At 36.8% G+C, this 72,089-nt stretch overlaps 2 protein-coding genes across 3 annotated transcripts in view; one reads left to right on the top strand and one right to left on the bottom strand.

The window, feature by feature from the left end:
- Window positions 1-8,133, top strand: part of NTS (neurotensin) — a gene marked incomplete at its 5' end in the record, with an annotated part of 12,251 nt that extends 4,118 nt beyond the window's left edge. The window contains 2 exons of the mRNA XM_026864879.1: window positions 2,456-2,680; window positions 5,406-8,133. Of these exons, the coding sequence (XP_026720680.1) occupies window positions 2,456-2,680; window positions 5,406-5,552 (372 nt within the window). The remainder of the gene's footprint in view (window positions 1-2,455; window positions 2,681-5,405) is intronic.
- A 28,781-nt stretch (window positions 8,134-36,914) lies between these two features.
- MGAT4C (MGAT4 family member C) lies at window positions 36,915-69,029 on the bottom strand. 2 transcript variants are annotated; one of them, XM_026867844.1, is made up of 4 exons: window positions 68,938-69,029; window positions 45,894-46,049; window positions 41,220-41,367; window positions 36,915-39,337 (listed from the first exon to the last, which is right to left on the bottom strand). In XM_026867844.1, the coding sequence occupies exons 1-4, from the start codon at window positions 68,974-68,976 to the stop codon at window positions 38,181-38,183; spliced, it is 1,500 nt and encodes a 499-aa protein (XP_026723645.1). In that variant the 5' UTR covers window positions 68,977-69,029; the 3' UTR covers window positions 36,915-38,180. The 2 variants fall into 2 exon arrangements, with proteins under 2 accessions (XP_026723645.1, XP_026723646.1); XM_026867845.1 differs by lacking the exon at window positions 68,938-69,029 and adding an exon at window positions 49,895-49,939.
- Window positions 69,030-72,089: the final 3,060 nt, after the last annotated feature.

Raw genomic sequence — 72,089 nt, 5'->3', positions numbered from 1 at the left:
AAAAATTTATTTCATGTTTGATGGAAGTTCCTAATGCTTTATGACCTTGTTTTGTGAGCTGGCATCAGTGTAAGTCAGAAGCAGATGTATCCAGGTAAAAATACTTTGAGGTGGTAGATGCATGGTATTAATGGGAATTAGACTCCCTTAACAAATGAAGCATGCTTGCAGACAGCACTGTGAAATTTTTTTCCCCTAACCTCCTAAGTAGCAGCTAAGAACAATTTCATCTTTTGAAGTCTGCTATTTAAGTATTTTACTAATATATAGAGGAAAGTTCCTTTAAACATAGTCATGCATCAGGCTAAGATAACGTAGTAACTTTAGATCAGAATGATTATATAAATTATGCAAGTAGGCGTAAAAAATGTCTCTATCCTTTCCTCTTCTGTTCCCATCCACTGTAATATTTTTGGGTTTTTTAAAATCAGAACTGTCACTTGATCATGTAGCATTTTCCCTAGATTTTATTCTTCATTGCAATTTAGCTATTGTCGTGCTAGTTTACATTTCTTTTGTATACCCAGGAGAGAGAATTGCACTGGAAAAGCCTCCTCATTTGCTGTGGAAAGCTCCATACTTTGATATTTCACAAATATTTTAAAACAGACCAAATAAGATTTTGAAATTGCACTTGCTTTTTTTTGCTAGTTTAACTTCTGTTAATTAAATTAGACATCCTGCAAAGAGGTTAATTTTTTGTTTTGAACCTGTCACATCTTTTCAAATAATTCAACAGGCTAATTAAGGCACGTAGATGGGACAACAGATGAGCTCAAAATAAACAATGCAGAACCAATTTCAAGCTTTTGAATAAGATTTGAGATTTGTTTTCTTCTTAGCCCGAAAACAAAATACTTTTATGAGCCTTGTCAGGAGTCTGAGAACATGCAGTGGTTTTATTAAAAGACTAAATTATTCCCATTTTGGAAGGCATTCATATATCAGATGTATATTGGAGTAATGATTATGACCAAAAGTTAATTTTTTGTAACTAATGCTGATAGAGATGCCAGCTTTTCTTGTTTCTTCCTCATTCCTCTTCATTTTCTTTATTTTCCTTCCCAAATATAGTAAAGTGTGGTGAATATGCATAAATCTTGCATATAATGCCCCTTAGTGAGGAAGGTGCTTTAAAGAAACACAGATTATGTTGTTACCTAATGTTCAGCTAAGTAAACACTGCATCCACCCTCTTAATGCTGTCAGTATGTAAAAGGCAATGTCTATGTTAATGTAATACTATATTTAGCTTTGTACATCCACGAAAAGAAGCCACTACATTTCAGTTTATAGGTAAAGTGTAATGCTAATGTGAACAGCAAAAACCCCTTGCCAATAATAAATAGGAATTTGCTATTTTTCTTTTGATTGGAGATTACTATGTCACCAGTTTTAGTTTATGGAAACTAATTTCCATACTCATCACTAAAAGGAATACAATTTGCAAGAAATTGTTTATAGTGGGAGAACAAAGAAAGCAGCAAAGATATGAAAAGCAGTGAATGAGGTGAGAATTAGGGTTTTCACTTTTTTCTATTGATAATCGAAACTGAAGAAGGCTACTGCCACAACTGCTTGGAAAGAACAGTACCAGTAGAAAAGTAAAAATTATATTTTTCAAGATTTTAAAAAGTTGAATAGGTCCTAAATTGTGCAAGATACCGGAGCAAGCAAAATTTGAGACAAACCATGGTGAAATTTCTTTATGCCTGCCTTTCTATAACATCTCTGAACAGCTCCATTATGAACCACCTAAATACAGTTGGTCTGAGTTTTTCAGTCCAGTTACCAAATAAGGAATAAATTTTTTGCACAGCTCTGTTTCATCTTTGTTCTATCTTCATCTAAGCCTGTAGACCTTTGATTCACATCTCTCAGGCTCATGAATCTCCAGCATCCAAAACTTCTGGGGCTTACAGATTCCATAACTTTAGACCCAGCCTCATCAGACAGCTTGCCCTGAAGCAGGGACTCTGTTCCTTTTCTCAGGGAATTTTGAAATGACTGCTATTTGTTCTGAACTGGGGAGGAGCATCTAGTTAACCCCAGGCATCCACCTTGGATTCCAGTACTGGGAATTTATCCAGTGGGTTTGACTCATTGCCCTGATTTACACCTGTGAATTTATATTATATTAATTTCCATCTGTGTTTTTGTTTGCACCTGTGCAGAATGACTATGAAATGCTACCATTCTTGTTTGGTAGCACTTTAGTTTTTCATCTTGTGTATCTACCTGGGGGGTAAGGCTGTGGGCAAACAGACTTAGTGTGTTTAATAAATGAGTTGTCCTAATTTCAGCACTCTCTAATTATTGTCTAAAAGTTGAGCAGATGAAAAGTACTTTGAACACACATAGTTGTTCCTACCAAAATGTCTGAATGTCACACATTATTACTAAAAATCAAAATGAAAATTGCAACATGTTAAAGAGTGGGTATTTGTATTTTCAGATTAATAGAGCAAAACTTCCTTACTGGAAAATGACCCTGCTAAATGTCTGCAATCTTGTCAACAACATAAACAACCAAGTGGAGGAAACAGTAGAGGTAGATGAAGAGGATCTCATTTCAGGAAGACAGTTTCCTGCTGCTCTGGATGGCTTCAGCTTGGAAGCAATGCTGACAGTATATCAACTCCAAAAAGTTTGCCACAGCAGAGCCTTTCAGCATTGGGAGGTAAAACAAACTGTCAGAAATGCATGTTTCAACTGCTGTTAAACTCTCAGGCTCTGTTTGTAGTGATGTTCTAAAATCTGTATCTGTGACCCTTGACATATCATCTGAGCTTTCCTTCTCTAATACCTCTAATATGCCTCTTATTTAAAGAGTTGTGAATTAATGCAGTTTCTGATGAGCTGTCTGTTTTTTATAACAACCCATGGATAAATGAGAACTATTCTTAGCTACATACTTTCTCCACTCTTTGTAGCCATTCCAAGAAACCAAACAAACACATGAAAGTGAGTTCTATGCCAGAACACAAAATTAATATCTGCTTAACAGACATGAAGTTACTTCAAATTTATTGAGGAATAACTAAATATAGGCAGTTTCTGAAAACCCTTTTAAGGCCCTAAGGCAAGCTGCATTCAAAATGCATGGACACATGCCCATGCGTACATGTAATTTTACCAGGTACTCTGGACTTCTTAGCATTGCTAGGAAACTGGTAGCAAGGAAAGTCTTCCTTTTTGCTTCCCCACACCTAAAGAGGGTCCTGGACATTGACACTATGATTGTATGAAGATTGCTGCTCTTAAATATTGCTTGTTTGTAGTCCATTTGTGATATTTATTTTAGCACAATGATCACATAGATGCACACTGGACACAATCCACTTGAATTGTCATATATTACAATAAGAACTGCTTTGCTTAGCAAAACAAATATATTTCAGTGTTACTGTCCACTTTCCAGTAAACCCAGTTTCTTTAGCTGTCACCAGTTGGTGACTGAATCTTAATACTCTTTTGTTTGCTGAATCACAGCTCTGTATTTGCAGGCTTATTCTCAAGCCTTCATATTAGCTGGGATGGTGCATACAAAAGACTGAAACATCTTTGAGAACCAGTTTCCTGAGGACTCTTTTCATCAGTACATTTATTGCTGAAAAGTACTGTCCTGGTTTCAGCTGGGATAGAGTTAATTTTCTTCCTAGTAGCTGGTATAGTGTTGTGGTTTGGATTTAGAATGAGAATAATGTTGATAACAGATGTTTTTAGTTGTTGCTAAGTAGTGTTTATACTAAGTCAAGGATTTTTCAGCTTCTCACGCTCTGCGAGCAAGAAGGCTGGAGGGGCATAAGTTGGGAGGGGACACAGCCAGGACAGCTGACCCAAACTGGCCAGAGGAATATTCCATAGCATATGACATCATGCCCAGTATATAAACTGGGGGAGTTGGCAGGAGGGGTGGATTGCTGCTCAAGCACTGCCTGAGCATTGGTCAGTGGGTGGTGGGCAACTGCATTGTGCATCGCTTGTCTTTCTTGGGTTTTATTTCACTCTCTTTTTGTTATCTTTCTTTTCATCATCATCATCATCATCATCATCATCATCATCATCATCATCGTCGTCGTCGTCGTCGTTGTTGTTGTTATTATTATTATTATTATTATTATTATTATTATTATATTTAAATTCAATTATTAAACTGTTCTTATTTCAGCCCACAAGTTTTACTCTTTTTCCCTTTCTAATTCTCCTCCCTATCCCAGTGGGAGCAGGGAGGAGTGAGTGAGCAGCTGTGTGGTGCATAGTTGCCAGTTGGGGTTAAACCATGACAACGAGATACCACAGAACTGACTATATGCAATAGCCCATATGACTTAATCATGGTTTCTTACTTTACAGTTGCATCACCTCTTGTGGTAGATGGGAATCATCACTCCTAAAAGTACCACATTTGAAACTGAAAAAGAATATTCCTCTCTCAGCTTAGGAACACGCTTATGCAGTGCAGAGGTTTATAAGACAATAAGAGAAGGATAGTGCCAGAGGGAGAAGGGTTGAAGAAGGCTTGAAATAAACAATTTCTATAATGAAGGAAGTTCTTGTGATCTTATTCATCCAGAATTGACTCCAAAGTCTGTTGAAACTATGAGAGTTTTCCCATCTAAATAGAGTTTAGATGAGCACTCATTTATTAAGTAATTAAGTAAGTGTTTGATTGCTTAGGGAAATACTGAGGTGAGTACAAAAATGTTTTCAAGTTTAATACCTTTCAGCCAGACAGTAGGACTGTACTTGACCATGGAAGAACTTGATGTGAGAATGGATGAAATCTTAACAGTTAAAGCAAGAACAAATCTAAGCAGAACACTTTGAAAACTCCAAGTAAAACACAAAACACTGTTATATAAGAAATTTCAATTAACAAAATTTTGGCTTTCTTGTTCTTTATTTAATTTCTTATTTGTTTATTACACATTTTGACTTTTTAGCTGTAGGAAGTTGCAGATAAATAATATTGCTCAAAACCAGCAAGCAGTGGGTGTTTTAGGAGGTGTTTTGCCTAAATGAGTGTTTACAGAATGACAGTCCTTAGGAAGTTTTCAGGCAATTTGAGTTTTAGTCCAAGGAGGACATGCCAGCTTTTCTCTCTAGTCAAAGCCAATGATCTCAGTTGTTTCAGTGGAATTTAAATATCACCTCCATAGGCTTCAGCTCATCTTTAGCCTGATCTTAGTTTTGTGTCTTAAGTTTTGGTCTTTTTTTTTTTTTTTGTCTTTTTTTTTGTGTGTGTGTTTTTGTTTTGGGTTTTTTTTTGTTTAAACCCACAACTACTATGGTAAAGATTTTTCTTGGTGGCAGATGTTTAAGTTTTAGAAAGCTTTCTAAGAATTGATGATTTTCATCACCAAAAAAATCTATAATATTGTGTATCTTCTTGCATCCTACAGTTACTTCAGCAAGATGCTTTTGAGCTAGAGAACTCAAGCCAAGATAAGGAAATAATGAAAAGAAAAAACCCTTATATTCTGAAACGGCAGCTACATGTGAACAAAGCTAGAAGACCATACATACTTAAGAGAAGTTCATATTACTGATGCACCAGAAGAAAACAAATGTATATTTAGTTTGTAGGTAACTGTGCATTATGGTTATCTTACTTAAATCTTAAATCATACTTGTGTGAAAATATACTATGGAAAATCATCAAGATTATGACATAACTGTGTCTTTTTTGCAATTGCTGTTTCTTGATTGTGATTTTTTTCCTACTTGAGATTAATTGGACCAATACATTTGCAAATAAATCTAGTTTCTAAGCATGATGTATTGTACAAAATTGAGATGTCAACATATTTCCAACAATACTGTAGTCTTTTCCTATTTTATAAAGCACACGAACATACACCATGTAAATTGATATTGTCCATAAATCCTACTGAGAATCTTACAATTCCTTAATGCAACACATCAAACATATATATGCTTACAAATTTTTGTATAATACACTAGTCAGAAGTGCCACAATATTTTATGTATTGGCCAGTTTAATTTATTGGGAATTAGGTCTAAGGAAGGAAGAAAATACTATCAGCTACCTATTAAGTAGCAATTTCAAAATTCGTATTTTAAATAACCTGCTTGTAAATGAATTTTGAGTTCTTGACTCCTAACTCGCCACTGAAGAGCCATAGTTTAAGAAAACAATACACAAATGAGACTTTATCAAAGTATGCTAGTGAGAACAAACCCAGGTGTGCTTCAGAGTCCTGTATATCACTGACTAAATGAAGAAAACAATTTATTAAATAAGTAAAAGAATTTATAGTGTCTACCTAATCTATGAATTCTCAGGGAAAAAAAAAAAAATAAAAAAAAAAGTGGATTCATGCTCCTATGCTGTCACTGTTAAAATACTAATCTGGTTATATGAGAAACTTGGGAGAAATATTTGAAAGAGGAATTTAACATCAAGACATCTTAAAAGGCATTTCCTTTCCTTCCCTCTATACATTTGTAATATCAACAGGCAGTTTCAGAGGTTAAAGACAGTCTTGGAAGCTGAAGGAGTGGGAAGCTCCCAGTATGGAAAAATTTGTTTTCAAGCTGTGAGGAATCAAGTGTCACCTGTAACTTCACATTTTCCAGCTCTGTGTCTGTGGTGTGTACATGAGACTGGGGATCTCAGTGATCTTGGGTTCCAGTCTGGAGGAAAACAGTCTGATAAAACTGGGGGTCACAACAACAATCAGAGGGATAGTCGAAGACCAATGAGGCCTGGATGCTCAGACCAGGAGGCAAAAAATGGGGCAGACATTGCTTTTGAAAATCTACCAGTTTTCTGTTTAAGGTATTTCCTCAAAGCAATGCTGTTGCAAGAGATTGTCAGAAAAGAACACTCAGAGAATTTCCAAATCCTCTCAAAGGTCAGATTTTTTGTCATTTCTTGATAAACATATACAGGGATATGCATAGAAAAAACATATCCATACCAATGCTTATACCAACTTTGTTACATGGGAGGGATGGAATTTTTTTTACAGTAAAATGTATTTGCACTATATCAAAGCTAACTAGATTTCTTTTTCTCACTGCAAAAGTTATTAGTAAATTTATTTATTCAATAGCCACTAAATGCATGCACTCACAAGATATAGCTCATACATGAATTACTGTAATAATCATTATGACTTGAATACTCAAATCACTTAAGCACATTTTATCTCAACTTGTTAAATGCTTAATATGTGCTTAAGGCCTTTGCTTAAATAAGATTCTAGTATATTCATACCCTTTATTTTTTTCTTAAACTGTCGTAGGCTTAAACTGAAGACACAGTATGCTCTCAAGGGGCTAAGAATCATCCCTCTTTCCAACAGACCTACAGGCTCCTTAGTCCTATTATGGATAATTTAAATCCCAAATTATCTGTTCGTCTGAAATAACAAAGCAGAACAGAGTTTATTCCAAAATTCACTGCTAGCAGTATATCAGGAACAAAGAAAAGAAACTTCAGATCAGTATTTCATGGGGAACACAGAAGAATAAGATGAAATAGGTTATCACATTTTTTCTCTTGTTCAGTTTAAGAGTATGAGAGTCAAAAAAAAAAAAAAAAAAAAAAAAAAAAAGAGTAGGTTAAGGTAACATGATTGTCCTCTGATAGAGAATGTTAAAATTTTCTAAGACAAAAGCACCCTTCCATGTTTCATTTTTAAGCTGATTTAGATATTCAGGGTGATGACAGAGGACCTCAAATGATGATGATTTACTGTTCCACCCTCATCTAGTGCTCCACACTCAAGTGAGACTTACCCTGTGACTGTGTACTTTTTCCCTGCAGTGCAGAGTTAACAGATTAGCCAGACTGACTGGCTGAAAATGACTTAAAATAACCCATTTCCTTTCATCATGCTGTGAATCCACACACAGTCAGCTACTGTGTCACTGGAGGAGGCAGAGCTTAAAGGATGGCAGGAGGTGGCATGTTCAGTTGTTTCCTAGGGTCTGACGGAGGGGTTCAGGGAACTGTCAGAGGAATGTCATCCAGAGTGAGAGATGGTCCTAACCAGATGAGGAAACAATATCTATAATTGTAACATGGTCAGTAAAGATACAGTGCTGGCATTTTAGCTTATTGGTCATTGGTGAAAAGCAAGCATAGCAGAATAAAAATATTAAAAACCACACTTAAACCATATGATTAAGCCAGATATACAGATCTGTTAAGGGATATTTTGATGTCTGGGGGACCCTTATTTTCTTTCCTCTCTACTAGCTGTTGCTACTTCCTGATGACCTCACTGCTGTGGAATTGCAGCCTGCCTTTAGCCTTCCTTTTTGGATGATGGCAGCAAAAACTGGGCACGTTTATGTATATTTGTTTCACACACTGTTTCAGTGGGATCCTCAGGGAACCCGCCTTGGCCATAGCAGTGGGTGCTGAATGCAGTTCAGGCCAGAGGAGGCCCTCACAATATGTAAAGATTTGTAAATTCAGACAGATGGTGGTTGGTTTTGGTTTGGTGTGGTGTTTTGTAATTGCCTTAAGTTTGAAAGCATTTTTTTGAAGACTATTAATTCAGATTGCTACCTTGGCTTAAAGAATTGCCTCTTGATAGGACAATTTTGTTTTATAAAGGCAATTACTGAGAGATTTGCTCTCTTTGTCTCCGAGCTCATTTTTCCTACATATTCTATTGCTGATGTTTTTCCAAAGTTCATAGATGAATAATTATACCAATTATTCAGAAACTTTTTTTTTCGGTTATTTCTCATACTCCTAAAATATTGAATACTGTCATAAAGAGCAATTGCAGAAACTTCTCAGTTATTTCTAATGTAGAATTAAATGTAACTGAGATTTCATTTGATTTTATATATTTTAATAGCTATCATCCATAATCTTACAAATGCCCTATACAAGAAAAGTAAAAGATAGATAAGATAAAGGAATAATTTTATCATCTCTGAAGCATATATTCATTAGTTTTTCTTTAAAAGAAACATTAAAAAATAATAGTATTCTCAAAGTTAAAAGTGATAAAATAAGTCTTCAGCTTTCTCAAGTCTTGCTTGTGGTATATTATAAAATTTCCACTTTTCAGTCTTTCTGTTATAAGTCTAAGCTTTGTTCAAGTAAGAGGTTAATGGTTTATGTGTGAACAGAGTGGATGAAATGTGGAGTTTGCAGATTAAAAGAGATTTAATTTTGCGATGTATGATTGTGGCTATGCCTCATACCCTATTCTTAACAAACAATGGAGACATGATAATTTGGTCTTGATCTTTATTCTTTTTCCCCAAGATTAGTTATCAGTTCGCACTATGTGGTATCAAACTGAAGATGAAAGCCACCACTATAATACTTGAGTGTAGGAGGGCAGAAAGAGAAGCAGGTTCTTCTGAAATTCCCCAAGGTTCCAGACAGTTCATTGATGTTCTCCATATCCAAAATATTGGACCGACTGAAGACAGTCATAAAACAGAGTTGCAGTGAGCCATATAAAGTTGCAGTGAGCAAAATAAAGTATACTGGCTTCTAAGACATAACAATGAAGTCAGCACTTGTACCTTTGTGACCAGGAAGCAAAATGTGGACAGAGGGGTTGATCTGCACAAGGAACCTGGGGAATGAGATACTTCCTGCTGCCAAATTCAAGCATTCAAAAGTCGTGAGTGAGGCTGCAAAAACCTGCAGAGAAATAAATATCTAGATAGACAAACAAACGAATAAATACATACCCCTGACATCTAAATAGATTGATAAATAGATGTCAAATGTTTTTTATTTCCCTCCATTTACTGGACTGTCAAGGAGCATCTGAATCACATTTTTAAGCTTTGTCAACAAGAGGAGCTAAACCATATTGGTTTGGTTTTATTCATTGCTACTTAAAATTGACATTCTCATCCAATCTCTTGAATCTAACAGGAGTCACATTAAGACACACACAAAATCACAATGTTGATCAGATTTCAAAACCTGTCAGATCCAGGATACTGACAGACACAATAATCAGACAGTGAACTAGAAAGAGCTTTGTGGTACCTCATTAGCAGGCAATCTTTGGCTGTCTGAATGACTCCTCTGAGATGGCAATAGGGGGAAGGGGCATGGGAGATACCCAGGAACTTTTGGAGGGGTGCCAGCTACTGAGAAACATAAAGCCTTTAGGAGCTGTTTGTTGCCTAAGACTTGCTTTTTCCAAGTAGAATGCGTACAGCTGTTGTCTCAAGACACTCATCACATCCCTTCATACAGAAGAAAAAGATGGGACTATACATAACTAGACTTGAATTACCAAGGAATAGCATTTGTCTGCTTGAGCTCACAGACTGTCAAGTACCAGTCTGTTTTGTCTCAGTAATTACAGTGCATTATTAGTCTGGAACCATTTTCTATTTCACTCCTGAAGCCCAGTTGTAGGAACCTTTTTCTGGATGTGTGTCCCTTATGTGTACATAAGGGGCTTCTCAGATAGTCTACACATTGCTTTCATAAATGACTGACAGTAGCCTGAAGACCTCTGTCCACATGTAGTGTCTAAGCTGCCTAATGAAGTGTTAACAGTGTGTGAATGAAAAACTTCTGGATTTGTACATCAGTGAATCTGATCTTGAGGATAGAATGGGAACATCCTAAAAGACAATCTTGATAGCATTATTGCAACTTTTTCTGATTCATTATTTAAAAATCCAAGCTGTATAACATACTTTTGTAATCCAGTATTTTAGAATTTAAGATTTACTTCCCCCTCTAAATATTTAACTCAAAGTCTAAAATAAATTTGTACAGGAAAAAAAAAAGTAAAAAAACCCACCTAGTATGTTCTATATTGTGTATTATTTTCTTAAAGTTGTCACAGAGCAATATGACTTTGGAATCACTTTGTCTGGAATGATTGGTGTGGTTCCTCCAAAATTTTTTTCAAAACAATATTGTTTTCATGTATTTAAAGACAACTGTTCCTAGAATCTGACATTGTAAAACCTTTTATTAGGATGGTGAAAACAACTTAGTTGATTCAATGAATAATCGCTATAGTTAAAACCAGTCATTCTCCTCAAAAAAAAATTAAAAAAAATCTTATTTTATAGTAAGTATAAGGAAGGTCTTAGAAATAATTTGCTTAGTAGGTCTTGCATGAATGAAATCTTATTTTTGTGCACTACCAGATCCTTAGGGTAGTTGTATAACCCATATACCGCAGTTGTTGTGTTTTGGTATCTTATTTAACGATCTTTTAAATAAAGAGCTGTTTGGAACAGACAACATGCCTTTTGTTCTGTTAAGAAAGAAGGAATCAAAAAAATAACATCACATGGAGCAAAGATATATGTGTATGTACCTGCAAATGAAGAGTTTATTCAAATTTTTCTGAATTTTACATTGAATAAAGTATAACTTATGGGGATATGTAACTGCAGAATACTATGGTACTGTTACCATTTGCTGCAGAAATAGACAATAATGACACAATATTGTCTTTAATATGCAGAAGGCAGCAAAATACAAACATTGCAGCGGCTTTTGAAGCTGAAATCCTTGGTGAATACTTAACTTCTATTCTCCTCAAAAGTTTGTAATTACTGAAGGCATTTTTTTCACCATAGTGGAGTTAAGAGGTACTGTTCCAAGACCCTGACTGTGGAGAATGAGGGAGTTATGAACATTATCATTAGGGGTTTTTTTTAAATAAATATTATATATACCTCCACTTTACCTTTGTGGTTTTACAGATTTCTGTGTTAGAGAGTTGAACTGAAAGGGGCTGTAAGGGAACATTCAAATGGGAAATGAAATACAGACAGATAAGGGACTTACTTAATGAGACAATGTGGGAAGATGTTAACTGGGTATTCCTTCTGTCTGGCTCCAACCAAAGAGTGTCAGAGCTGGCTGAGGCATGGGTCACATGAATTTGGAGGCAGGGAGAAAGGAAGGGGAAACTCCAGGAGAAAGCAGGAAAGAGAATCTAATACTGAGTTAAGTCTTGCAATGTCATGTTAGTTCCAAGCAGAGGATAGTAAGGGCAACCATCTGGCCTCCATTCCCAACACTTCTCTTGATTCAAGAAAAGCAGCTTGAAACATTGAGGTTTCAAATTGAGAGTTTTTAGGCTGAAACTGGAACAACTAAAGAAAGCTGATCAGGAAAAAGAGAAAGTGGGCAGCAAGAGTCAGTAATGACACAAATCAGTTCAATCACTCAGTAAGCTGTGCAGGGTAGGAATATCAGTACTGAGTAGGGCAGGAGTACAGATTGCTGTTAATAGTTTGGGGTTATCAACACCCCAGGGGTTATCAATCTGCCCAGGTTTGGAAAGGCTTGTGTTTATTTGAATCTGTATCTCAAACAAACTAGCACCATTTTTTCACACTGGTCTCAGAATGAGAAGACATTGTGGTATCCATGCAGGGTAGATAGGGGCTATGAAAAAGAACAGAAGAAAACAGCTCCAAGGAGAAGGCTTTATCACAAAGCAGAAGCTCATTTCATTCTTGAAATGTAATGAGAAACTTACATTTGTAGCTGTGTATACATTGATAGATCATACACTGTTTCTCTTCTTTGTATTATTTTCCCTGATATTTTTTTTTTATATGGTGAGAACATTTATTACAATTTATTAAAGTATTCAAAAAGAGTGAAACTTAGGAATTTAATGATTAATATCCCTTGATATTTTCCATCTTTGTTCTACTCATTCTCATCCACCATAGGACTAAATCCTTGTCCTACTTCAAACTCCTGTGCTGTTATTTACTCTGGTTCATTTAGCAAGTTCTCTAATAGGGGTGAATCAAATATTAGTGAAATAAATTACATACTGTGCATTTAGCATATATTAAAAAAAAAAAAAAAAGTTATCAGAGAAAAATATTGTCATATATGAACTGAATTTTATCCCATTTTACATGTATCCAGTTAAATTTTCAATTGAAAGCTTCAAATTCTACTAGAATTACATTAGTCTATACTTATACAGATTAATTTTCTTCCCACTAGCTCTTAAATATAGATTCATTTCTCTTCATATCATACTACTACAATATGTGTATATTATTAAAACCAGTATCTGCAGCTTCAGAATCCAGATCCATTCTTTCGAATGTTGGCACAGACCTTATTCAGAACACTGACTAAATCCTCTGTATCCTTCATGCTCTGATAATCTTTAGGAAATGTAGCAAAACATTCTTTTTCAGAAAAATGACACTCAGCTAGCCACCTCTTTACATCCTTTACACTCCCAAAGAAACAAAGACAGACAGAAAGACTTGAAAGTAATTTCCTATTCCACAAAAGAGTTTTGAACTAAGAAAAGAGAATTAGAAAGTAATTTTGTATAAGCTTCATTATTACTCATGATTGCATATGGTAGCCTCCAGGTTTTATGGTTTTTCCATGGTAATATGATATTTTGAGTGCTAGAAATATCTAAATCTAATATCTAACATGAACATTTAACACCAAAACTGACACTATCTAACACAAGCTTAGAGAAAAGCATGCTTTAGGGAAAATTCACCTTCGTTTAGAGGGTTTAAATATTATCTGTTTCCTATGTTCTTCCTTCTATTTAAGTAAATCCTTATTACTAAATTAAAGGAAGGAAATTACTCTTTGAACAGTTAAGGAATATCTTTGTTCAATACTTGTATATTATTTAAGACAATGAAGAAGTCCAAGGACTGTTCTAATACAAACTATGCCTAAGTAATAAAAGCTTGACTTAAAATGTTGCTGCACATGGACTAATGCTGCACATGGACTTGAATAAAATTAGTTTTTCATGCTATTTCTTTGGTAGTTTTGATCTTCTTTCCTCTGTATTTACATTCTTAGACTATTCTGTTTACAGGACTCTGGTTTGTTGCTCTGCTTCAGATAAGATGCTCTTCTAACTGGAGGGAATAGAGAAGGTCAAATGAGGGTGTGGTTGCAGAAAACCCAGTCCCTTCACTTTAGTAAAATGTGCCAGTATTCAGGGTTCAAACCTAGATGATTTCTGCATGGCCAGCACTCTAAAACAGGTTTCCTTTGACTGTTAATGATACAGAAAAAGAACAGTAAAATATCTGTTGAGAACCCATTCACTATGTCCAGAAACTGAAATGATCCAGGATTGCTGGTATTAAACTTCATGCAAAAAAATCTGCAACCTACATTTCTGTGCTCCTTGTTCTCATGTCCTTTTGGGAAAAAGCTATGAAAAAACATCTGAAGCTCTGTGAAATTTCACCTTCAGTGTAAGATCAAGGAGTGACATCAAGAACTGTAACTTTTATCAGACAGGCTTCACAGATAAAAGTTTAGAAAGAAACTCCAGATATTTATATTGTCTTACAGAAAGTAATCTGGAACTGGTCTTTGAAAAAATTAGATTTTCTTCATGTATCTAGCATAATTGTGGCAAATCAGACAGCCTACTTCAATGCATGGTTCTCTGACCTGGCCCCAAAATCCATGTTTCTGTGACCTGCATGTATATAGTTTATAAACAAGATCTCTTCTGAGCATTCAAGAAGGCAGAAGGCAAAAGAAGATATGCTGTGCTAAAACATTTTTGAATCCTTATTAGCAGTTTTCAGCAGTGTGTGAAAAAACATAATGTACTATTTGCACCACTTTCCAAGGCATGTCTTAATGTGAAAGAAGGAGCTGACATTTACTGTGAAAAGTCTTTATTTAGATGGAGTGAGTGCTAAAATATCTGAAGCATGGTGCTTGTAAACCTGATTTCTGTTCACTTACGCACTTCAGTGCTTTTCTGCTAGAAGTGCATCTGCCCCTTTGAGGATACTGAAAGTCTCTCTGACTCATCTTCCTTAGCTAAACTTTTATGAAGAAAAGGTGATTGGCAGCAGTTGTGAATGAGAAAGGATTGTTCACATACACTATTATATATATTCATTGAAACTGATAATATAGAAAGCTAAAGCTTACTAAAACATTACAGTTTTGTACAACCAGTTGAAGGGGTTTGGGGAAACAGGGCAGAAATCAAATAAATGGACAATATTTCTTTTGTTAATATGTAAGTACATATACACACAAGCACACATTCATCTATGAAGTACACTGTACGTACTGTCCTCTGGCATATCTCTGTTAAGCCATATCTCAACACAAGAAGATCTTTGCAGGGATGTTACTTGATTTTTCTGGCTAAAGATTTAATGTCTATATTTGTTTCATGTGTAAAAAATGCCAACAGTTTCATAATACTTGCTGTGTGTTAGCAGAACTGGCCAAAACAATGACCCACAGCTGTTTTTTTCTAGTGTGGGTGTGAGTTGCACAGCTGGGCAGTACACCTGATGGTCACCTTACAACATTCATAAAATCAATTCCATGTCCTGTACAGTCACAGTGGACCTGAACTGACACATAATTTGGAGTGGGAGAAGAGGAAAAGGTGATTGACCAAGAATGCTCAGTCTTCTAAAACAGTAGTAGACATATAAAAACCCTCAGATATTGCAAAGGTGATAGAAGGGCAGCCTTCTGGAAGGTGGAAATGATGAATGGATAAAATAGCATAGGTGACTCAAAAAATTGAGCAAATGGTTGCTATTAAAGCTAAATGAAGCCAAATGACAGAGACAGAGAGATGCTATGTTGCTCCTCACATAACATAAACTTCTTTTAAAAAGATGTTGCCATCCTTTAAAGTTACTTCCTTTCTCACACTGAGTATAACAAGTTTATGCCTGTCCTCTTCCAAGAACAAGAAACAGCAGGATCTTACCTGTCCTCCTGGGATTACAGAAATCAGACTTGTGAGAATGACTATTTCAATTTGCCTGTTGAAGTAGTACCCAGTCAGCAGCAGAAGACAGAAGTGCACAAGCCAGAGCCTAATCTTTTTTTTTTTTTTTGTTTGTTTGTTTGTTTGTTTTTTAAAAAGAGCAACAGACACATGGTTATACTACTGCACCACATTTTTTAATTGGTCTCTAGAAACTTGGCCCAATTTAAATTACAGGTCAGTACTACTCAGCAAATGGAGTTTCCTCTGTAATTCCTTAAAAGCATCCTGACTGTTGTGTGAATTGTAAAAGTAGAGTTACCACGGAGTTGAAAGTGCATGAAATCTGTTGTGAAGTAATATAAAAGACAGTAAGAGTAGAAGATACCATCCAGGTCACTGAGCTCAGTACTTCACAATTTTAGGCTGGCACGTATTAGAGACTTTCCATGTGGAATTCATCTCACATAGCTGTAACCATCTGAAAGTTGGAGATCTAGGTCTAAGCTAGTTATGCAGACTCCCTCCATGCCTAATGAAGAGAGAGGCACTTTAGGGGAGAAATCCTGCATCAGGATTTATCCATCTGTAAAAAAACAAACTACCTTGGACAAGACACTTCATCTTCAAGTGTTACAGAGGTGTCAGGATATGGAGAATCTTGGTTTGAGCCGATACTGAGTCACAGAAGTTTCTCACTACACTGTATTCATCATCAGATGAAAAATATAAGCCAGCAAAAGGGCTAGTTCCCTGAAACAAAGGTGAAAAAGAATAAAGCAAGATTTGAAGCAATAATCACATTACTGGTCTTGATATCCGGTGTCACAGAAAATATTTTTCCAGTGACATGTGAGAAATTCACTGAGTGAATGTTTGAGATAATTATCAGAGATTTAGGAAATATTTTGGAAGAAGGAAGCTATAGGGAAGAGAAATAGCATTTCAGATAAAATGGACGAAAGGTAAAATTTTGGCAGTAAGTTTTTATTTACTGAATTAAAAGTTAGATTCTCAGATCTGATAGAAAATACTAGCATATGGCTATGATTGTGCTATGTATCTGCAGCTAAAGAAAATCTCAAAGATAATTTATATAAGAAAGTGTTGAAAAAAAAAATGCAGTGTGGAAAAATGATTAAAGATTAAATTTTTGTTTCAAAGGGTGTGTTCTGTGAAATTGCTATGGCCACAGAGAGAGAATAAGAACAAGCTGATTTATATATGTCAGCTTGGAAATTTTTGACACTGAAAAAATTGCAGGAAAGCTTGAAAACTTTCTCTCAAAGGGAAGCTCACTTACAGTGTGACAGAATATTGCATATATTGCGGTATTTAGGTCTTGATTTGTGAATGTGCTGAAGTTTATGTACTTTGAGTAATCTATCTGTACAAAAAAACTACTCACATTCTTTAACTTATCTTTGTAATCAGTGGCATGAGTATTGCTTTCTTTTTCAAGAGATCTGCTTTAAATTTGTAATTCTGTTACTAGCAAAAAATGTGTTACTGAAGTTTTGGGCTGGCAATCACTTAATTTTGGAACTGGAGATTGAAGGTATAAAATTTGCATATGTGTTCCAAAATTTTGGAATATATTGTTATCAGATGTGTAGTCTTTAAATCTTTAACAAAAAGGGACATAATGGCGAGTTGGTGAATATTCTGGACAGAAGGAGAAGACAAGGTTGTCTTTTTGAAAATGGTACTTTCTGCATGCTGGTGGTTTTTTTTGTTTGTTTGTTTTGTTTTGGTTTGTTTTTTTGTGGTTTTTTTTTTTTTCCAACTCTTTCAAGCTGAGCACCTACAAACTGAGGCAGCGTGTCAACCATAAAATGCCACCTGAAAATTTTTGGTAGTTTTTTTATCAAATTGACTTCTCTAACAATGTTTGGGCCCATTTTCATATGCAAATAAAGCTGTGAGTAAATTACAAAAGTTTCCATGACTCCCATGCTCCATCGGTTCCCTGACCCATGGGGAACACTTCATTTTAACAGACAAAACTGTGAATTTTTCCTTCATCTTCTTCTTAAAGTGTGACAGATTAGTTCCTACTGTGGATTTGAGATTACTGGCAATACAAGAACTTTTGTAGAGGACACCACCAGTTCAGCATGTACCCATGTAATGGCAGCCAATTTGTAACCCAAGGTAAGGAGACCAAATGATGAGGTGCTGTTCATGATCAGTGGTCTTATGATGATCCACATTATCAGTGAGCAGGTATCTGAGGAGGCAGCAGCCAACATGGCTGAGAATAATTTGGGAGAGTATGGATGGCAGAGCTGGGTGTTTGGGCTGCTTTGTGTTTGGGACCAAAGGGCAGAGTATCTGTGAGACTTTGACTTTCACATGAACAGAGGATAATTAGAAAACAGTCCTGATCCAGGCTTGAAGGCTACTTTTCACATCCACACAATTTACAGTGGAGTGTCAGGACTTGTGTTAAGTGTCATATTTCCGCAGGCCCCAAGATAAGCCTCTGGAATTTAAGGATTAGCAAGTTGAACCCTTTTACTTGTGAATGCGTATCAAGGCACTGCTTGGGTTTATGAAAGGCAGGTCCTGCCTGAAAAAGCTGATGTCCTTCTATGACAAGATGACCTGACTATTGGACGAGGGAAAAGGTGTGGATATTATCTACCTGGATTTTCGAAAAGCATTCAACACAGTTCCCCGTAGAATTCTCATAGAAAAACTGGCTGCTCATGGCCTGGATGAGCGTACGGTCTGCTGGCTCAAGCACTGGCTGGATGGACGGTCCCAGAGAGTGGAGGTCAATGGAGCTAAATCCAGCTGGTGGCCAGTCATGAGTGGTGTTCCTCAGGGCTTGGTGTTGGGACCATTTCTGTTCAACATCTTTATTGATGATCTTGATAAGGACATAGAGTGTGTCATCAGTAAGTTCGCAGATGACACCAAGTTAAGCTGGAGTGTCGATCTGTATGAGGATAGGGAGGCTCTACAGAGAGACTTGGATGGATTGGATCAGTGGGCCAATGTTAACAGGATGAGCTTCAACAGAGCCAAGTGCCAGGTCCTGCACTTGGGCCACAACATCCCCCTGCATGGCTACAGGCCTGGGGAGGTGTGGCTGGAGCTGTCTGGGAGAGAAGGATCTGGGGGTTCTAACTGACAAGAAGCTGAACATGAGCCAGCAGTGTGCCCGGGTGGCCAAGAAAGCCGACAGCATCCTGGCTTGTATTAGTGTGACCAGCAGAAGCAGGGAGGTGACAGTCCCCCTGTGCTCTGCACTGGTGAGGGCACACCTGGAGCATTGTGTCCAGTTTTGGGCACCTCAATACGAGAGAGATATTGAGGTGCTGGAGTGAGTGCAGAGGAGGGAAACAAAGCTGGTGAAGGGCCTGGACAATAAATCCAATGAGGAGTGATTGAAGGAGCTGGGACAGTTTAGTTTGAGAAGCCTAAGGGGAGACCTCATCACTCTCAACTACCTGAGAGGACATTGTAGAGAGGTTGGTGCTGGTCTCTTATCACAGGTAATTAGTGACAGAACAACAGAAAATGGCTTTAAACTGCAACAGGGAAGGTTCAGACTGGATATTACAAAAAAAAATTTTCACAGAAAGAGTGGTCAGACAGTGGAATAGGCTGCCCGGGGAGGTGGAGTCACCATCCCTGGATGTGTTTAAGGGTCATTTAGGTGAGATGTTGGGGGATATGGTGTATGGGAGAACGTTGGACTCGATGATCCCAAGGGTCTTTTCCAACCTGAATGACTCTGTGATTCTGGAGAGACATAGCGAATAAAGCATAGACAACAGCATTATATTTTGCCTTCTAAATTTTGCCTTTAAAACCAGTAACATACAGCTTTCATTCAATTCAGATGATGAAATAACACTTTCCCAGTAGAAGAAAAATCACTGTATTCTCAGCTGAAAATACGAAGTTTTTAACTGGGAGCCCTTCAGCATTATTTTTTACCTGTAAGCACGTAAATGTCCACATATGCAGATTCTAATTCAATACAATACTTGAGATGAAGTGTAAGAGCATTAACTACCTAAAATAAAGCTTGAAACATCATGAGTCATGTCACCCCGTGCCACCAATATCCATGGCTCTTTTTGAAGCTCTTACAGGGTATGGGGTTTTCTTGCAAGAGCTTCAAAATTCACAGTTTCTACCGAGTTACTTAGTTCCTGAAGGTGCTGGGGATGCTGATGCGTTATATATACACACTCACCTGTTAACTGAGGTAATTCTTTCAGACTCGGTGGCAATCTTCCTGCGTTGAAGCCAAGGCCCATCTTTAAGCCAGAGTTAGATCTTCCTTGAGCTGATGTCAAAGCATTCAGAACATTCAGGAGTTATATCTTGATATCTTGATATCTAAATATGGTTTAAGTACTTACTTTGGAATGCTCAGGACCTTACACTTTATCCACCAGAAAGGTGCACCAGTATTACAGGTGAGAGCAAAATACAAGAATTAAACTGCTGAGAAGAAAGAGACAAAAACAGTGTAGGCAGGAATCACTGCTAAAGTGGGATAGAAATATACTAATATTTGATTAAAGAATAATAACTCTCCTACTTAATCTGTTAAAAATAAAGCTACCTGACATCTGAAACAATAATGAACAGACCAGAAGGAAAGTTATATATGAATGGAGAATTTCCCTTGCTTTTCAGGTAATGAGTGGTCTTCGGAATATGTTTTTTAGCAATATACCACCATCTGGTGGAAGTAAAGAGAAAGACATGGCTTTTGAGCAGTTAACAGGTCTTGATAATGGGGATTTAGTTTCGTAGTACTGACTTCAAATAAGCCCTTAAGACTTTAGTGTGAAAAAGATGTAAAATTTCCACACTGCTCTATTCAGCTTATTTACTTCAAACAGTTATTTATTTTATAAGGGATTTACTTTTAAGGGGCCTAATGTTGTTAAAGATAAATATACCCTTCATGAGTCCTTCTGTTTCTTTTTTTAAATCTAATGTGACATGGCTATATTACATTGCTTCATTACCCAAAGTTCTGTTGCACCACTGGGCAGCTGATGTTTGTTCATAAAACTGTTTTCTTCCTAAAAGAGATTCTTATATGTCCCACAATACTTTTAAAATAATTGTGTGGCTTTTTGAGTTGTCCCCATGTGTTGTGGTTTAATACCGGTAGGCAGCTAAGCACCACACAGCCGTTCATGCATTGACCCCTACAGTGGGATGGAGGAAGAGGAAAGGAAGACTAAAAGCAAGAAAATCTGAGGGTCAAAATATTAACAAAAAATGTTCAATCAGTGAAGGATAAGTGGAAGAAGAGAGAAAGAAAACAAAACAAGTGATGCAAAGTTATTAGTCAATCACCTCCCACAGGTAGACCAATGCCCAGCCAGTTTCTGAGCAAAACATGGTTCAACTGCCTGTTTCCCTTTTTATTGCTGACCATGACACTATATGGCATGGAATATCTCTTTGGTTAGTTGGGGTAATTTGCCTGGTTGTGTCTCCTCTCTGCCTATTGTGCACCCCTAATCTATTCAGGGGGGGCAGAATGAGAAACAGAGAAGGCCTTGGTGCTGTGCAGATAGTGTTTAGCAATAGCTACAACATCAGCATCTTATTAGTATTGTTTTGGCCCCATATCTAAACTACAGCGCTGTACAGGCTGCTATGAAGAAAGTTAACTCTATCGCAGTCAGGCCCAGTACAACACGTTATTGCTGGATATGACTGAAGTTCTCCAAAACATCTGGACTACATACAGTACCAAAAGCAGTTTCATACACAATGCAATAAAAATTTAGAGAATAATTATATGAAATCTTCCATTCTGTTCTTTGTCTGAAGGAAGTGCAGGATTAGACTGCAGTCACCTTTTTCACTGCAAAGAAGGTGATTTTATTTGTCCTTATTTTTGCCAAAGGTTCAGTTTTCCCCTGGTTAAGGTGACAAAGTTAGTAAACATACCTAGCAGCCTACCAGTTTTATTAAAAAAAACCCCTGTGAACATGATCATTCTGCCCCAAATTCTGGATTTTACAGTTGGTTGTATGACTTGACTAAAGGTTACAAAAACTTGTTTTACTAGTTAATGTCACATCTTTTAACTATCTGATGCTTCATCTGAACAGCCACAGTCTTTCTCATCTTCTGAAGCCAATTCCATAGGTCCTTTGAGCTTTGTCCTATCTGTCTGCAAGTATGGCAGCCTGAACTGAACCTCATGTTTAGAAAAACAGGTCCTACCTGATATAATTCAATGACAGTGTACAAAAGTTGATGTTATTTTCCTGTTTACATTATACCTCTCAATATATTCTATGCTTTTTAGACTTGTAGTAGGAAAAGGTCTGAGGTTTGCAGTCCAGATGCCTAAATTGGTGGTAGACAATTTTTATCAGTGGATAGAGTTCAGAGAATCATAATTAATACATGAAGAATGAAACATTGAATCATTGATTCTACTTTCCTCTACAAGGGAGACAAGATAACTTAATCAAGGCTAAAGATAATTTTCCAGTCCCCATTTGAAGATTTCAAAAAGACAAATAATCTCACTCCCACCTTTGATCACCTTTTCCAAAGACTAATCACCCTAACTGATGAAAATTAGAAATAAAAAGTGGAAGTTAGAATCTGTCAAATTAATTTGTAGTTATTTATTATGCTTTTCTCCACCAAATTAAATATCAGCCATATATTAGTATCCAGTTATTTTTCTTTTTAAAATACCTTATAAATGTAATTTAAAATATATATTATTGTTTGGTTGTTGTTGTGGTGGTGTGTTTTTTTTGTTTGTTTGTTTGTTTGTTTGTTTGTTTAATGAAATGTTTTCCATATTTACAGTATGAAATGTTTCAGACTCAAATCAGAGCTGATGTCAGATTTTCTGCACAGGCAAATTCAATTTTGTGAGCAATGGCAGTAGTCTGGGGGGAACAGAGGGCATGAGGTAGGAAGAATCAGATGTGGCAGTGGGAAGCTGGGGTGAGTCCAGGAAAATGGCATCAGTAGGCTGGTAGCAAGGAAGGGAGGCTGGGCCTTTGGGTATGAAGGTAGTAGCTTCAGAGTCAATGGGGCTTGGTTTTACAGGGTGCGCAGGACAGAGGCACATACATGGGAACTTTCAGAAATTTGGCCTTAGAAATGAGGCTGGAAAGGATGAGTGGTATTTCATGTAGCTGACTGTTTAAGGGTGAGTGGTGAGTTGCTGGGTGAGAAAGAGAAGAGCAACTGCTGAGTTTCTCCTGACCCAACTTAGATCACGTCCCTCCTTGGCACTTAAAGGACTTTAGAGTCTCCCTGTGGACCTTTGCTGCTCCTAATGAAGCTCCACCTCTTCCTCCCCTCTGATGTTTCACATGCTGAAGGGAAATGAAGTCTGAAGAGGAAGAGAATGGGCATGCCCTACTGCTGCTGCAGAGACAGAAAGTGTGGGGGATGGAGTCAGACACCTGAGCTGAAAATCATGAGTAGGAAGACTTTTTTGTTCCCTATGTCCTTAAAGGAGGTAGAGAGGTAAGAGCACTCTTTCACATTTTTGTGTAGGAAATCGTAGTATTCTGGAGACCATTCCTGACTAATATTGGAGAAATTAAGCTCTTAATTCATATATGAATGCTTGCCTACATCAGTCAAACTATATGCTAAAGTAAGAACACTTGGTTTCCTGCATAATATTTGCTCAATTCTTTGGCCTTTATTGATACATACATTTAAAGCAAAAAGAACATTGTTCAAATCCACATGCCCAGAATGGTATGAAATGATGGGAAAGGTATGAAATTAGGTTGTTTTAATCAATAGGGAAGGAATAAGTGCCACTGAGAGAAGAGGGTATTTTTTAGATGATTTCACGAGAAAAAACTTTGGCCACTAGGTGGTACCCTTATTCCAAATAATAAATGAGAAAAAAAAGCTGGAAAGCTGAACATTAGCTCAAAATCGTGACTATTTTTCCCTCCCTGTTAGGCACTGCAGACTCCAGAACACTGTAAAGAGCACTGGGCAAGGCTAATGAGGGTTTGGGCAAGGCAGCTGTGTGTGAACTGTGAAAGGGCAAAGGGTCAGATGCCGCTGTTGACAGGCTCTTATTGCTGGAATTAGACACTGCAGTTTTCTGCAGCAGAAAGCTTTAACCACCTTGGAATCAAGCTTTTATGCATTCAGCAACTTGATATTCACAATAAATACATAAACCTCTGACCCCCAGATTTTATTACTGGTGAATATGATTAACTCAATAAAGCTAAAAGATGATTAAATCAATGCTTAATTTATGAGAATATTATAACTTTTTTTTTTTTTTTTTTTTTTTTTTTTTTTTTTTTTTTTTTAGACAATTCTTAGAACATGGAAGGAAGTTCTGAAGAAAAGTAGGTTTATTAACAAAGGACATTAATTAGTCAATGTACTGTTCTTTGCAGACATATACATTTAAATGATTAGGGCAATACATCAGTGCCTGTGAAATAAACGCCAGGCAGAAGAATGGACAGGCTTTCAAACTGATTCTCAAATTTTTGTATAATTAATTGAAATTAGTAAAACAGCAAACCGGCAGTAAGTTTTTTGTTGTTGTTTTTTTTTTTTTTTTTTTTTAAAAAAAAAAAAGTAAGTATAGATATGTATCTTCAGTTTAAAGATCACTTTGAGAACTCTTTGGGGTGAAACTGTGAGGGGAAATTGAACTAACAGACAAAACCATAGGATACATGTCACCCAGTCAGTCCACTCAACACTAGAAGTCTTGTATAAGCTAGTCATCCAGGTCCCATTACAACCTCTTATGAGAGAAGCACCCCAAGAGGTAGCCATCTCTCTCTGGCACTTAACTCATCCTCTCATCCTAGGATGCAATGAATAGCTCTCTGGAGACAGCATCTACTGACTACAGATGCTCCTACACTGGTTATCTTAAACCAGATGCCTCAGTCTTAGGCTGTTTTGAGTTTTATTGCTGTTTTTTTCATGAAGGATAAGAGTAATACTTGACCACCAGCTGACACTTTTGAAGGCTGTTTATTAGCTAAGATCCCATACCCTGTTGTTCAGCCCTGAATTTCAGATGTCTCATATATCAAAAAAATGTCTAGAATGGCACTGAATATCAATACTTATGAAGATGACTCCTGTCCAAGAACAATTACAAACTTTTCCCATTTATTGACCAGAATCAAGTTAAAGTAATTTGAAAAGGTTTGGGGGTTTTTTGTGGTTTCTTTTTTTTTTTTTTTCCATTTACTTCTCTTTGAGTTTCTTAACTTAAAACAAGCAGAATTACAAATGTGAGATATTGTAAGCACAACATCTCTGATATTTTTCTTATTTTTTTTTTCAGATTAATATAAAAAATTAAAAAATGAGGCTGTGCAATCAAATAAATTGAGGAGGCTGATGACACCCATATAGACCAGGTTCATTTGAAAATATCTTCTTACCCAAACTGAGCTTTACACCTTTCAAGATGTACATAACTCAGAATCCAGCCTTCAAAATGAAAACCTGGATGTAATACTAGTAGAGATTTGGTGTCTCCAAATCTAACTTCATAGCTTCCATTAGACAACTATTTTCCACTCTAGCTGAGTGGACAAAAATATACTTTTGTCTGAATTGTTCTTTAAGTGACAGCTTAGAGAAAATTATTCATGCAAGTGTAAATTTTATTGGTTCACGTTCTTCATCTCCATTTTCTGCATTCTCTCCTGCCTTCCTGAATCCATCTGATACTGATCTGTGCTATGGCTTTCTGACATCTCTCAGTCTCTACTTGCCTCCCAAAGGGCCTGGCTGCACTAGGAGCTTTTTATCCCACCCTTCTCCGTTTTTAAAAAATTGCTTTACTAAAGGTCATAACTTTTTTGTCCAGCCCTCTATGAAATGAAAAGGATTGATGTAGTTTTCTCCTTTCCAGCCTTACCGTTTCTCTCCCATCCTATAACAGAGTTTTTCTGGTATTATATTGAAAGCTGAAAGCTCCTGTTCATCTTGCAAACAGAAAATTGGAGTTATTTTACAAAACCATGTAATTCAAAATGTCCTTTTCAATCCTGAAAAAAAAAAAAAAAGTGATTGGGGAAATCACATCAGAAGATTGTACAGGACTTAATTAAATTAGTCTTCTGGGTTTTATCCTTAGTTTTACAACTGTGCTGAAAAAACACTCATTGTTTTTTTCCCACATTCCTTCCACACTACTGTGACTTTGCATCATTTCACTATGAAACTTGTTTACTGGCAATAACGTCTGTCTCCACAATTGTCTTCTGCTCACACTCTTGAGTGTCTTGTGTGAAGCAGGAACCCTCACACAGTAGCTGGAAGTGTGGGATGCACTGAGGGTAGACAACTGAACACAGAAAGTGGGACAACTCCAAGGTCCTGCAGTAGTGTCTATGCCTCCTCTCTGCAACCTCACGCATTCTATCAGCAATTATCAATGACGTGACATGCACATTTATTTACATTTATGCTTCTAGGATGTATTAAAAATATGTATGTGCTTATGAATTTTTGAAAATAATGGATAGATTTATAAACTCTAATAGGAATATTTTTTTTAATATAGCCAGCAGAGGATTCTTAGGTTTTCTAGTTTTAATTTTCTTAACTCATTCATAAAACTTGTGTTTATTAAAAAAAAAAAAAAAAAAAAAAAAAACCTGTCTGCTAGGAAAAGCATTCACCTTTTTGGCTGGAGGTATGTATAGCTTAAAATCCATACCTGGTATTCAAATAAGTCTAAATTTATGCATGTAAAGCTGAAGTTCTCAAATCAGTATGATTTTACTGCATGGAAGATGCTTGTCTATAACACTAGTTATCAAAAATGTAGCAGGAGACATGAATGAATTTAAGGAGAATTTATTTACAGGATTTGCTTTTTAAGATAGATAACCTAATAGGTGATGACTATTTTGGGGGGCATTTTCTTACGTAAAATCATAAAAGGCCAAAGAAGAACAACCTGAACAAAGACAAGACACGAAGACCTGGACCCAGCTTGTGGCTGTGATATTATTTTACTTTATGGTCTTGGTAACTCTTAATATTTATCTGCTTTAGTTCATCTGCTTGGTTTAACACTTTTTTTCTTTATCTCTCTTGATTTATCATTTTTATGTCTTTAGATCTGACAAAATAAAATTTTTATATTTGCTAATACAAACACTAAAGTAAAGGGATTATAAATATCTCAGGGGCTACAGACAAGTGCTTAGTCATTAATTACACAGTGTCTTCTTTCAAACTAGCTGAATCACATTAGCTCAGATCCCTCATCTGTGTCAGCACGAGCACAGATATGGCCAAATGGTAACTAAACTAAAAGCAATATTTTTATTTCTCACTTGGTTATAATCCATATTTTATTCCTCTCTTTGATTCATTAGCTGTCTCACTGCACAGACCTGACTGTACTAGGACAGTGCAGGGAAGTGGTGGAAATAGGAACAGAAGCGGTGCAGGATCACAAAGCCCTATTTTCAGTTTAGAGGAAACGGTGGCAACTGATTTTAATTAAATTCTGTGTATCAGAAACCATTGGTATCAACAGTATTCTGTTTTCATGGCTATTGACTCAAATTGCTATCACTAAGACTAGTTTAATGATTAGAGATAATTTCCAAATTAGGATGTGATCAGATTCATTAGAACGTTGAAATGAAGTCAGACACTCCTTTTAATTGTAGTGGTTTTTGGATTAAGTTTGAAATATGTTAAATTAGAATACTTTGGGAGCACTAGAAATATCTGAGTCATCCTTTGCTTTGTTAGTGACTGTCCCCTTTTTAAGTCTGATTCCTCTTCAGTGGCAGTGGAATTGCTACCTTCAGGCTCGAGGAACAGTTTCTGTTCTGCCTGTTTAGATGTAATCCAGTGTGCCACCCTACATGCTAACTAACAAGGCATGGCAGGGCATTCCAAATGAAAAATGCCCTTCAGTAACACCGCTCTGTATATTCAGGCCCACTTCTTTCTGTATCCTTTCTTTTGCACTAGTGAAAAAAAAAAAATAAAATACAAGCTCAATTTACCAGATGAACTGTTTCTTACAAATAGCTCCCATTCTGATTAAAAAAAAAAACCAAAACCCAAAAAACAAACCAACCTCCAAAGAGAAGCTGTTAGCATGTCCTCATCTGGATTCCAGCACAGTCAAAAATAAAATAAAATACAAAAATAACCCCAAACAAACCAACCAAACAAAACAAAACCAAAAAAACCCATAAAAACCCACCTCTGTTCCATAACAGGCAGTGATTGCTTAGACACAACAGAAAACTAAAAAAAGCAGCTGAGGGGAAAAAAAAAAAAGGTGCATTAGCACTTAGGAATATGTTGCAAATAGCAGTCTGAGTGCCAAAAACTCTGTTCTGAGGTGCCATATGGAAGAAGAGATCTGTTTTCCAACAAAAGGGATAAAAAATGAACAATTCTCCTGAAGGCTATAAACATTTTTCCTAATTGTTTCTTTGTATCTCTCACATTTTTTTCTGAAAAATTCAGTGAACTGAAGCAAACAGGGAGTACGGAAATAACTCCTGATTGAGAGATTTTATGTTATTAAAGACCGAAACCTGAAAACTGGGTCTATGAACACAAGTCCAGTGAAGGCAGTTAAGCTACTGAGTGCAGCAACATTTTAGAAGTGTGAGACAACTTCTAGCTCTCAAAAGAGTCCTAGAAGATGTACACCCCATTTATTAAATTATTAATTTTATCCTTTGGAATAAAGACTGTTTTGGAAGAAAGGTTCTTTGCTATAGCTCATACTGTGATGAAGAAGGAGGGAGGAGGGTTTGTGCCAGGTTCTTGAGATTCAAAGTTTGAAAATTTTGGGAAATCTGCTTTATCACTTGCTTTTGTGAGAGAGAAGGAGAAGGGAATTTAAGTCTCTGGTTTCTTACTCTGAGTTAAACTAAAGATCCTGTTCCCCTTAAAATGCTTTTGAGGCTATTTTAATAATATTGGTCTATTTAATTACACCATTAAATTGAAGAAAATAAGAAGGAAAAAAATTAAGTATAGCTTGTGTTTTTTTCAAGAAGTATTTGAAGTAGTTATTTGCACCAGGTTAATTCAGATAAGCATCTGGCCCACAAACTATCCTGGCACAGACAAAGATTTGTCTTTTTTTATGAACTAGGAATTTTTCCAAGACGTCCTGACTACTGGGAGCAGAGTGTCTGACCAAAGTATGCTCACCAGATGGTAGATGTTTCCATGTGGGTAAATATTAAAAAAGTCTAAATCTATGCAAACAGGGAAGTCAGGGTGGGAAAGGTTTGCTGTTGTTTTTCAGTTTCAGTTGCCTCTGCAACTAATAAATGTGAGGGAAAAAAAAAAAACAACAAACAAACAACCAAACAAAAGAAAGCTGAATTTAATGGAAAAAAAGAGAATTGTCTCCTAATTTGTTACAGGATCGGACCTATTAGTGACTAATCTGGGAATCCTTAAGAGTTAAAAGCTTTAGAGTTAAAAGCGCTTTTTTTCCTTTTTCTTTATTCTTTTCTTTCCTTAAAGATTATTACTTTGCTATTTGAAAATTTGCTGCACTAAAATGTGATAGCTCCATAAATAATAGCAACAAGGATTGTTTTTTGGGGGGAAGGAGATGTGATAAAAAAGAAAGCCTGTTCTAAGGGCCATCTGAAGGCTTTGTGCAACCAGTTCCCTGCCAGCCACTACTGCCTGGTGGGGCAGGAGAAGAAAGCAGCATGGGGCAATGCCGCTGGTGTGCCAGCTCCCCAGCCTGTCAGAATATTTAACATACTGATGAAAGTAGGTTTACACAAAGATGATGCATTGAGCAGTGGCTTTGCTGAACTCTTCTCTTTCACCAGCTTCATTGCTGGGGGTGTAACTTTAAGCAAAGTGAGGAGAGGGGAATACAACAAAAGCTGGCGAGTGGTATGGTTTTAAACCTCTATAGCTGTTGGCTGGCTGTATACAAGTTGGAGGCCTACAGTGCTATAATGCACATGCAAGGCGTCTTCCAAGTGATGTAGCATGCCAAGTCTGGCTCCACTACCCAATCTCATCAAGAGTAGACACCTCCCTAATTTAAACATCTGTATAAATGTTTGCTGGGTTAGTAATTTTTCCCAGATTTAAAACCACGTAGGCAGCTAGAGCGTACATCTACACAGCGTGGTGTAGTTCAACCAGAAAGCAAGCTGGTTTACATGACAGAAGATTTATAGCTGAAGTGGCATAGCAAAATAGTGCAAAGTTAATAGAAAAGTTCCCACTAAGTGCAGTGAGCTTTATATCACGTATCCACAGAGGCACAGGAAATGGAAGAAATGTCACAGTGAAAAGGCAGTGCACTAGGAGAAAACGTTCTTTAGCTTTCTTTGTACTGAACTTGAAATATCTTAAGACAGCTTCTAATTCCCTCTCTAATGCTCCCCTCTCTACCAGAAACCTATTGCTTACAGTGACTTTCTGTTTATTTGTTTTTTCATCGTGTGTGTGCCTGCAGTTAAAGAGGGAGTAGCAAAATCTAGATATGTAGACGGTAATGACAGAAATAGGTGATGTAGAAATACAACCAAATTTTCCCCCCTCCACTTCTCAGGAAATCTCTATTAAATTAAATTATATAAAAGCAACTACTAGCCATTAATTATCAAAACAATGACACATATTGACCAGAACTTTACAATATTTTCTTCTTTAGGACAGTGGAAAATACCTGTTTAAACTTTAATCATTAAAATGTAAAAGTTCACAGAAGTAAATGCATATAAACCTGATGGAGATCTGACTTAATTTTGTGGAGCTGATGGAAATACATGACAAAAAGAAACTGGGTTTCATAAAGAAGAACTGGAGAAATTCCTTCTGCTGCTGGCAGAAAAATGAGTTTGGGAAAGGGAATTTTTCCAGTAATATGGTTTTAGTTGTGCATTTTTTTTTTCTCACAAAGTCCTGAAACAAAGATATTATAGTGTTTTTTTTTAGAACAGATAAATGCTTAAATATACTTTTATGGCTTAAATACCTTTTCTTAAATATGCTGTAAGTACAATGGTAGAACCCATTTTCGTACCAGAATACACGTGGCTCCTAATCCCTTGTTCTAAAAGGTTTATGTTAAAGTGATTGAAAAGAACAAAAATGTTTCCTCACTTTAAAAGAGAAAAAAAAAAGCTTTTAAATAGAAAAAGACAAGAAAAATATTTTATCAATAGTTTATGTTCAGGGTAAATATATTAATTGTAATCAATATTCATGAAAAGTAACATCTGTTTACAAAATACATGCAACAGCTTGACAAGAGATACTACCCCAGAGATTATATTCTACGGAATTGGCTTAGTATCAGAAGAAAGAGTGATTAACTGTAGAAAAGTTAATGTTCAAATTATTTCTGACACACTGCTTTGATCAGAAAATGTTTTGTCTCCTTAGCCAGGGAGCTTTAAGTCTTTGGTGCAGAAGGCAGCTATATATGAGGGTTTTCGCAACTTTTTTATGAATGCATTTATGCACATACATGCACACACTTAACTAAAAAAACCTTACATGACTTTTTGGGTTTTTTTGTGTGCGGAGCCGTTAACACAAACATGCTTGAGCAAACATTTTATCTCCTTTGGGGGAATATATCGCATAACTCATTTTGAATGCTTAAAAAAATGGACCTTTGAAAAAATTTGCTGTCTGTGTTGTGTCATTTATCCCCCAAATGTAAGAATTTCTGAATAAACTAGAACTACCCCTTTCCAAAAGAAAAATATGAGTGTGCAGATGGGAGCAAGTTGAGGTATCAGGAAGGAGGAGGACCACATGTTGCTTTTAATATACAATTTTGAGGGAGAGAAGACGCATACAGAAGAAATTGAATCTTTGAAAGGTAGTAGACAACCACTGGAGAGAAGACCTCTTTGGGTTGTTTTTTTTTTTTGATTCCTTGAAAGAAGCTATTCAGCTCTGTGGAGGAGAGAAACCTGGCTCACTTTGCAAATGCAGAACTAGACTGCTGCCAGGAACCATTTACAGGAGTGAACAACAAAACCAGTTTGCTTTATGAGATTGTCACAGTAGTAAAAAAGTATGCATATAGTTTTAACACAATCAAATAGTGCACCCTTAGGGTTATACGGCAAAAAGAGAATTAGCACTTCTCCCTTAAAGGGTGCCTCTTTATAGCATGCTTACTGTCTTCTTAGCAGATGTGGCATTTAAATGTAGTGAGCAATGGCCAAATGAAGGAAGCAATTCTGAGAAATAAATGACAGTAACAGTCCCAGTTTCCTGAATGGAGGTAAAAGTGGTTTGGCAATATCTGCCCAAGATGATGTTCATTTATTCAGTATTGAGATTAAAGAGAAAGGGAGGGAGTGCCTGTGTGTGCTGGTGAAAGTTAACACAAAATTAGAATAAAGTTCCACATGAACTGAAATGTCCCAAGTGGCATCAGCACAAAGCAAGGGACTTTCAGCAGCAGCAAATGTCGGTGTAAGGGTTTAACTTATGCCTTAAAATCTCCGCTTTTAGTGATGCAAGGTCTGCTATGGAAAAAAAAAGCCAAAACATTTTAAATTTCTGCTCTAGACTTCAGTTTAAGCAGGAACTCTAAATCCAGGTTATCAGAACAAGGTGAACATACATTTGAGAAAGCAAAGCATACGATAATTTGCTGTCAACTTTCCTTTAAAGTATACTTTTTCCTCTTGGGTTATATGCACTTTTGGCCCAAGTTAAACAAATGAAAATGTGGTATCTACAGTTAAAAACCCCCTGAATAGTACTGTGCTTAAACAGAAGGGCATTAAGCCAAAGGGTCTTTTCCTCTCTTACATCTATTTCCAGAAATATTACAGATACTGTAGCAAAGATAGTAACTGCACCTTGTTAGATTTCACTCCCACTCTGGTAGACATAAATATCCCAGCATTGCAGTAGGACAGGCTGGACAGACGGCCAATATTGTTCTTTGTGTACCACATCAGTGTGCATGCCCAAGGCAATGCTTTTGAAAGCTGACTCTATTATTTTTATTGAGACAGCAAAAAAGAGCTGTTCTAGGGGCCATCACAGGCTCCCTTTTGCTGTAAAAGGGTTAGTACAGTGATGATACCCTGACAACCAACCACCTTTAAATGGTAAGTTAATTCAAGTGCAATCATACAGCAGAAATATACACACATAATATTTATTTAACCTTTTCTTGCCATCATGGTATTTTCATCTTTTCTACTTAAATTGCTCAAGAAGAAGATGAAGCCTGATGACAAAGACACCTTTGAACCTGGTTTTAAAAGTTAGAAGTAGGTCTTTTGCATAGCAGTTATTTTTTTTTCTGGTAATGTCTTTTTTAATGTCTTTTCTTGATGCAGTTATCTAGGAAGAAAACCCACTTTAATAACACCAAGGGAGAGCCCTAGAAACTGAACACTGTGCTTGTGCTGTTTTTCAAAAAACGGTACATGTCTGTTAAGAAACAGGAACATTTCATAAAGTACAAACACAGTACCTTTCAGACTGAGAATTCACATCCTGAGATTTCCATGGCTGCCAGGCAGGTTTTCCTGAACTGGCAAAAGCAAAACCAACGAGTAATGAGTAAATAGGAAGAAAGAGGGAAGGCAGCTATTTAACCAGATGAATGGAGGAAATGAGCATCAGCTTCTGATGTTCAGCTTTACTCATTAAATGTGAAACTCTTACATAAGAGTTCTACTTAATATCCTTTCAAGTTCTACATGGAATTTTAGGAACCTTTTTACAACTGTCAGGATAAAGTGGAATTTTATTTAAGAATTTGTAGTAGGTAGTATGACAGTTAAAAACCATATAGAAACGTGGCTGAAAAATAGCCTAGTATCTGCCCAGATGCCAATTCAGTTTTAGGCTTTAACAACAAACTACTATTATGGAAATGTTATTGTAATTAATCTTTCTCTGTATTTAATTTCATTGTTAAACTAACATAATAAATAATGCTTTGGAGTCAAGGTGGACATTCATATTCCTTATTTTAAAGCTGAACAAATTATTTTCATTGAAATGGCAAGGTAGTATTTATGAAGAAGATACTCACATCCCTGCTGTGAAGAGTGGTGCTGCTGATAATAAAATATCTGTAAAGGTTTATACATATCATGTATTTTTATCTAGATCTATACGTATTATAAGTAATCATGCAAAAGAAACAGATCTGTATCTCTAATATCTAGGAAATGAACGTTTATGCCAAACCACTTGCATAGCCTCTCACCACAGGCAGTAGAGAGAAACAGATCTTAGCCAACCATTGTACACTGAGATGACTCTGGATGTGCTCCTCTTTCTTTCCATTTACAGCAGAAGCAGAAATCTAGCCTTAGTCTACATGCCTGCTGCTAAAGGTGACATAGAATGTATTTATTGTGACAAGAGTAGTAAAAGAGGCAAGAACTTGGAATATGCCATCCAGAGATACCAAAATACAACTGTTTGGAGACTATTTGCATTTCAGCCTTCCAGGGTGGCTAAAACTAAAATGAAAAGATAAGAAAAAAAAATTATTTATATTTAAAAAAAATTTTACAAAATCAACACTTAGTCTTTTATGATACATAGTTCAATCCTGCTTCCCCTAAAGTTTCCATCTCCAAGGACTAAAGAGAAGAGAACAAGAATTAAGACCCTTGTTTAACTTTATCTGAAAAGCTGAGTGGCGTGGACTTCAATCTATTTGTCTTTTTATATAGAATATGACATTAAAATCACTTATTTTTTCATTATAATATACATCTGTATTTTCCACCTGTGTTTTTCAAAACATACTCTACCATATGAACATATGACATGGCTTGAGTTCAAGTTACCCCTCATAACTTAAAACTTATTGAAATGTAGCCTAATAGAACTGCAAAATTAACATGAGTAGTAAGAACTGTCATTTCCATCAGAATCTCTGAAATACTTCACAATGATTGAGGATTGCATCTGCAGTTTTTGAGATGGTTAACCATGTTTTGGTTTTGTTTTTTTTTTTCCTTTAATAGTTTTCCAAGATGAAATATCTTCTAAGGTGTTACAGTTTGCTATTTAACTTTCAATAATTCAGTAATGAACAAGTTCCCAATTTCCCTTCATAAAAGCAAAAACATTAGGGTCTAACACAATAGAATACTGATCAAAGAGCAAAATAGAGCATCATGTTAGAACACTGATCCAAAAATAACACATTCATATAGCACCTTAGTGAATTATCTTATTATCTTTATCATAGTACATATAGTAAATATGCTAAAACTGTTTTGCTTGAAAATCACTGTCTTCTGGGTTTGTTTATTCTGCACTAAATGAAGGTCTCAGTTCTTATTTTAATTCACAGTGAGTAACATTTTACTTCTCAAGAATTCCCTGTGTCAGAGGGATTACACTATATGAAGAAAGATAAGATGACAAACTGGCTTTCAGTTAAGAAAAGATAAAAAGACCCAGGGACATCATACAGTGAGGGATCCCAAACAGTGCCAATAGGAACAATACATGCATGTTAGTGAAGAATAGATCCCTCAGTGTGCAGACCACAGCATGGTATTTTCAGTATTGGCATTTCAATATTGATGTTCAGTCCACAAATGAACCCAGCAAATACACACCAACAGAACCAACTGTGTACACCAGTGAACAGAGCTTTGAGACACTGCTAACCTTTTGCTTCATCAGTGAAAAAAAAAAATCCAAACTTTGAGAAGTAATAGTGAACATGTACATGTCTGATTAAATATTTTCAGAAGGTAATCATTTTTCTTAGCACATGCAGAAAAAAAATGTATCTTCAAATATATCTTTCTGAAATCTGTCTGAAAACCAGTTATCACTGATTTTACGTCTCTTTTTTTTCTTTGTTAATTTTCAAAATCTGGCAACCTTTTTCACGTGATTGAGTTGGATAAAATGCACATTCTGTGAAGAGCAGCTGGGACCCATGCACTAAGGTGAATGCTCAAAACGCTAGTTTACAGAACTGTGTTCTTGCCTCTCCTGGAATAAATGTATTGTCAATTATTTTTTCCAAATCAACTAAAACAGGAAGAGTGGTGCACACCTCTCATTCCCAGCACATACCACTATCCACACCTAAGAAAAGCATCCTTTGAAGGCCTTCACTTTACATTTGTGGGTTGGACCCTCTCAGACTGGTAACATGCAGATGAGAGTTCTCACTGCTAAACCATGATACCGAAGATGAGACTCATTGCTACTGTTGTTTTAAAAAGGAAAGCAGACTTATGTTGAGACCATTTAACTTCTAGTAGCCATTCACACTGTATATGGTTTTGATTACAAGAACATTTTAAACCTTGGGATTGAATATATTTTCCATTTTAATTTAGAAGTTTGTTTTGGACATACTGCATTTCTGAATAAAAGTAAAGGTAATGTTCCTGGTTAACCTAGTTATGTTTGCTTTGGCACTAATAGTTAACGACCAAGAAAAGGAAAAAATAGAAGAATGACAGTTCATTCAAAAAATTGGTGTTGACTAATGAATAATTATCAACTAATTATTTGTTAATCATGGAAGATCACTGTCAAAAAGCAAGTCCTTCATAAGTATTTGCAACCATTTGAGATTATAATGTATTTTTAATATTAAAAATTGTTGTTTTCCATTTCAGAATGAACATGTGCACTGCGTCTAATCTATTTTACTGAAAGTGGGTATACGATGAATATAATGTTAGGTGTGTATTAACGAACAAAGAAACAAAAACTTTATTTCAGAAGAGGATGTTTTTCTAAATTATGGAGAAGCATATATCAGAAGATTTATTTTAAAATGTACCTTACCTCTATGTTGGGGGATTTGCCAAACCTGGACCTGAATTTATCAGGATTTATGAACCAGGAAAAGCAATTGTATTGCTGTTTTGTGAAGATTTTTTAATAATTTACCCTTCTGAAATTGCCATGTTAGGTTTGGATATACTGAATACAGTAGTTAGTTCACTCTTGGTCAGTGCAGGCATTCCTTGGAAAATTTCCAAGGAAATTTAATCCTTGCCTTCCAGGTTTAAGTAAAACCCATACACGCAATTAGATGATAACCACAGTATTCATGAGATTGACAATATAGTGTTCATTTGTGTCACATTTGATACTCATGTATTTCTTAGTGTGTCTACTGAGAGAGTCTGGAGAAATTCTTAGAGGAAAAAACCCCATAGATTCTGCTAATCCAAATGTAATGCATATAGTATAAATCATCTCTCTATACAGCCTCCCTCTGTGATGCGCTACAGGCTGAGAGCCGACGCTGAAGTAATGATTGAGGGAACTTTTTTGCTTATTGGTTAAAGTCAGGCAAAATAAGCTTTCAGGGAATAACCAGAGGCAGCGGAAAATGTCTACAGAAGTAACATGATCAGAATTAGAAAACTTTTAAAAAAATATTTAGAAACATACTGATTTTTCATTGAATCAAGATTCTTCTTTTTGTGTCTGCTCTGTTGGCTAGAGATCATCCAGGAAAGACTGGTGGTTACATTCACCTCCAACTGATTAACCCGGTACACATTACGTTTGTATCATACATGGGCTGGACATGTAGACATGGAAGGCATACCATTTGTTGGAAAGCATGTTGTAGTATTCGGCTATGTGCAAATTTCTCATGGGGGGTTCTGCATATTGTGAAGGAATGGAAAATGTTGAAGCTGAGATCTGTTAAGATGCCTGTCTGAGAGAACAGTGGTTGCCCTTGAGATGCTTGTGTTTGATAGTGACATCTGTACTCAAGCAGAATGCTTGCTTACTGTGAGGCATTTTGTTCCAATAAGGGGAGTAAATTGGTCCCCTAAATATTACAGAATCCAGGTAGTGCTTGTTTCAGTGAAAGGGCCCAGGAGAAAGAACAAAGGATATTTGATGAGACAGAATAACAGATGCAATTATCTATTTTTTACATAGTTGTCATGTCAGATTTATAATTTTACATACATTCCCTTTTGAAAAGAAGTTGCAATGATTAGCCACACAATTTTCTTACAGTGCTTAGAATGAAACTGCCACTTTCAGGACTGATTTCCGTGTCACAACTGCCTTTAAAAGAAACATACCAACAACTATTGTACAAATGCATACTATGATAACATTTTAAATTTATATGTGCGTAAGGTGCAATCCAATTTCTTATTTCTTTTCACAACGTACTGGTCATAGCTTTAAACCTTTTGGTAATTATAGGATGTTTTGTTCTGTTTAGTCCAGAAGATCTCTCTAACAGAGAAATAATAAAAAAAAGGGGATTCAAGATCTCAAGCGAGGTTTGAGAACTTTGCATTTCTTATAAAATTCAAAATTTTCAACAAAGTGTTTGTATATTGCCTGGCCAAACTAGTAAAAAATAAATTGCTTTGCTTGTTTTGTGATTTCCCCAGATTTTCTGTGTCTCTAGTGAAGTGTTGAAAATGTCAGTTTTTCTGGGGAATGGCACCAACTGGGACCCAGCTGACTGTATGCACTCTGTGCTTTGCTTTATTGATTTGGTGTTTGAGAAGTCCAGATGCTAATGCTCCTAATGATCAGCCATTCTTTTTGACTTTTGGTAACAAGTATTCTCATGCAGTTAATATCAAACAGAACTTTGTGCTCTACATCTGTTATTTCAAAATTCCCATTTCTGAATTCCCCTAGTCTCAAGTAGGTAGTACATTTTCTTCCTTTTTTACTCCCTACAATCTTTTCTCCTACTTCCAGGGCTCCATGATGCAAAATGTCATTTTGCCGGTCTTCAGTTCCAGTGACAACTTTAATTTTACTGATTTTAATGGGCTTTTCAAATACAATCCCATAGAAGTCTCCAGTAGAAGGAGCTTTGCCCCAGAAGTACTCATCAATGCTGCTGTAAGCCTTGCTTGCCTCATAGTTTTCAAATACATTCATGTTGGTGTGCAAGTTTGCAGGTGGGTTGTCAGGGATGTCAAATGATTCCTCTTCAAAATCATCATCCTTTAGCTTGTTTTCAGCTCCTTTGTAAGATGAGTAGTATCCCATGTGCTGGAACAGAGATGGCTTAAAACGTATCACTTCCTTTTGAGCTAACAACCCACGAAAGTGGATGAGCAGCCAATCGCAAGGCATTTCTTGGTAAAACATCAACAAAAAATGGGCCAGGCGTGGAAGGTCATGGGAATGGTAAAGCTTTCCAATGTACCCCAGCTTGGAGAATTCTAAAGTCACCCAGTAGGATCCTTCTCGTGAGGTAATTACTTTCTTAACAGCAGTCAAAAAATTCTTTGAACAGCGAACATCATCTTCTAGCATCACATAATAGTCAGAAAGATTAGCACAAAAATTCAGAAGGAAAGCATAATCTACATTTTGTTTGGATCGAAACTTCACACGGTCCTCTGGGTCATTGTAATTTCTCTTGAGGCCATCCAGTACAGGATAATACTCCTCAGGGACGTGAATAACTATTAATCTGCCTGCAATTATGTGATGTGCAAATTTCTGTGAAATATCTTGGACCATTCCTTCACACCAGGCTGAGTCAAAATCTGCCAGCTGCACTACCACTGCGATTTCTTTGAGTTCCTCATAACTTGACTGCTCGAATATGGACTTGATGGTCTCAAGCAAGTAGTTACCCTTTTTCCGTTTCACAGAGGATAGCCCAATTGTAAGATACCCTGTACAAAAGACAATTCAAACAAAAACTTGAGTATCTGATGTTGGAAACCATTTCACCACAAAGCTATCCTCCAGACCTGTGCTTATATTAAATAAATCTTTTGAATGGTGAAGGCTGAGAAATTTAGTATGTGAATTTTTTTAAGCTACATGCAACAAAGGACATTTATTGCCTTTTAATGGAAGAAGAATCATATTGCATGCAAATAGACATATGGAAACTATTGCATTCAACATTCACTTATTAACTGCAAGGAATGTCATGGAGTGGACAAAAGCCAAAGCAATGTGCACTTATATGCCTGGTAGAGGAAACCACATAGACAATGACAAGGCTGTAGAATCTGCTAAAAGAAAAGGGATTATGAGATATGATTCAGACAATATTTTTAAAGGAACTGTGAAATGCAGCACAAAAAAGTGAGCTATAGATTAAATGTCAAACTTTTATCAGTGTAAACACTCTACAAGACTAGTTACGTTTATGCATAACTTTATAGTTTTATGAATGTCGCATGGATAATTTTTTTCTGTATGTTCATTTTTAACTGAATCTGTTCAGTTTTTCCTTGCTAATAATTCTTCCTCTAACCCCCTTTCAGGACTCGCTGAGCATGTTACAGGGAACTCCCTGTTGCAAGATGTAATTTAGATATTATTTTAAAGTAGAAGAGAACTTACTACTGCATATTTGTGCTTGTATAAATAATTTTTAATGCTGTTACATCTTTCCAGGGAGAAATGCATCTTAATTATATGGGAAGAATTTTCATCTCTGCTGTTTTGGAGTCACTGACATTGCGTTTTAACCAGCAGCCCAAATAACTTTTTTCAGATATTTGCTAATATATCTCAATTTTTCTAACTTCTGATGTAAAAAATGTTAAGACTTTATAACTGATAGGGCATACTTCAGTTGAAACTACTCCAACTTTCTTAAAATACTGTGGTTTGTAAAAGACTGCTTTGATAAAGTGATTCAGTTTCCCTCAAGGCGTAAGTCTGATTAAAATGCAGTTGTACAGTGAAGTACAACCCCCAGAAGCCATTTAGGCTGCCTATAGAACCCCAAATTTCTCAAATCTAATTTGAGCAAATTTTATAGCTTTCTATGAAGATCAACAAATCACAGATTATTTTATTTTACCTTTTATGCTTGAACTTCAGAGCCATGTTTGTGAAATGATTGATTTGGAACCCAAAGAACACCCATCTAAAAGCCCTAGATTTATGAAATAAGGCCATATTTCACTTGAAGATGAAAGTTTTGAACCCTGCCTGAAGTCAGAATAACTAAATAGTCCATCTGTAGATGGCTGCGAGAAGAATCCTCTTTATTGTCCTCGTAATAGCACAGTTCACCTCCCTTGTTATCACAGCTAAAGGAACAAGGAGATCCATCCACAGCTGCTGGACTGGCAAAATAGGGGACCTGAAGGGTGTATCTACATGATCCCAAGCATACCTTAGATTGGATTTACTGGCTACACAGACAGAGGCCCACAGTATGGTCTGAGAGGGTGGTTACAGACCAACACCAGCACGTGCCTTGCTCCTGCTTTCTAAATGATCTCCTTCTGGCCTTGGGGGAGATCCACAAAAATACGCTCACACATATCATTCAGGGGCTGCCTGCAGGACGACTACAAACCAAGCATTTGGTCAGAAGGTAACCAGGCTGTGGGGGGCAGTCACTGCTAGGGCTGAACTAGCAGCTGCCCAGGAACTGCCTCTGCAGAGAGAGCAACCTGCCCCACTAACTCTCTGAGATTGTCACTGATTAACTCAGCCCCTCTTGCCTAGAAATACCACAGGGACTCTATGGATTTCACCCATTTTTTAATTACTTCATTTTATAACATTCAGATTGCAGTTACTTACTTTTCCTTGGCAAAGGCGTGCCAGCTAGGTAGCGATAGGAAATGTTTATAGATCCTGAGAAATTAGACAAATCTTTAAAAGTGTGAACATAGCGCTCTGGGTTGAGCTGGTGCGTGGCTGTTTCTCTGATTAATTGCTTGTCCCCTTCCTATTAGTGAGAAAACAAAAAGAATAGGAGAGGGAGAGAGACAGAGAGAAACACATTTGTGAATGCCAGCCAGAGAGGAAACACAGACAGGCAGGTTTCCAAGAATAACATTTTTCAGTGTCAGCTTTCGTGAAAGCATGTAGATGTCACCTTATTTTTTCTAAAAACCCATTACTGAATATCATACATTTTTGGCTACAGAAAATCTACCATAACCCTTCAGATTACAGTAACAGGAAAAGGAAAAAAAAAAAAAAAGTATTTTGGACCAAAACTCTGGAAAGGTTGCAAACACTAAATTATTGCCAAAAATTCTGCAGTATTCAAAACAGGGATAAGAAAGTATCAGTCAGCAACAGATGAGATAATTTTCATAGATGGAGAAGTGGGGGAGATTTTTTGAAAATGTTTTCAGTGATTAAAAAAGCTACCCAAACTGTTGCAAAGGAAAGATGAAACTAGATCCTAGCATCTGGCTCATTTTGCCAGTTTTCTGAGTAGTTCTGACTCAGATCTGTGATAAGAAGAAATGCGTGTGATCATCCACACAGCCAAAGCTTTTCTGGATTAGGTAAACACTGTTTGATGGTACAGAAAAAAAAGGCAAATTTATCACTATGCCTCCTTTCCTGCATCCTTCTCCTTTCTTTTTCTTCCAAGAGGCTTCCCTAACTGTAGTAAAGTTGCACAAGGGAAGGAGTGGCTTCATCAGCAGTGCCCTATTCATAAGCTCCGTTCGGTCTCAGGGAAAATCAGTTCCTTAATCCTTAAGAAAAGGGAAAATATCTAACAGGTTGTAGTGTCATGAGACTGAATTTAAAGGTAGGAATGCTTATTTAATTTACATGGCTTGATTCTAGTCTGATGATAGGCCAGTGTATGAATGAGTTAATTTCTTCTGATGTGTACAGTATGTTAATGCACTGAAAACTTCCTGATCTGTCATTAAGTGGGAGCATTGTGCAGCAGTAGTACTGCTGCTAACAAGAACAACCATGGAAACAGTAAACAGCACTCATATTTAATAGTATAATTATTCAAAAATGTGTCAAAGATATTTTATAGCACAAAGAAATATTTCTGTAGACCGATCCTAGGTTCAATTTAAGTTTATTATTTTTCTGTCATAGAAGTAGTATATAATCTAGCTCTGAGCTTAGTTAAAGATCTTTGGCAGACATCCAGAGCCATATACCTGCACTGTTATGCTCTCTTGATCTGCAATGTCTCTTCAGTCATTTCTTTATAGTGCTGCTCTGCTGCTACTCTGCATTTGCTCACAAGTTATGAGAAGAAGGTTTATGTTGATCAGATGCCAGATTAAAAGGTAACTCAATGAGCTAGGATGAGAATGCATCAAAACTTCAGGAGATTTTCAATGAAAACTGTCAAATGGAAAAAAAAAAATAGGCTGGTCCAAAACCTTTATTTTTTTAAAAACAGCCTTCATTAATGCCAAAACATGTGTCATCGGTTCCAGAATGGAGCTCCAAAGTTCTTTGTTTCGTAAGGAGGTTTTGGAATGGAAAACCATTCTTCTGAGGTTTTTCTACATAAAAAAGTTTCAAAATGATTAGAAATAGGGACTGTCAGGACAAAATGTTTTGATTTTAACAAGGAAAATATTTAAACTGACCACAGAAATGTTCCTTTTTTTTTTTCTCTTTAAGAAATGCCTTTTGTGGCTAACAATATTTTTCTTAAGTTGCTGTTTTCATTTTGTTGAATAAAACCCAAAACTGAAATAATGGATTTTTCAAAAAATTTCAAATCTGTTTCTTCTACCGCTGACTACTATGTAGAGGTCAATGAAGCTGAAAAGCTTGATTAGCTCTCTTTAGCTGTCTTCTTTATTTTTTGCTATGATGTTTCTGGCTTTCATTTGTTAACTAACCTCTGACTTACATTCCAGTTTTCGCTGGAGCTTGGGAGGTTCCTGTGGGTGCCATGGGGTGAAGTGCCAGAAGTTCTTTATTCTTTAGAGAGATACTCTGCTCCACCAAGGATGTTGTGTCAGCTACAATAGTACTATTGTTTTCATAGTGCCCTAAATAATGATTAGTATTCATAGAAGAGTGCAGAAGGCATGCTTCACTTACAGTTCACTTACAACTCAGAATATGTATTAAAACATCACTGCATATATTGTGATATCTGGTTATATTTAATTCAGTATGTCTTCAAAATATTTGATCAGATGTTGTTCACACACTGCAAATGAAGCACCTTAAACTGCTCTGCTGACACATGTGCATCAGCGCTGTCTGATATACCCCCTAAAAACATATTTAAGCAGTCTTTCCAGGTGGGCCCTTACTTTCCATTTCCACAGCAAATGCCCTGCAGAAAACAGCGAAGTGATTCTCTGGGCATGTGAGAGTCTCTGAGCAAAAAGGAAAAGTTCTCCTCTCCCTTCTTAAGATTTGCCACAATGAATCTCACTTTGATATTCTAATGTTGGAAAAGGTCACTCATCTCATGTTACTGCACAGCCTGATGCCCGAGACTGGGAAGAGAAACTCAGGGTCAGTTGCCTTCCTCTATCAGGTACCTTCAGGAGATACTCCAGCAGGAGACTTGCTACAGTGAGAAAGTCAGAGGGCTTTCAGGGCTCTGAGGATGTTCAGATTCCCATTTCCTGAGGGGAACTGGTTAGCCTGCTATCCTTGAAAGCTATCCCCAAGCGTATCTCTCCTCACCACCAACACTGAAACTGCTCATCTTTTACCTCAGCAGAGAAAACACACCAGACAAGTTAACAGATCTGTCAGACATGGTCAAGAAAGTTGAAAATAAAAATAAATAAATCAAAAAGTCAACAGCTTAACACATTTGAAAAACGCTTGATGGACCATAAAGTATCAAGAGATCTGGGACAACTGTCAAGAGACTTGGCAAGACTTGGCTGAGAGCTACATGAATGCAAACATGCCAGAACTGTGATGAGAGAAGCAATGAGAGAGTGAATTTCTAAAAAGGGGGGAGGAAAGAGCAAATTAAGAGTAAGACAGTGAGCCATCTGGGGAGCTGGCAAATAGGACAGGAAAAGATTTCAAAAACAAACCAAGAGGAACACCATTAGCAGTGATAATAAAAGCACTTTCAGAAACATCTGGGGGACTTTGAAGCAATTAGTGAATGGAGAAAAAGCATCAGGGAAAATACCACTGGGAAAAAAAAAAAGGTGATAAGCCAGGTCACATTCAATCACAACTAAGAAATCATGAATAAATAAAACATAGTGCAAAATCTTAGTGCAAGTACTGCTAGAGAAAGCAGTATGTCTGTAATGGAGTAACATGCTAGAAGCATGGGTTTTCTTTTCAATGATTTAAAAAGTACTAGTCTTATTAATATTGTAAATATTTACAATATTGTTATAGGTAAAATATTTTACATTAAAATCACTAGCAAGTTACCTATGGTTCTGATAAATCAATGTAAGGATTTCACTGTTTGTGTATTGTACTTTTTTCATCCTATGATGTTTCTTTTCACATCCAGCTGAGACCGGACTTCACCATTCAGAATACTGAAAAGCCCATACGGTCCCAGTTTGATGAATCAAAGGGTGGCATAGAGGATTAGAAAGCCACTCAGCAGTTCAATCCAAAATCAAGAAAGAGGACTGTGCAATCATATCACAGTGTTACATATACAGTTTAGTAATTTTACTATTTGCAAGTTCCAGTTATTAAGCTACAATGTTCTTTTACTGGGCACAGTCCAACCTCTGAAGAAGTAGAAATTCAATCCATTAATCAAGTCTTTAGGGTTTACTTGACATTTAACACTGAGACACCCATAGGTTACATATAAACTGTAGAGTTATATAACAATGTCAGTAACTTGTTGAAATTCCTAACATAAATCTTTACATTAATCTTTTTCACAATCATAAACTTACACTAGGTATCATTTATGTCTAATTGCTCACACGGGAGCACTGAACCCACCAGATTCAAATCTCAGAAAGTGAGAAAACCACAAAATAAAAATACTAAAAAGAAATTATTCATGCAAGGAGCTTAAAATATATGGAATTGGTGTAAGTTCTCTTCTATAATTGTATTTCTATAATATTGTTCAGTACAGTATTCACACATGAGATTTGCAGTGTGAACTGAAAAATGAGCTCCTAGCTCACATGAATATTTTAGATGTAGGCAAATTTCAACATTAAAGTGGAGGGAAATCCAGAAGTATGGAAAATACAGGGGATGTTTTGACTCAAAGGTAACTGATGGAGGTACCTCCATGTTTTGGTACATTCATTATTTCCCATACTTCCAATAGACAATGACATATTTACTTCTGTGAAAATGACTGTTAGGGTCTTACTGACACAGTCTGTGTGCAGAATATATTGATAAGATGGCTTAATCATAAAGGACACATTTCGAGGATACTTCACTGTTAATGGTACACTAACAGGGGAAATTGCAGGAATTACAAACTTTACTGCTTAACTATGGATATGTCCTGTTCTGTTGTGCAAGGATCATTTCTTCCACCAAAAAACTTACCAAAACATAGCTGTCTTCAATGTACAAGTTCATAAACAGCAAGCAAATGACAAGGACTCCTAAGAATGACACTGCTGATCGTTTCCGCAGGCATCTCATTTTATCAAAATATTTCAAGCTGTGTCTCATGTGAAGAAAGGCATACAGAAGTGTGACCTATGAAAGAAAACCACAGTATTACAAGAAACGTCCATCTGATAAACATGATAACAAAACAACTTACCTACAGATGTATCAAATCCCTTCAAATATGCATATACTATACGCTTTAAGGTGGAAAGGTGGAATTAATTTCATTTAATCATTGTCATCTTCAAGTTTAATATACAATTCTATCCATAATTTAATATTTTTTTTCTTTTTTTTCTTTTTTTTTTTTTTCCAGTAAATTAAACCCCACACTTTTTCCTACCCATTTGAGGCTAGAATTATGATGTCACTGTGGCAGGAGTGTATCAAGCAGTTTGGTTTCGCATGTATAACTGTCAGATCCCAACCTGATGGTGAGAGATGAAGTTGTGCATTGTTTCCCTGTGTCTCGTTCCAAAGACAGCTTAGGCCAACAGGCAAGGAAGAATCTATTGCATAACTCAGTATTTTTGCCAGCAGGAGAATTCTGGATACCAGAACTGCCAGGCACTGCAGACACCTTCCCTGCAGTCAGAAGGCAGTATCAAGACTGTGCAGCATCCCTTAGCCTTAGACCTCTGTACTGGAATGGAAGAACTCTCACTGGAGGTGTCGCTTTCACCAGAAAAAGAAAGGTGGATGTCTACCTCAGATCAGACATTTCTAAGCAACTTATTGGAAGTCCTTAGTGCCCCAATTAGACTAACCAGACAAAAAAGGGTGGAATAGAGGACCAGAAAGCCACTCAGTAGTTAAAATTAAGATCAAGAAAGAGCACTTTCTAGGCATATCACAACGTTACATATTCAGTTTAGCCATTTTACTATTAAAAACAAGATGTATGCTGTTCTTGGCTACCAAATCATAAGCATTAACTTGTGTAGGACTACATGTGTTTGAACAAGATGTGGCCACAAACTTGTGAAACATACTTCAGATTGGACTGCCCAAACATTGAGGGATTCTTAACTAAAAGTAGATTATAAGGTCATTATTTATGTCCTCACTTGTTTAAGTACAAAGGTATTTTGGCTCTTGCCCATAACAACGTCTGATGTTATATCAGATCTAATATATAGAAGTCATGTACAAATAGAGAGTTTAAAGGTAGCCTATATGAAGTAGTAAGTAGCACTGCATGTGCAGTGGTTAAACCCTGAATTTAAACACCTTCATTTCTGAAAGTGCTGAACATCTAAATTGACACAAAATGGGCCAGATTAGGCATTCCATAAAAGATTTATCATGTCATATAGAAAAGTCATATGGCCAAATAACAAAAAACCCTTCCAAGTGCAAAATTCAATCTATATGTGCTTTGGCAAACTGATTAAATGTATCTAACAGTCTAAAATATGAGTCCATTAGACTCTAGAGAACAGGGAGGCAAATACATTGGGTATTAGTAACACAAATGTTTAACTGCAAGGTTTTGTACGTATAGATTCAAGATGACATGAGGTAAATAGACACTGGTTGTACACAGAATGATTTTAAAATTACTATGTTGAGAATAAGAACAACTTACATGTTGCATAAAGGAAAAAAAAAACAAAACAGTAACAGTATAGATTTCTGTCCCTATTTATTTGAGGTTGGGCTGAATTGCAGCAGACTGCTTATCCTGAGGCTGAAAAAGTCCAATGTAGCTACTTTCTAAGTTACAGCAATGATTTCCTTTTCCTTATTGTCTAATGAAAACTAACATCAGGAACGAGCTGTCAGGGCCATGAATCTCCAAACTCTTGCCCTGCCCGCACCTGTGACAGCACTGTGGTTGCTGGGTGTCTGTGGATTTCAGAAGGTTGTTGTGGAAATGCAAGATTGCCCCTGTTTTAGTAAAGACCATGTTACACAACCAGTTCGAGTTTTTGTTTCTTTTTTCTTTTTCTTTTTTTTTTTTATTTTTCCCCCCTCTTTTTTCTCCCAGCATAACTACTGATTTTCAAAGCAATACACTCTTTTAAAAACTTATCAGAGGATCACTGGGTGGATTAAATCTGACACTTCTCAGATAATGGTGTGAACTAGCCTGACTATTGAAAATTCAAGTTGCCTGAGTCAGAGTGCTTGCAGCCACTGGTAGCTTCAGGTGTAGAGGTGTGCTACAGTAGCACATACTGATTTTTTTTCTTTGCAAAACATAAATGTTTTTTCAGTCACATGATGACTGTATATGCCAGATTTGCCGACTGGACTGTGGTATTACATGGTTCCCTCATCTTTGTGCTGAGCAGCCTGACAGAAGTCCTTAAGGGTGAGGAGGGGAATTTAAAAATGTATTTGCTGCTCATATTATAATAGTTTTTCCCCACTGCAGTTTTCATTAGATCATTACTATGTTGGATTAGGAATAAAAAAGGAGGGAATTACATGGGTGAGACTGGAGGAACATAAGACTGTCATTACTAAAGCTGATGTACAGAAAGAGAAGAGCCCAGTATGGCCACCATTCAGAGGAAAACACTTGCATTTCTTGTGTTGTTTTCACATGAAGTGACATGAAGTAACATTCGTGTTTTACAGACAGAGTCTGTGAAATAGTTGAAAGCAAAACACCATTCCAGTGAGGTTTCTTCGTTCATAAGACCTATTGGTAGGTTCATACCAACAGAAGGAGCCGAAGGGAAGGGCTCCCCAATTAGGATGTGACCCGTTACGGACCCCGTGTCACAGAGGAGGCACCGATGCCATCACTAACCCCAAATGGCAGCGCGGACACACACTTGCCAGCCTTCAACCTGCTCCTAAACCTATTCCTTCCGACCAGTCTGTCTGAAGGTACTATTTGTTGTACTTATACTGTAAGGCTCGATCTAAAAATGTGTACAGGCTTATACATATATACATACGAAATTGCTTATATCTTTATAGAACTTCTGCTTCTTGCAGCTCCATTTCCAATCTGTAACACTGCATTGTGGAACACTATGCAAGTAAAATTTGCAGGGAAAAATAAGGTAAATTTTACCCCTTTTGTGGGTGGTGTCAGTCATCTTTTGAAAAACAGCCTTGGAACTTCCCACAGTGAGACCCCTGATGTTCTTTAAGACAATTTGAGCAGATTAGTAACCATTACTCAAAAATAAGACTTTGATATTGAAGAAAAGGCTTCAATTCATAATTTAATTCTGAAGTCACAGCTTTGCTTGAAGATTTTCTGCCTTCATTATCCATGCACAATTAAGTAACTATCAGGGTGGTATAAATGCAATTTGTTTCGTAAAGCTGGCATTAAGCAGTTAAATGTACTAATAAACATGCATGAATTGTAAATCTTTTCTGCGGGAGAGCTGAGCACGCACACGACCAATGTGATCAAGCAATGCCCGTTTATTACAACTAAGAAAGCCCTTTTATAATGTTCTCCCACACATGTGAGTAACATGCAATACAAGTCCTCAAGACTGGACAGTTAACTTAGCCCGCGCTTTAAACCTTCTTATGATTGGATAAAGGTGCCACATCAGCCTTGCCAGGCTTCCTGCCTTGTGTAACTTCCTCTGCCGTCCCAACCCCTTCCGGGGGTTGTTTGTCTCATCGAGTCTCTCCCCCCTCATTCAGGGTCACATCCTTATCGCATTCTTGCTCAGCTGAGGCTCTTAGCAGTCTTGTTCTCATGCAGGATTGCTCACATGTCCATTCTCTTGCAGAAAGCCCTCTTGAATCCCAACACTTTTCTAAATGAGTTGTATTGTTTTCCTCAGTCTCTTCAGAGAGAACTTAACACCTCAGATCCCCTATTCACATGTATGTGTTGCTATCACACATACATGTGCAGTTTACAGAGTAATATGAAACTCTAACTATTTTGGCTTTCTAAAATGGTACAGCAATAAAAAGACAGTGAACTAAAAAGTGCAATGACATACCTTTACAGTGTGAAGAAGCTGTTCTTTATAGGATCTGCAGAGGTGTGAAAGCTGTGTAAAGGCCAAGACTGATTTTCACATGATAATGAAATGTTTTTCTCTTGCAGAATTTGAAACTCAGAAAAATTTTTTAAAAAATGTTTTAAAAAGCAAATCCTGCATGACCTTCCAGTAAGAGTCTGTTCTTAATAAGCTGTCATTGAAACCAAAATGTGAAGTTAGAATATTTAAATTTAAAGGTGTTAAAATTTTAAAATGTATTTCAATTTTGATGTCAGTGTAGCTGTTCCCAAGAGGAAAAAATGAGACAAAACTAGATTTTTTCCCTTATTTTCCTCTTTTCAGAGGAAAACATTTTTGCCAGCCCCATAATAATTTCTCCAGACCACAAACATGCACACACACAGTGGTGAACCATTTCTAATTCATCACTTTCTGATAACAGTACAGTTTTGTGCTTTGTCCTGCTTTCAGAGATTATTGTTCACTTTCCTGATCTGTTTCCTCCTCAAACAGATACATAAAAAGGCGCTGTGGTGTTTCTTTACCCTTAAGTATGCCAACCCAAGTTACTGATTTATCCTTAACTAACCAATTTATCCTTAACTAACCAATACAAAGATAACATGCAAAACCCCATGATTGGGTTATTAAACCCCTTGTGAACTTCATTGCAATCCCTAATTTGACTAAGACACTGAGAAGCAGGTACTTCATTCCTCAGCCTTGTGACATACCATTCCACCATTATGTAACTGAATTGCTTTACTTGCAGTTCTTAATGCTTGTTCAGTTTGTTTTTCAGCTTTCCTTTTTGGAAGGCTGCACATGATGCCTAAAGGATTGCATTCAGTCCCCTTTTCAAAGTGGCAGAGGAAACACTTTCAAAAGAAAAGAGGAAGAAAAGAAAGAAAAATGTTTTGTTTTGGGTTTTTTTTTTTTACATGGTTATTATTAAATTTTGCATGTGTCATGGTCTTCTTATACAAGATGAAAAAAACAAGCACTAGGTGGGTCAAATACACATTCGAGCTACAGTTGGTAGTGATCTAGAGAATTTTCATGGATAGTCTGTTGCATAGGGCTCAGATAGACTCACAGTAAGATTCACTGTCTGTCTCACTGAAAGACTGAAAATACATATAAAATGTTTAAGGCTAACAGATAAGATGTTTGCTGTCACTGGCAGCAGGGAAGTAAAAACTGGTCTGAGTGAAAGGAAGGTTTATTTCAGGATGAGGCTAACAAATCCAGACATAGATCTCAGGTTTTAAACTGTCCATAAGTGGTTGGTTTTTTGGGTTTTTTTTGATGACTTACCATTGTGTAGCTCCATATGCCCAAAACCAATGGTTTAAAGATTATTATGTCTTCTGAAATGTATGTTCTAGATACATAAAGTTAAAAAAGAGGTATATAAGTAGGCAGATTACTCAAGATTAACACTGATAAAGGATGGGAAAAAAGAGGTAGGTTTTAATCAAGAATTTGAAAGGCATATTGATCCTTGATCCACAAAAAGTGAGAGATTATTTCAAGCACTGATGTAGCATACAGATATATACAGACCCCAACAGTTTGGGAAAGAGATGAGAGTATGGGAGTGAAGTGCTAAGGCTTGGACAACAGGCCCAAGCCAGAGTTGACCTATAGATGAATCCTGTGTATTTTATAACTGACAACCATTGTGCTAGCAGGTACTGTACTAAGTTATAATAACCCACTTACACTGACGTAAAACGTGATAAAGCATGGAAATACTGAAGCCTGAACAACAGGCCCCAAGCCAAAGCTGCTAACTTAGGATGGAATCATTAACAAAGTGTGTAAGCTCGCTAGTGAAAGATGCAGCTTAGAATATAATCAGTACTGAGGACGAAATGCTGACAGAATGTATTCAGCTTCCCTTTTTAGCCTTGTTCAAGGCTGAAAACCCATGTATTTGGCCTTGTTTCCCCCTCGAGCCCTGGTCAGGCTTTGGGTGGAATCCAACAGGAGAATGAAACCAGAAATTTTCTGCTCAAAACAAAGGCACCAGCTATTCTGGGTTGTTGATTTTTGGGTATATAAGGCTGGACCCGCTCACAGTGACTATGGAAGCCTCACCTATGGGTGGACGCACCGCGTAGGATTTCCCCCTTGCCGGGACAGGCTCTGCAAACCCTCGCTGTGACCGGGGCTGCCCAGCATCTGCGGGTCTGGGTGATGGTAACGTAGGCAAGTGGTGGTGGATCTTTCTAATCACTATTCTCTCTCTCTTGTGTAGTAATGATTTGATGCATTACCCTGTATTTTCCTGTTTGCTGCTTTAAGTGAACTATTCTGCCTTTTCTTACTGCATGCTTTCTGTATTACACTGTTACATTATTTAGTTATCACTAGTAAAATACGCCTACTCTTTTCACCCTGGTGTCTGAGTTTAACTGGTATCCAAAACAGGGAGGACACATGCTTCAGCCAAGGCAAGTTACCAAACAATACAGAAAAGAGCTTAAATTCAATGTGAGTATTGGAGGGTAAAGTGTCTTTCTTGTCTGACAGCTTCAGAGTGATATAAAATGGAGTCTCAAAACTTACTTTGGCCATAGTGCTCTGAGAAAAATATAATGTGTTTGTTCTGGCATGGAGGAGTCAAGTCTACTCAAGGGGAAGAAAAGACTAAGATGTGTGAAGACATACTGACTTAGATGGTAAAACACTATCTAATCCATCACTGGATGGATGGCTGTGTATACCACTGGATATATTTTGTCAAGTTAAGCTGTAGTGTAAAAGATGGGGTTTAGAAAAATGATACAGACAATGAGTTGATGGCGTGTGGAAGAGCCTGGAAGGCAAGAAAAAATGACAAAGATATCCAAAATAGCCCTGAAGTTCTGCTTCACAAAGCAAAGGGGAAAATAAAATAGAATAGGCATAAAAAGGGAAGAGAGGACTCACTGTAACATTCTCAGAGAGAGTGAGAATAGAAGCTCAGGAGTGGGGGGGTTAGGCTGCCCTAGAAATACAGGCAGATACCCTTGAGCATTGAAAATAGTACTGGGAACTGTTGAGAGGAAAGATGTTCTAGAAAGATGAGGATAGAGACTGAGTTAAATAGATAATAGATTTTATTTACTGACTCATCAATGAATTAAAGGAAGACATGTATACAAGCACTGATAGATTCAACAGCAAGCTAAAATTTTATGGACAATTAGCATGCAGTACATTAGTATGTGAGTACAAGCATTATCACATACTACGGGCTATCAGGCAAATCAAATTCCTTGAGTTTATTAGTCATCAAACTGAGTAAACTAGAGGGACACCCTAGTCTGAAGACATCTCTGCATATTTCTGTCCCTTCACCCAAAGCACAGACTATATGAGCTGATCTCTCAGCAACACTTACTCTGTGAGCTAACTTTTGCATCAAGGTCCCACAGTCTCTTACTTGAGTTTGATAGCTAAAAGCTTGTCCTTTGCCATAATCAAATACCCTGGACATCAATGCTGTAATGGAGTTGCACAATGAAATAGACAAATTTATTTTTGTGGTGAAAAGAAATTCAATGTAGGTGTCTGACCAAAGCCAACTAGGCTTAATCATCCTTGTGGCCATTAGTTGGACTCTCCAGTATGTCCATGTCTCTCCTTTACTGGGGAGCCTGGAGTTGGACACAGTACTCCAGGTGTGGCCTCACTAGCGCTGAGTAGAGGAGAAGTATCACCACCCTTGACTTGCTGGCAATGCTTTCTCTAATGCAGCCCATGATACTATTTGCATTTGTGTGAGCCAGCACAGGCAGCACAGGAACAATCACAAAACCACAGATGAAATGCAAAGAGTAAATTTATTTTCGTTACCTTGCCAACCAGGAGATTTCTGAAGTAGCACCCAGGCAGAGGCACACAAGCAGGGACACTGACACTGTGGAGCTCAGTCCATGCTAGAGGATCACCAAACCTGGTGGTTTTGCCTGTATATCACTGTGCTTTGATCTTTCCCACAGCAGGGCAAGAATCTCAAGGATGTTTGATAGGGTGCCTCTAAATCTATCACAGGCCTGTGTTATCTAAACACAGATGTTCGGCTTGTCAAACACACAAGGCTAAACAACAATTAGTATGATATATGTATTTTTCAATACCTCAGCTGCAAGTCACTTGAGCGCATTTACAATACCCCTTGCCAATCTTCCACTATTTTTCCACAGCCTTTTTTGCTGCAAGGGCACATTGCTGCCTCTTCTTCAACTTCATGTCCACCAAACTGCCAGGTCCTTTTCTGCTATACTGCTTTGCAGTTGGGTGTCCCCCAGCACGTATTGATGCATGGGATTTTTATTGGTGCAGAACTTAGCTTTCCCTTGTTGATGTTCACGAGGTTGCTGTCAGCCCATTTCTCCAGCCTGTCGAGGTCTCTTTTGATTGCAGCACAACCTTGTTGTGTATTAGCCACTCCTCCCAGTTTTGTGTTTTCTACAATCATTTAGTCATTTGCAGTCCTGACATGGAGAAAAAAAAGGAGCCTCCATGCAGTTGTATATGTGTATATGTGTATATGATGTGGACCAATCATTTGACATAACCTTAACCCAAAGGTGCTAGCCAGTGATTTGTGGTAATCCTCCTCCATCCTTTTCTTGCTTCACATTGTTTGTGGCTTGTCAGAAGGTGGCATTACCAGAGGTGTACAACCCTGAGATGTTTTATATGATGAAAAACAAATAATATTTTTTATGATAAGTATGCACTTTTGGGGAGATACTCTTTGTGTAGTATAAAATGGACCTATGTCAGGTATTGAAAGATGTTTTAACATGACATCCTTACATGTTGCTTCAGAGAGCTTACATAATAATGTGCATTTGGGGCTTCCTGCCAGGATCTAAAAGCAATAAGTTTTATTGGGTGACTTCCAAATATTTTCTTTTTTTTTTCTTTTTTTCTTTTTTTTTTTTTTTTAACAAATGGTATTGAAATGGTATTGCTGGGTCCTTTAACCTCTAATTACACTAGATTTACCTTTTGCAGAAGAGGGAAAAGTCCATTTAGAAAGGTGGCTGTTATAAAGCCGCTCTCAAACTCATAAGATTCTGCCATATAATTGATTATTTGCACAAAGCCATGTGTCTGTGAAGTTCATGGTACCCCTGGGAAATAATGTAAAATAGATTAGGAGATTAAATGCAAGAAAATTGTTTTTCACTGGCCATATTACTAATCTTTTTCTAAGATAAGTGTTTCATTAAGACTGTCCACTGAGCACCCAGACAGCAGCTTCCTGATCAATAAAATAACTCATTCTATAGAGAAGGCTTAGAAAACTGTGTATGGGTGTGTGGGACAATAATTGGTTTATTCTTATTAAAAAAATACCTAACAACTTCAGTAAGTGTTGATCAATAATCATCTATAAAGTGAAAGCAAGTCTTTATAAAACGCTACATTTGTTGCTTAATTTTTTAAAATGTTTTGTGTGCTGAACTTCATACAGTGTCACAGACAAAATATACTGCTACGATAATTTCTTTTCAGTAGAAGCAATCCAGTGTGGACAAGACACATCCAAAATTTGTCATCTTTAGCTCTGATTCTGCAGCCAGATTTGCTAACAGAAACTGAACTAATATCTCTGAAGCTATTATTGGATTAAAAAAAACCAGTAGCTTTGGTTGCATTTATTTGATTTTTAATGGTTTTTGCCAGAATACAGTTAACTTTCCTTGGGCTGAGAGGGAGCATTGCTGGAGGGCTGGGCCTGGATTGGTCATTGGAGTATTCTATATCATGTGACATCATGCTCAGTATATAAAGGAGACGTGTGCTCTCTCAATTCCATTTTTCGGTTGGTGCGGTGGGAATTTTGGTGCAATTGGGATCACTGCTGGTGGTGGGCTGCGCATTGGCCACCGGTTGGTGAGCAACTGCAGTGTATATTACCAATTTGGACTTACTGTTGTTACAGTTGTTTTGTTACTATTACTAATTTTTTTTTTTTAATTTAACCTATGAATTTATTTTTTTTGTCCCTCCCCTATTTCACCGTGCTGGGGGGTGGTGGTGGTGGAGTAAATGACTGGTTATGTGGTGATTTGCTACTGGCCAAGTTCAAACCACAACAACAGGAAAGAACTAAAATTATTTTTGCTGTTCAGTGGACTCTGCTATTTATGGGCTAGTCTAAACTTGATCTATTACATTCATTGATGTTGATTGTATAACTAATGGAGACAGTTTTAGATACACCATAAAATCTGCAACATGTTAACTTGCATTATAATGCAATTAGGACACACAACCTAAGTGAGATCTGTAGTGGGAGGGGTTAATAGCTGCTGTTGCAAGTATCATCACTGGTTCTGCCTTCTGAGTTAATGCTAGATTAGAGACATTGTAAATGGATGCTTCATAGAAAGGAAGCAGACCAGGTACCCTAGCTGCATTCAATTGCCATGATGATGATTTCAACCTTAATCATCAGATCTCATAGACCAGAAAAGTGGATCTAGGCAGACTGAAAAGAGGCCTCTGATGAATAGCTACAAGTTGAGCTAACAGCCATTTCAGATCCATGAAGGTGAGCAGCATGTGAGTGCACGGACTTCTCTAAAGCTGATTTCAGTGACAAGGACCATGCTACCCTCTATCTCTGTGACCTGTCAAGTAAAACTAGTTCCATTTGGGTAGGGAGCATCTCTCCAAAGCCTGCATATTCTGCATGCATTTATCTGTGGAAATGTCTGCTATCCAGTGAGCAGCTGGAGCCTCATTACATTAAACTGATGCACCATTATTCAAAGGGATAGTAGGGAAGGAGAAGGGATTACTACCTCCATCTTGTAGCAGATTTGTTTCCAATTTTTTAGAAGATCCTTATTTTCTTTTGCTTCCAGCTTCAAGTTACCTGCTTACTAACACTGTTTGGTGCTATCTGTTAGGTTGTGCCAGAGATAATTTTGTAATCTAAGCAAAACACTTCCCCCCCCACTTTTTTTTTTTTTTTTAAAAAAAAGAAACACTAAATAAAAAACATCAACAAAAGGGCTGGATGATATGGCCAACCTGTCAGGTGTGGTAAATAGATTTTCTTATATTTAGCATATGACAAACATAATAATCAATAAAGACATAAATGACCTTTTCCACTATTCTGTATGTTACTTATTATAAATACACTCAAGTCACAGCAATAAAATATTATTTATTGTCAAGGTTTCTAATGGCAAAAAATGTTTTTTCAATTTTCTATTGTTCCCAAAAATAGTTAAATAAACACAGTTTGGTAGCAGGGAATGAATAAATCTTAAAAATCATATTTGATGATTTTCTCTTGAGTGTATTAAGGCAAACTTCTAACCCACCTTTCATCTGAAGAAACTGTAAAATATTGCTTCAGATTAGTGGCAGAAGGCTTTCATTTTTTGTGTCTTATATCAAGATCATAAAGATATGGTTATTAAGTAAAATAGTCATTTCAGTTGTACACAATACATGGACAGGAAGGAACTTTCCTCAATATAGTCAAGATTGAGTTCAGTAAGTCTGAGTGTGCACTTTCATCATCTGTTTTTCTCATTTTCACAATACCAGTAACTACAGTATAGTTTGGGAAGGAAAGGGAATTTGGGAGTTTGGGGAAAAAGAAGTACAGTAAAAGAGCCCCTCACTAAAAAATTTACATTCCTTTGCAAGTAAATTTCAAACAAGACCAATTGCTAATTTAAACTTTTAGTCAGTCCTATATACTAGGAGTAGAGTGAAGTATTTTTGGATAGCTCTCTTATTTTTACATAGCTCCTGGAATCCAGAAATGAGTTTTATAGTGAGTCTTATGTGATGGCATGCATACCACTTTTCTCAGACTGATTCCTTTAGACCACCTTGAAATGTTATTCTGAATCACCTTTTGTAGAGACTTCTTTCACCCAGAGATATTGTAGAGAGTTCAGGGAAAGTACCAGTCTAACTCAGCAATGATATGAAACACTATTGTAAATGCTCCTAAAGTTTCCAGTGCCCTATGGTTTTCTAATGAATTATGATAAAAACAGTTTTAGTGACCCTTAATGACAAGGGAGAATGGAATCTTTTCAAACAAAGCTCCCAGGAATGACTACAACAGAGGAACAGGTAATAATGTTGTTGATACTTTCAGTCCACTCCTCCATTACTGAGTTCTGGGATATAGGTCTATTGGATGTAGGCCTCATTGTATGAGAACTCATTGGAGTTGTTTTTCATTGTCTTCTTAGAATGACATTCACTTGACCAAACACAGACACCTATGATGTGAATGTCTGAGCTAGTCACACTTAGGCTGCATTTACAGCCAATGCAGAAAAATAAGTATTTGTACACTGTGACTCATCTCACTAAAAAGTCACTATCTAAAATAAATCAGGTGAATTGTGCCCTAAAAATGCCCATTTCTCTTCACTTGCTACCAAAACAACCTAAGATGTCTGACTTGAAGATACCAAGAGGGAGAATTCCATTCACATTTTCCCTTAGTAATTTCTCTGTCTCTTTTGCTGCCTTTTTAGGTACAGCACATAAACAATAAGCCACTGTCTTTAGCTCTAAAGTGTGGACCTATAGCATGGACCTACACCTTCCTTGAGAACAGAAATATCCCAATTCTGACAATAACACAAGGTCAGATCCTAGACAGTCCCCACCATGACACTATGGCTGGCACATCTTGACTGCAGTAGACTGCTGCAAGTTATCCCCCATTAAAAAACTTCAGTTTGGTTGTCTATCCCAAGACAGTTCCCTTTATGCATCTCACATGCCAGTTCTCTAACTCTAGGTATCAGTCTCTGCTGCTTCCCCCTGCTGCTAGCTTCCACTCAATAGATACATCACAGTACAACACAGAGGACAGACTGTTACCTGCATGCCCCACAGTAGGATCCTAATAGCTTTACTGCAGGATATTTTAAAGTTGAAAGAGATACCTATTAAAGGGCTTAACTGCCACAGTGGACTCATGCCCTCAAGTTGTGTTAATGGGGAAAGCAATCTATGGTCTGTCTGTATGTTTGACTCACCCACAGTACCTGCCAAGATCAGAAACTCAGTTCATACAATGCATTCAAAAGAAGCATCTGATTTTAGGTGGAATAAATTCTCTGTATGGCAGGACATTAAGGCAGAGAGCTGTTTCATTTCAATGCAGTAACTAAACTGACATTCCGATCTTGCCAGGTACTGTCAGTTGGACAAAGATGCATACAGATCCTTCAAAATAAAGGTGGGGCATCTATTATATACATCATTCACCTTAATTCTCCTAACTCCACTAAGTAATATGGTACCTTTTGTGTAGCCTTTGGTATTCACCAAAGATCTTGGAAAGCTGATGATTTTGACCATGACCTTGAATCTCAGCTTCTTTTTCCAGAAGGCGCTTCAAGGTCTTTACACTAGTGTAAGACATCAGGTACCCCAACACTATGTGTGCCTGCATTGTCCACTGTATGGTGATGTGTTTTGGCTCAAAGTTTTGTGGGTTTTTTCCCACTGAGGATGAAATGCCAGTTTTAGATTTACAAGTCCTTTATTGGAGTTAGGGAAGTTTTGGGTTCATTCTTGCTAGATTCTGGAATAAATTTTGGATAGTTCATACTGTTAATGCTAGATGCCTGCTAACTCAAAAGAAACAATGCTTAAACAGGGCATTGGTGTGATCTCAGATTTTAACAGACCCCATCAAAGCATTCTGAGGACTAGTTTTACTTTTACTAAAGTAATAATATCTGTATTAAAGGTACTGATACAGCAATCTGGTATCATCTTCCTGACCTAAATCTAAATTATTAAACTCCGTTGGAAACTTTATATAAACACTCAAGGTGTATGTGCCTATCAGCTGGTCAAAATAGTTTCTGTAAAGTTTATTAAGGTCTTACTGGCCTTCAAAAGTGAGAACTGTCTGATTTCATTCTATCCTTTTCAGTGTTAGACTATTTAGACTAGATTTTGAGCTTTTTCTGTACTCACTAAGTAGTTATACAAGCTTCCAGAGGGCAACATACCTTTCCTAAGCATTTGAAACAAGATTAATGCAGTTATTTTCACTAATGAGAGAGAGAGCACAAGAACAAGATCAAGAACTTCAATTTTTACACAGCTAAAATGAGGTGACATGAATATTATCTACTTCAGTACCTGCCAACTACACCCATAGGACCAATAATGACTTCACCAGACAGGTGAAGAAAGAATGTGTCATAGGCTTCCTATTGCTGGAGAACTCCAAACTTAACAACCAATATGGTAAATACATGCAAAAAAGTATCTGCTAGATATGTAGAAAAACGAGGTGCTAACATTATTTCCTGGCTCTCTGGAACTACAAAATTCTAAGCCAAACTAATAAAAAAATGTTATTGAATATTAATAAAATGAATTCAGAAATGCTGTTTTCTCACTTGCACACCTGCTTAGCAAGTTGCATCTAAGCAAATTCACAAACCCACTAACTCCTTAGATACAGTTTTTCACTTCCTGTGTTAAGGACTATTATATCTTTTCAAAGTTCTATGTACGTCACAGTAGTATATGTGCAAAAATGAAACCCCAAATGTAGAATATAACTGCAGGAAAATGGTTTCATTTATTGATTTCTTGAGTGAATCTCTATGACAATGAAGAGATTGAATGGAGCATTATTTTACAGAAGCACCAGTTTAGGCCAGTTTGATATGTTTGAGCCTTTGCAGAAAAAAGACGACTTTTTTTTTTTTTCTTTTTTTTTTTTTTTTTAGATTGATTGGAGTCTACCCAGTAAAGAAAAAACCACAAGAAAGTGTGAAGGAAATTGAGGTTCTTGTAAACTCATTTTCTAGTAGATCTTAGTTCCTTACTGCTAACCATGTACATCAAAGTAGGAACTTGGCATCTCTACTACTCCTGAGATGCACAAAATCCCAGGAAAGAACAAATGAATTGTGTTATCCACCATGCCCCAAAATTATGGGATAACTTAATCGTTTTACTGGGCATCCAAGGTTCAGCTGAATATTTACCTTCATGGAATATCACTGAAGGGATTAAATCAGCCTATTTTATTTTTTTTTTTCTGAACTGTATACACAGCAGTGAGTGAAAATATGAAAAGGACAAAATATTCTTTGATTTGAACATGCTATATGGATTTCATTAAATTCCAGAGAGGTCAAAGGAATTTGGAGAATTTGGAAAAAAATCAAATCCAAAATTGAAAAAAAAAAGAAACACTCTATTAAAGAAAACATGATAATAACGTGGGGCAAGGTAAAAATGGTTATGTCAGAGATTCTTTTGTTTTAGATGAAGTAAACTGTCCAATTGATTTCAATGAACTTAAAATCAAGTACTTTAAGTTTCTTTCTTTTTTTTTTTTTTTTTTTCAAATTGAGGCTAATAATGACCAGATCATAGTTAAACAGAGGCCAATAGGAAAAGATTTATAGTATGATAGGTGGTACAAATTCCATCTTTCTAATGTTAGAAGAGGAGAAAAAATATCACACAATAGACTTACAAATAATTAACCTCATAAGCATTTGAAAATGGAAAAAAACAAAAGAATGCTTATTCACATACATGAGAGCTTAATTTAAACATATTTTTGTTTTTAATGCGGTGTTTTCATTTTTCAAAAAAATGGTGGTCAATCAAGAATTATTGAGTCCTTCAAGAACTTATCTCAAACCTGAATATTAGAAAAAAAACCTATATATCTGGCCCTCCTTATTATTAAATTTTTTGAATAGATAAAATTATTTTTAAAGGAGTAAAACCAACCAGAATTTCTCTGGTATCTATATACTACATTTGCAGATAACACATTCATAAAACAATGTTTTCTGGGGTTTCGTTTGTCAGCTTCAGAGTACAAGGGTGAAAAGAACAAGTGACAAATATTTGTGATAAAATTATCTATTGTGGACCTCATTCAGTTGCTCTACAGGAAGCATTTCCTGAACCTCAGAAAAGACCAAGTACGTGAAATCACTCTGTTGATTCTTTCCCCAAACCTTCAATTCTACACAAAGCAGAAAGTGACCCACTGTGTTAAATCCACAACTCAGTTCACTCCAACCTCACACAGAACATACCCCATTAATCTAGACCTTAAATATGGTGGAAGATGAAAAGCTTAGATAAGTACTGTGTTGTACAAATATAATTATTTTGCAGAAATGCTATATGATGCAGTGATGTTTGAGAGCTCCAAATAATTTAAGAATTCCAAATAATTAAGGTCTATTTCACAGAATTACAGAAGGACTGAGGTTGGAAGGGACCTCTGGAGGTCATCTGGTCTAACCCCCCTGCTCAAGCAGGGGCACATAGAACCAGTTGCTCAAGAACCTGTTGTGGTAGATTGACCTTGGCTGGCTGCCAGGTGCCCATGAAGCTACTCTGTCACTCCCCCTCCTCAAATGCACAGGGGACAAAATATGACCAAAACGATTGTGTGTCAAGATAAGGACAGGGAACTCACTTAACAATTGCTGTCACAGGCAAAACAGACTGAGCCTGGAGAAATTAATTGAATGTATTGCCAGTAAAATCGGCAAAAGAGCTGAACAATATTTTCATAGTAATCTTCTAACAAAAGGTTCTGATGTGAGTGAATAGAGCATTTGCAGAAAATGCACGTTATTATACTAAGAAATTGATAAATTATAGTTACTGTATTAGTTGCCTGGCTGTTAATATATGTCAGAATGGATGGATGTCATTGACCTCCAGATTGTCAAAAAAAGTGGCACAGTAATGATTTTTTTTTTTCAAAGTGTGTTAGGATGAAAAAATCCCATACCTGTGCAGTAGAAAGAATACGTTTCAGTGTTCAATTTAAATTTGAATCTTACATCTTAAGTATCATAAAAAAACCTGGTAGTCAGCAGTAAGAAAACTGTTGAGGATGTGCTCCAAAATGTTTCCAGCAGCACATGACAAGTTGTCATTTTACCTGAAAAGTATTTTCCAGAACAGGAATTTTTCCATTGTTTCTATTCTATTATTTTTCAAGCTGTGGATTCTGGGACTTGTTTGAAGATCACCGAGTCTTCAGTTGACTTCTGTATCTGTCATTTAAGACCACAGTATTGTAACAGTTAACATCCATTTAGTGTATAGAATGTAATACCGAATTTTTTGCTACATCAGTAAGGCATTTTATAAAAACTACTGTATAGTAGTTGGAAATGGCAGAGAATAATAATATTAAGGTGTAGGGAATTTAAAAAGGTTTGTTTTTTTGTTTTTTTGTTTTTTTTTTAAATAATTTAGGTATTGAGCTGAAAATCATGAGCTATATTACATTAAAGTTACTGATTTACCAACACTTCTTTATGGTCCTAAGAATATCAGCCTAGCAAAATAATGAAAATCAGTGCTCTTTTTCTTATGTTATTATAGAACCAAAGATACATGTAAAAATTAGTACAAATTTAGAAGAGATTTTCAAAAGGTTTTCCTAATGTAATTCTACAAGCTGAACTTATCATTATCAGTAAAACACAAGGGCTTGTATTGGTTGTTGCTAGGATTTCAAATTGCTGACAAATTCTCCTGATGAGTGTCTTTAGCTCGTAAATCAGCAAAGGTCCAATGAACATGCCAGGGACCTCAGCACACCTTCTTCAAGAGAAGCGTGAGCTGTGTTCTGATGAAACCTAATTCTTTTGGAAACTAACTGTGAAATGACTCTGTGACAGTAATTCTGTATCATCCTCTGTATATCTGCCACTAGGAAAAGGAAAGCTTAAAGCAATTTAGCCAGTTCATCTCTCTTTTCCCTGTAGAGGTGTAGTAGTGTTCAGGTAGGTAAAAAATGTATTAAAAGGGGTTTAACCCTTCTATTACTGACCGATATAACTTGCTTCTTTATCAGAGGGCGGAGTTCAGTTCCCTACACTTAGAGTGAGACTGAATCCTAGCCCTTTGACACATTATGTCAGTTTAAACTTGCAACTTTCTCTTCCAGGACATATTATTATCTTCTCTATGTATAGAATAACATTTTATGTCACTTGACTTTAGTTGTTTTATCTAAGCTAGCTGATTTAGGCTTCCTATACAGTCAATGTGTACTGACTAACAGTTCCCAAAGGTGATTCATTTAAATTCCCTTGATAGCATTTGAAAAGAGGAATGAATGCTCCTTTGATTGTCTTCCTCTTTATTTACTGACTATAGAAATAATTACATAATTAGTTTAGCCTAGATCCCTAAGTTTCATATAGTTAAAGACAGCTGGAATAAACACTGGTCTGCTGCCATTTCTACCGCTCAGTAGTCTATCAGTAGATGGTATATTCAGTTGTACTTCCTAAAATGTTCTTAAAACTTTTATAATATGAAAAGCCTATCTGAAAGTCTTAACTGTGTTAAAATGCAGTGTGGAAAAAACCCCAGAACATCAAAACACAAAACCCCACAATCAACAGAAAAAATGCTAAAATCCTAGAAGATGCGTGAACAAAACCCAACTAAGCAGAAATGTGTTCAATATCCCAGTGCACAAAGTAAAAAGAGTTACTCAATAATTGCAGGAGGAAACGCACATGTGGGCACACAATACTATCAGGCTTCAAAAAGCTGTGCTTGTGCCAGGCAGGACACCGCATGGTAAGAGGTGGTGGTCTGAGCCATGATGTCTATAGAGTTTCAGAAGAAGCACTACTAATGCATGACTGAAAACTTACTTAGAAGCAAGCTGTGTGAGAACACACAATTTTTAACTGGAGCTCTAGGGGCTACGAATGACAACACATCTTCATCAAGCACAGAGACAATCTGGGATAAGAAACTATTCACAGTATTGTTGATGATCAATATTTTTGAAATGTAAATATTTCACAACCAAATTCTATGACTGGCTCTTGTATGTGTGGATGAGGGAAATGGGACTAACTGTAGCTGCAAGTGCAGTCAAGCAAGCACACTGTAACTCAGTGATTTGTATATTAGAAATGTGTGACTCAAGCACGTACCTGTAGTAAATTAGAGTAAAATGTCTGAATTCCCTGCAACTGGAAAATCAAGCAGATATTTGGCTTCTTCCATTCTAAGTTTCCAGTTGTTAATTTTATATAAATTCTTAATGACAAGAATAAGCAAGGGGAGAAAAGCCACAAAATTCTGGCTTTATTAGTTGTCAATCTGATGAAAGTAGATATGATATTGAGAAGGACTTATGTACTAGAACCTTCTTAGAAATCTTTGCAGGCAAAGTTTTTTGGCATAGAATTTTGGAGATAGACAATTCAAGAAGAGATTTGAGATGACAAGGGAGATGCTGTGATTGCTTCCTGCTCTTCTGATGACTTCCAGAGCATGAAACCAAAACTCATAGTGCAGCTATAGTTTCAGATACTATCAGCTCACAGTACGACACAGGATCTTGTTCAGCTTGTGTGTAGCTGGTTTTAAATTTGAGTTTCAGAGGAAAGATAGAAGAGTTTCCACTACTTTTACACCATATAAGGTTTGAGCTCTAATGACCATTGAAATTCTCATATGAAACCACCATTTTCTGTGTCACTTTGTAATACGTCTGGACTGTAGTTAGACATCAGCCTAGGCTTCCAATATTCTTTTGACCTCTGATTGTACAAATCCTGTAACGCCAATATGATATACTCTTGTAACATAAATAAATGAAATTATATCTTTCTGGGATTCCCTTTAACTATGTTAATACATTATTACAAAGTGCTACTTGAAAAGTTAGACAGTTTGGTGCCTAAAGGCAGTATATTCCAGCAAGTTTCTGTGAAGTATACAGCCTAGTTATTTTTCATTAGCATATCTACAAAACCAAAGATGATTAGAAATAAATTCCAGGTTATACATTATCTGCATTTTAGTGGCTTTTTTTTGCCCGTGAATATTTTAGGTTCTGTAGCTCAGTAGCACATAGTGCTTTTTTATACTTGTTTCTGTTAAAATACATGAAAACGTAGTTTGTGTTTCTATACTGGCTTACAGTGTGAAATGACTTATAAAGTTCAGAAATGTAAATTATTTAAATAGATCCTTCCATTTTGTTTTGATTCAATGCCTGTTTTCACACTCAATTTTTTTCGTTATGGGAGAGAGTCCAAGTACTGAACACGTATCAACAGGCGTAACAGTGAGACTCATTGGTAAAATATGATTCAATTCATCATGATAAGTTATTCTTTAAATGCCATTGTGCATTTTTATTGCCTAGTTACGCAGCAAAATGAATGTGTCATTGGTTATGGATATACATATATCCCTGCATGTTTTAGCTAGTATGTCAGGAAGGAAAATACTGCTTCTCAGAATCTGTGATTTTTCACTTAGGAAAAAAACATAAACTCAGATTGTCTAGTTGCAACTATTTAAAGGAACTTTCAGCAGTAGTGCTTTGTAAACCAAAGGAAAAATGATTCAGACAATGCTCACAGGATGAATATAATGCAACCTTGTATGCTGTACTGGGTCTGGCTGAGCTGGAATTGGCTTTCCCCTATAGCAGCCCTCACGGTGCTGTGGTTTATGCTGGGAGCTGGCAGGGTGTTGGTAGCACCCTGGTGGTGTGGCTGCTGCTGAGCAGGGCTTACACAGCACCAAGGATCTTACACATTTCCCCCCTCAGTGGGATGGTGTGGGCAAGATCTTGGGAGGGGACACAGCCAGGACAGCTGACCCGAACTGACCAAAGGGATATTCCAGACCATGTGACGTCTGCTCAGTACAAAGCTGGGAGAAAGGAGGACGGGGGTGGGGTCACCCTTGGTCCTCCGAGGCAACCACTACGCGTATGGGAGCCCTGCTCCTGAGAAGGGCCGACATCGCTTCTTCATGGGAAGGAGAGAATAAATCTGTTTTCTTTTTTGCTTCTGCGCGGGGACATTTGCTTCGCCTTGCTTATATTAAAACTGCTTTTGTTTTACCCACAAGGGTTGGGGTTTTTTTCCTATCTTATTTTCTTTTCCCTCTTTGCCCTGTTGACAAAAAATTGGAAAGGTGGGGACAAAGTGATAGAGCGACTTGATGGGTACCAGGCATTTAGCCAAGGTCAAACCACCACATATGCATGTCCAATTATGTGTAATAAATTAAACCTGTTCTACTCAGGTTGATCATATGTAAGACCATAGAGTTGTATATAAACTGTGGAGGGATCATGGACACTATAGAGCTGTATAAAATATTTAAAGGGCCAGATTTAATTATTTTCAGGGCTTTTGCCTTCCTAACCTGACGCCTGGCTGCTCAGAAAATTTCTCCATATTCCTCTCAGCCTATCTGTCCTTGCTTCTACCCTCTGTAGGCTTCCTTTTTATGTTTGAACTTGTCCAGGAACTCCTTGTTCATCCATACAGGCCTCCTGACATTCTTACCTGACTTCCTCTTTGCTGGGATGCATTGTTCCCACATCTAGAGGATGTGATCCTTGAATATTAACTATTCCACCTGGGCCCCTCTTCCCTCCAGGGCTTTATCCCATTCTACTCTCTATGCAGCAGATCCCTGAGGAGGCCAAAATCTGCTCTCCTGAAATCCAGGGTATGATTCCCTCCTCACTGCCCTAAGGGTCTTGAACTCCACCATTTCGTGGTCACTGCAGACAAGGCTGCCCTTGGGTTTGACTTTCCCCACCAAACCCTCCTTGTATCTGAGAACAAGGTCCAGCATATCACCTCTCCTCACTGGCTCCTCTATCACTTGGAGAAGGAAGTTATCATCAGTGCATTTCAGGAACCTCCTGAGTTGCCTATGCCCTGTTGTAATATTATCTTATGCCTCTGTAATATTATCTTATTCCATTGTGTATAGTAGTATCCTGCATATTATTAGGATAATAAAGAGATTTTATGATAGAAATGAAATGTCTGCTCAGGCAGATGTTCCCACCTAGAGATGTCCAAGATCTTTCTGAGGCCTAATCAGTTCACTTTCTGTCAATTTTCAATATTTATTCTGTACTGGCATAATCATATTTTAATGCATTTTATGTTATTGTTCCACACAAATTTCCTATACTCTTTATTGCATTATTCTTTATTTGCTCATTCTATGGAGTAATTAAATTAATACATAAAATTATTGCCTCTATTGACAAAAAAACCTCTTAATCTTTTTACATCGGTTTCTTTGATTCTCATGATTTCATAGCTAATGTTTGGAGATCAGTGCATCACATCAGTAAGTACATTTTCCGGGATGTTATTTGCAAGCTGCTTTTGAACAGGCAGCACTACAGCCCCTTTGCTGGTGTGTTAGCAGTGATATTTGCATTACATCTGAATAAAACCATGATATTAATTTGTAAAAGACCTTTTCCTGATGCAGAAAACAGTCAGAACACTAGCTATATGCTATATGGCACAGGGGATGGAACTAGATGGTCTTTAAGGTCCCCTCCAACCCAAAATATTCTATGATTCTATAGTTCTATGCTAATACTTTTCCAAATAGCTCATTATGTTAAAACTATGTTAGTTACTTTTTAAAATTTTAGGAAAAAACGCTATTCATTCTGAAATATTCCATCGAAAGCAGTATAGTTAAAATTCATATTCCTAAAGTATTTGCTGACAAGGTGTTTTAGTTAGAGCAGCAACAAGCTATTCAACTGTATTTGAATATTTGAATATAGCTCTAGTTTAATTCACACTTCAAATAAACCCACAACAGCAGTCTGTGAAATTAAATATGGGACACCTATGTTTTTGCTTAGTATCAGCTTGTATTTTAACATTTTACACTGCTGAATATAAATATCCAAAGGAAAGGTGTAAACTAATCTGGAAGGAAGGGGCTGATTCATGACAAGACAGTTCCAACTTTAAGCAGGTGTGGAAGCAACAAATAAATTGCTTCCTAGCTATTGCTGTGAAAATAATTTGCAATGAATAATTTATCTAACACATTTAGCTTATTTTTAGATTCTTTTTTTTTTTTGTTTGTTTGGAGAAGAGACATAATAAATTATGAATTCAGCTATTTTAAATACTTGTAATGACTTTTATTTCCAGTCTTTGACTTGATTAAAATTGTTCCCTGGAAATACTTACCATTTTTTCATGTTTGTTGTAAGTTCTCAGACATGTCATAAAGTGTTTTTTTGTCGTTGATAGGCATCAAAACATTTCTTGCTTCAGTTTGAATTCTAAAATCCATATTTTGCATAGTGCTGGATCTGTTAAATTTAGTCAAAAGAATATTCATATAAAACAACATGGAAAAGTGTAAGTCTAACTGAGCAAATATATATAAAAAGTGGAGTTGTATGAACATTTGCAGCAATCTTCATACAGTTCTTATCAGTCCTGAATACATTGTTAATTCAGAAAACAGAACTTGGAAATAGGATTTCAAAAAATAGGTTTGGGAAAAGTTTTGTTCCATATTGCAAGATGAGGCTTTTGGGAAAAGTCTTCTTTCATATTGCAAGATGAGGCTTTTGTTTGAATCTTCCTGTACTGTGTTTTTCAGCATTACAGTTTCAACCTTTCATTGCTGAAAGTGAATACTTTTTAAAAATTTTTTTATTGTTTTGTAATTCTAAAAGTGCAACCCAATGGATAACATTGTTCTCAAAAGAGAAGCTGGAGGGGACTCTGATTTCAGCTGCTTCTTACTGACACCAAACTAAAACCATATTTTCTCTTGCTGAGAACTGGAAGGCAGGTGTCCCACTGTGACCCATAATTTTGTTAATTATGATCTCCACGTTAAAGCTGACCACTGTTTTTTAGCCAGATTTCTAAATAGCCTAAACAATTTATTTGAATGGAAAAAATATGCATTGAAAATTGCACGTTGGTAAACCCCTCAATACTGAGACTCTCAGAAGTAGGTCAGTGTTGTTTCCCAATAGGACTCCCTCTCTTCAGAAGTTCATTTGTAGGTTTTCCCAAGGTTTGTATGAGGGTAAGAAAAAAATATGTGAAGACACATACCCAAGGTAATGATTAATTAATATAGCAGAGATCTTGATAAAAGATCAGGTCAACTAGCAGACCATTTAGGCTGACTTTTGGCATTTAGTCTCTGCCATGTAGTTGATTACTATTACAACTTACATTACTATATTTGCTTAAGGGGATACAAGAGAAAAAAAGAAATTGTCTATAGTGTTCTTTGCTCCAGAAGACTACATTTATCAAACAGTTTCCACTTTTTTGTTACTTTATAAAACAGACAATTATTTCTCAGGTTTTTCACCTGACCTGTCTATTCTGCAGGCTTATTAAACTTCACAAAATCATATATTGGCTCGTAAGCCTTCTATTTGTACTGTACTTTGTTTATAAATGGATCCATTTTTATAGAATACAATGACAAAAGTTACTATCTAAGAAATGCAGATTAACAAATGGGAACATTATGTCAAGTGAAGAGAAAATCTGTAGGTGATATGTGAGCTCAGTTTTCAGTTTCATGAAGTTCTATTGTATATATAAGGAACAATTATGTCCCTCTATAAAAAGAGTTCTACATGTCTAAAATGAATCACCTCTGAGGTTGAATGAAAAGCAGAACATCTTTATGAGAGTACATGATTTTAGCCAAGAAAAATGAGTCACGTGAGTTATTTGTCTATCATATTAAAAGTGATATTTTAATTCAGAATTAATTCAGAATTATAATAAGCTTTACCCTGCTCTGTCATCTGACAGTGTAGCTCAAAATTTTGATAGCTGTGAATCAGGGTCTTGATCTTATTATTTCACAGGCAAGATCTAGAGCACAAAGCAGAAGATTAAAAATAAAAGAAGGAAAAGCATAAAATAGGTTGAAGATGGAGAGAAGCAGAAAATGTACTTTGATTAACTGAAAGGTTAATTACTGAAAGACTTCCTCCATGCAGCATACTGGTAATTAGAAAGTGTGAATGAAGTGTGATTTCATTTAACACTTTGCAAAAAGCCAAACATGACAGTAAACTGCTTGATTCTTCTTGTGTTTGTGAAACATATAACTTGGTATTTCATTTTACTCGAGAGTAAAAGAAAGCTCCTTTTCCTTTTTGTTTTTAATAGACAAAAAATAAGGTAAAAAAAAGTGAGAGATTGGCTGGGATGAGACCAATTAGACACCATGGCCTAGTGCTCTCATCCACCACTGCCACCTTAGCTCTGATCAGTGAGGCTCACTGGGCATAGGACAGAACTGTGCTGTGCAGTAGGATTTCTGGTCACCTCAAGAGAAATCTTATGGTGTCTTTTACACAGTATCAAGTGTCATTGAAACTTACATTTTTTTTCCAACATTTTGAGAAAAGTGTTGTTATAAGAATGGAAAGCAGAATGTTAAAAATGTTTCACAAGACTGGGATTTCCAGTAGAGCGCCAGGATGTCCTGCTGATGTCCCACCAGAAACCCCTCACTCCTTCTGACTCCTGGAAATAGTCTCAGCAAGCCAGCATCAGCACATGCGGGAAACTACTGACAAAAAGAAAAATGTATGGGGCCCAGAAACCATGTCAACTTTGGAACCTCCTGGGTGTACCTCAGGGACTGGAGGACTGTCAAATTGCTGATTTCCAAGGAGCTATAGAAATGAATAGAAAGGAGACAATATTGGAAAATGAATTTGAGGGAGTCTGGGACAAGAAGATCATGAGATTCAAGTCCTCCTTTTTGGTAGAAGTATAAATTTAACAAGGAGTTTTGATGGGAAATGTTTTTTATAGGATAATAAAGAAGACAGACTAGAGTTACCAATGTAGTATCAGGTCTGGACAAGGCATAAACCCCAGAATAAACTCCTGTGTCACCACATTCCACACTTTGAGCCATGAAGGCAGTATCCTGAAGCCAGCCGACAGTAACTTCAACAGAAACAGCAGTGCTTTGAACTGTTAGGAAAGAATTGATCCTGTGGTTTTAGTCATCTAAGCATTAGTCCTGTAACCTAAGCTACTTACATAGGTAGTCATTATAAAGTAATGAAACCCAAGCTAATATAGCTATTTAAGAATGATACTTTGACCAGGCAAACTGTTTTTCTCCATTCATTCCACTTTTGCAACACTAAAGTTCAGTGAGATGACTCATGTCTTTTGACACTCTGTAGCTTTTGAGGGGTCTAGACAAGCAGAACCATTTTCTCCAAATTTTATTTTAAGCAGGTTGATAAAATCCCATCACAGTAGTAAAGAACAGAACATGGAAATAACAAATGCGTGGCATGCAGCATGCTTCAAATATGCGAGGAAAT

This window comes from Athene cunicularia, assembly GCF_003259725.1.
Source record: "Athene cunicularia isolate RWA chromosome 1 unlocalized genomic scaffold, athCun1 chr1_part2, whole genome shotgun sequence".
NCBI classification, from domain to species: Eukaryota; Metazoa; Chordata; class Aves; order Strigiformes; family Strigidae; genus Athene; species Athene cunicularia.
This window is presented reverse-complemented; position numbering and strand designations above follow the sequence as displayed.

What these genes read in the sequence shown, in the direction of transcription:
- MGAT4C (XM_026867844.1), bottom strand. Translation starts at nt 68,976, where the DNA reads ATGACATGTCTGAGAACTTACAACAAACATGAAAAAATG. An exon ending in TTGAAGACAGCTATGTTTTG is followed by an intron (nt 41,368 to 45,893) that starts GTAAGTTTTTTG and finishes TCTCACTAATAG; the next exon opens with GAAGGGGACAAGCAATTAAT. An exon ending in CACGCCTTTGCCAAGGAAAA is followed by an intron (nt 39,338 to 41,219) that starts GTAAGTAACTGC and finishes TCTTTTGTACAG; the next exon opens with GGTATCTTACAATTGGGCTA.